This window comes from Ylistrum balloti, unplaced genomic scaffold, assembly GCF_031769215.1.
Source record: "Ylistrum balloti isolate Yb309-2 unplaced genomic scaffold, AGI_CSIRO_Ybal_v1 Utg370482, whole genome shotgun sequence".
Taxonomy (NCBI): Eukaryota; Metazoa; Mollusca; class Bivalvia; order Pectinida; family Pectinidae; genus Ylistrum; species Ylistrum balloti.
Genome location: NW_026782315.1, coordinates 139979 through 212067, shown reverse-complemented (window position 1 = coordinate 212067; position 72089 = coordinate 139979). Strand labels below are relative to the sequence as shown.

At 35.7% G+C, this 72089-nt stretch overlaps 5 protein-coding genes across 5 annotated transcripts; all 5 read left to right on the top strand.

Annotated features, from left to right (window-relative positions):
- Positions 1-2862: 2862 nt before the first annotated feature.
- On the top strand, positions 2863-20595 carry LOC132555373 (leukotriene A-4 hydrolase-like). The gene is made up of 17 exons (XM_060219720.1): positions 2863-3009; positions 4620-4781; positions 5862-6001; positions 7375-7486; positions 8406-8474; positions 9315-9472; positions 9880-9952; positions 10330-10470; positions 11864-11958; positions 12253-12367; positions 14108-14252; positions 14787-14890; positions 15520-15590; positions 16720-16870; positions 17248-17330; positions 18369-18473; positions 20368-20595. The coding sequence occupies exons 1-17, from the start codon at positions 2989-2991 to the stop codon at positions 20489-20491; spliced, it is 1869 nt and encodes a 622-aa protein (XP_060075703.1). The 5' UTR covers positions 2863-2988; the 3' UTR covers positions 20492-20595.
- Positions 20596-25771: 5176 nt separating this feature from the next.
- LOC132555388 (DNA/RNA-binding protein KIN17-like) lies at positions 25772-33806 on the top strand. The gene is made up of 10 exons (XM_060219736.1): positions 25772-25922; positions 26344-26438; positions 27004-27170; positions 27311-27544; positions 29151-29199; positions 29452-29599; positions 31624-31746; positions 32225-32324; positions 32606-32706; positions 33168-33806. Exons 1-10 carry the CDS (start codon positions 25803-25805, stop codon positions 33237-33239), a joined length of 1209 nt encoding a protein of 402 aa, XP_060075719.1. The 5' UTR covers positions 25772-25802; the 3' UTR covers positions 33240-33806.
- Positions 33807-43204: 9398 nt separating this feature from the next.
- LOC132555386 (uncharacterized) lies at positions 43205-52128 on the top strand. Its single transcript, XM_060219734.1, has 2 exons — positions 43205-43465; positions 50609-52128. The coding sequence occupies exons 1-2, from the start codon at positions 43400-43402 to the stop codon at positions 51263-51265; spliced, it is 723 nt and encodes a 240-aa protein (XP_060075717.1). The 5' UTR covers positions 43205-43399; the 3' UTR covers positions 51266-52128.
- A 6450-nt stretch (positions 52129-58578) lies between these two features.
- Positions 58579-62205, top strand: LOC132555381 (proton-coupled folate transporter-like). Its single transcript, XM_060219729.1, has 4 exons — positions 58579-59764; positions 60417-60500; positions 61019-61175; positions 62019-62205. The coding sequence occupies exons 1-4, from the start codon at positions 58579-58581 to the stop codon at positions 62203-62205; spliced, it is 1614 nt and encodes a 537-aa protein (XP_060075712.1).
- A 3320-nt stretch (positions 62206-65525) lies between these two features.
- LOC132555380 (proton-coupled folate transporter-like) lies at positions 65526-70022 on the top strand. Its single transcript, XM_060219728.1, has 4 exons — positions 65526-66702; positions 68425-68508; positions 68791-68947; positions 69836-70022. Exons 1-4 carry the CDS (start codon positions 65526-65528, stop codon positions 70020-70022), a joined length of 1605 nt encoding a protein of 534 aa, XP_060075711.1.
- The last annotated feature ends 2067 nt before the right edge of the window (positions 70023-72089 follow it).

Sequence of the window (72089 nt, the reverse complement as noted above, 5' to 3'; positions counted from 1 at the left end):
TAGTGAGGGCATTTGGACGTCTCCTAACTCTCCTATTCAATTCGTCCCACAAATGCTCAATTGGAGACAAATCTGGACTGAATGCTGGCCAATCGATTGGGATTACATTATTGTTGGCAAGAAATTGCTGACAAACTCTAGCAACATGGGGCCGGGCATTTTCTTGCTGGAATATCAGGTTCCGTGCTTGCACACATGGCACGGCAACTGGGCGAAGGATTTCGTCTCTATACCTTACGCCGGTTAAATTACCGTCAATCACAATCAGGGGTGATTTAAATCCATAGGAGATACCGCCCCAAACACATACTGGACCACCGCCAAACCTATCCCACTCAGCGACGCACGCGTCGGTGTAACGTTCCCCTCAACGTCGATATACATGACGTCGCCCGTCTGAATGGTAGAGAGTGAACCGGGATTCGTCAGTGAAGAATACCCGTCTCCATTGACTCATAGGAAAATTTCTGGGTGAGTGTGCTTGTAACCAAGCCAATCGGCATTGGCGATGCGCAGGAGTTAAGGGCAGACCAACATAGGGACGTCGGGCTCTTAGGCCATTGACGCGTAATCGGTTTCAAACCGTATCAGGATGAATATGGTGGTTATGACTGCCTATAGTGTTATTTGCAGTTTCGGTAGCTGTGACATGGCGATTACGTAAGTGAGAAAGTCTTATAAACCGATCCTGATGTGGCGTCGTGACTCGCGGACATCCACTTCGCGGTCGGTCGATGACCCTCCCTGTCACTCGCACACGTTGGACAAGACGTTGAATTGTCTGAATATGCACACCAAAATGTGCAGCAACCTGAAGTTGGCACTGACCCTGCAAAAGCATTCCTATAGCCTGTCCCCGCTGGACTTCCATCAATCGTGGCATGGATGTAAATTGCTTAATTCGAATCAAACTTTGAAAAATCAATCCGAATACTTGAACAGTATCAAACAGACTGAAAATTTCCATTGGCGAACTCTATGACCTTCCCCTGCACGGGATTCTTGTATTTTAGCATGTGCCTCGCACGGAGCGCGGAGGTCAGGTATTGTGTGATTTTAAACACGTGTACCTAGTGACCGCAAACAACACATCAACCTGACCGAGTGTCATTATTCTAGGCCAAGCAATAAATCCTTTGTAGTATATTTAGTGTACCTGGTGTTTCTTTTTTGTGTTAGTATATATATATTCTATCTATCCTGCAATACTTTTCAATGATTTGTGAAGGCTATTCAATCTTTGTTAACCTGACATTGACATTACGCTGAATTCTACCTGATGACATATGTCAAAATAATTGCTCTGTGTGGAAATGTGGCTTGAAAACTTCGATGGATATAAAAAAAAAAAAAAACTATTTTCCAAATTTTCGAAAAAATTCTTGGTGGTTAATACAAACAAGATGTATATTTCGAAAAGTTATTTATATTTCTGAAAAAATGTTTAGGTAACTCAGAAAGTAATTTGATCAAATCAATGCACATGCTAATATGTCACTGCCAAATATAGCAAAAACACATGTGGCAGCTGTATTCTGACAATGGCAACACTAGTTGTAGGGTAAAAAGACACAGGAAAATATTTAATATATAACATTACAATTGTAATAATGAAATATGCAAGTTTTACTAATTAAACATGCATTTACCAATGACAGGTTGTAGTTAGGCCTGACAAAATTTCTGAAGGTAGGAATTAACTAATCATGAGACTGATGCCAGATATTGCTTGAAAGGCAGCTTTAATGTTTTCTCTTTAATCTTTTCAAGGAGATATGTAATAACAATATTACAAAGCAAGTTTGAAATTACTAATCTGTCAACCCTACTTGTTTAAGCTAAATATATATATACATGTTTCTATATATTCTTTTTTCAGCACTGCCAATTTACAGATAATCTAGTACATAAACATAAAAGGGGTGCCTTACACTTTAAATCACAATTAAATCAGACCATTCCTTTTATTGAAATATTTTTACAAAAATTATCATGATAAATATTTTAAGACATCTTAAAAATTGACCTTTATACCTACAATATGTATATCTGTATCTACTATTGTATGTTTTTAAGGGACAAAGTATTAGAGTGCAGCCTTATACGTTATTGTTACTTAATTGTGTGTATTGAATTGTCATTATAAAAAAATTGGGAGTTTACAACATGAGAAAAAACAGCTAGATTTCATAATGAACTATATCCAATCTGTCAAATAGCCATAATTTTGGGACACAATAAACACTAGTGATTTACGAAATATTTAAAATCAAAAGTACCATATGTCAGTGTGTTTTGCAATAGCATCTAAGACAGTGAATGACATATGAAAGCGTATTGACAGCCGCTAGCCATTACCTGAAACAGTGTATACACACAGGTAAACTTTCACTTGACCCAAATTTAACTTTAAACATTTTGCATCATAAAACACTTACTTCAAGTATGTTAAAGTACTTCTAACACTTTATACGAGACATTGGTAACAATTACACATATCTCTTTCCGCCACATTCGCATATTTACAGAAACAACTATAATTACCTCTGAATTAAGATCACAGTTACCATGGTATTTGTAAACAACCAACTTCATAGCAGTTTTAAAAAAAAACAACTTTTTTTCAAAATAACAAAAGTTATAAAAACGTTAAGATCAATACATATTACAAATTACTCACCTACTTAGAAATCACGTCATTCTGAATAATGAAAGAATTCCGTCAAAAATTACACAGCACAGTTGCTCGTGTCGTTCAATATTTTACCTGTGGTAGCTCACAGGATCACGTGACTTTTTGCGTAACGGAAGTGAATTTTTCATGTGTGTACACTTCCTGTTTTGCAAGTTATGCTACGCGCGTGACAAGTGTGTAAAGCCGGGTATTGGTCAGATCAAAGCAACATTGGATTGCTTGAAGCGTTTTACAACATAATTCAGTTGACAGGAAAAAACAGCATCACCATCACGACCTGCATTTGATATAAGATGGCATCTGAGACAGAGAAGGTAAATGGGCTGATATTACTACTTTCGATTTCTAACAATACTGCGTAACATTACGTTAACTTTATAATCAACTGTCATAATTAACAGGTAACGTGATGTATCAATTTTCATGGTGTGTTTGAATTCTGTATTTTATCTTTTTGTTTCATAAATAATTACGTTCTACTTTCATTTCCTACTTTGATTACACGCCAGCAGAGCATGGGTCTATACATAGTTAACGCAGTGATGCATGACAGGAATAGCATTGATACGGGTACCCCCACAAAACACACGCAGGCCGAAAAGTCACTTTTGGCAAATGTAAACATGCAGATGCGGTCTGGTCACAGTTTTTTTGTAAAGGTAAAAAAAATGGACAACAATTCATGTAAATCAGTTAAATGAATGTTTTTGGCATACTTGCTCAATTCAGAGACGTATGTTATATATGTCTCTGCTCAATTTCAGGCTTTTTTTTTTTTTCGAATTTCATCATTACATATTTCCAGTATCCATGTACTCCCGCTAGTATCAAACTCTATAGCAAATCCATCCAATATGACATCATTAACTCTTTATTTTTACAGATGTTGGCTACAACAGGTGTACTTTCAGCATTATTTTTCTGTGCAAAAAATCCATAATCCGGAATGAATGAGAATTGTGTGGTGGCAGCAAGTGAGATATAAGATGGTTTAATAATGAAATAAGGCAATTTCATGTCTTAACATTGGATTATGTGGGGAAAAAAAGATGTAAGGAAAAATTGCAAGGAAAAAATTAAACCAACTCACCAGAAACGGTGTCCTATGACGAAAATTATTCGTTTTACCAAGTTAAAAGATTCATTGACCACTTTTTCATTGTACACACCATGATTGAGACCAGGTATGGCTCAGTTGTTAATATTTGCCCTATATATGTTTAGTCAGATTTGACAATATTTCCTGTACTTATTTCACCAATCTTCACCGACAGAGGGAAATTGTGCCTCCACCCCTCTGCTTCGACTTATAATACATTTGAGTGTAGACTAATTTTTACTTGAATATAACCTATTTATGTTCAACTTTTCTGTAGGTGACTGCACCTGTAGTTACAAAGTGAAGACTTAACAGAGAATAGAAAGCAGACAAGTCTGTTAAATTGAAACTCTTGTGAAAAGATGAAAAGAGTTAAAAATTTCCTGACTTGGTCTAGGCATAAAACTTGACACAGGATCCATTGAACCTATGCAACAAAAAGCAATGTTGTGTATGGGAGTGATGGATTTTTAAGTTACAGATTTGATCCACTGGTCAAGGGGATATAACTCTAGTCTTAGATTTTTTTAACTCTTATGTAAAGACTTGACTTCCATTACAACCTTCTTGACATTTTTTGCTGAACAAAGTTGAATACATGTTACCAGAATTGCTTTCGTTTGTAAATGCTCCTGCACAAAACAATAATAGCACTTACTTGTCTTCAAAACATTGAAAGAAATTAGGATCATTTTGAAAGTGTAAAATGGAACTTATATCCATGTTTGGGAATAATCCAAATAATAAGTTATATTATGATCTCACCATCAACACAATGTATTTATATGTACCTATGACACATTGAATGTTCTTATTGTTGATCAGCCAAAAGGTTTAAGTCCAACTGATCCGTGTTCCTACTCCAGACCTGATGAATGTATTGTGACACATATAGACCTTGATCTGGATGTAGACTTCCAAAACACCTCCCTAAAAGGTCAAGTTCATCTATCTCTGCAGAAGAAGAAAGAGGACATAAAAAATGTGGTAAGTACTATAATTTGTACAAGACATCTTCAAAATCCAAGGGTTACATTCCCGAGACTGGGTAAATGATCTCAGTACATGTAAAGGTCAATGGGTCATAATCAGAACTTCAAGAAAGTTTCTGTAGTACAGAGCTTTTGTCAGAACTTAGTAGCTGTACCTTGTCCCCACAAATTTTTCTTGATCTTCTACTTGTCCTACAAATTTCCTTGTACTTATCCCTACAACAAAGTTACCTAATCTTGCACTTTGAAGTTGGGTGTTGCCACTTTGTAATCTTCAGATGAGTTTATCTCTCTGTGATTGTCATTTTTTTCGCCAGAAACCCACTCTATACAAATCAAATTACTTTGCTTGTGTCTTCAATTTTGCTTACCTAGACTTCAGATTGATTTATGTATTTTTATTGTTTTTTTTCTCTTTAAGCATCAATAATGTTTATCAAAATGATTTAAATGAAAAAAAAACATAGATTGCTTAGGTTTTGTGCTGATATGTTTTTGTAGAAGTCATCTGATTTTTTCCATTACTTGAATAATATGTACCTGGTATATGTCCAGCTTCAATTCTTATATTCAGCACCATAGCAACATTATCTAGATGTTCATTTTGATATTTCATTATACTATTTTCTGATTTATCATCAGCATTAAAGTATTTTTGCCAGTGATATTCAGGAATTCATCAAGTTGATAAGAACTTCATTCTGAAATCAATACAGCTGTGGTGTTGATATAATTTTCCTGTGATGGTTAACGTTCATACAATGTAGTTTTTATCAACCAGAATAGTGCTTTCTAGTCACTGCAATGAAATTTTCTGATTTTCTGTTCGACAAAAATAAAGCAAAGGTTGAATAAGTTTGTTTTCCATCAAATAATTTGTGTGTACATTTTTAAAATACTTGTGTTTCACACTCATGAAAAATATAAATGTACAATCATATACATTAAACATGATATTAAACAAGAAACAATCTCCCTCCCAATAATTTTGTAATGTGATAATATTTGACAGATGCATATGTATTTGGGCATGCTTTATTTGATGTTATTGATTTCATCATTGAAATTTTTTCAGGTGCTGGACACTCGAGAGGTGACTGTACAGCGAGTGACTGACCAAGCAAATGGACAAGAATTGAATTTCACCTTAGGAGAACATGATCCAAATTTTGGATCTAAACTGGACATCAAATTGCCTAGCAGCTGTGGAGACAAGTAAAAATGGGGATTTGAAAATAAACTTTTAAGATGAATAGGGATAAATTCAAAACTTATGAGTCGTCCAAATTGTAAATTTGTTGTTTCTGTAAAGGAGTGGGTTTCTCTATCACTCAGCTAATACAGCATGCTTCTTTGACTTAGTTGAATTATCATGCCAGATGATGTTGTGTAGTATGGTGTAATGAAGCCCATGGTAAATTGAACTGCAGCTCATTTTACCATTATGGTGAACTGAATCCTGAACCCCTGTAAGTTTTGCATAATCAGATACCTCCACACCTGATAAAAGCTATATGTCTGGGATAACAGTTAAGTTTTTGCTGGCATATTTTGTATCATTAATATCATAGTATATAGAATTATGAATGTTAGTAAATTAAGAAGATTTGATGAAAAAAAATATAAGTTACAATTAGTGAAATGCTTCAATTTACCATGACCCCTGACATATGACCTTTGACAGAGTAAAGCGAAGTCCCCTCTCCCCCACCCTTATTTCCTGACCCCTGACATATGACCTTTGCCAGAGTAAAGTGAAGTCCCATCTCCCCCACCCTTATTTCCTGACCCCTGACATATGACCTTTGCCAGAGTAAAACGAAGTCCCCTCTCCCCCACCCTTATTTCCTGACCCCTGACATATTACCTTTGCCAGAGTAAAACGAAGTCCCCTCTCCCCCACCCTTATTTCCTGACCCCTGACATATGACCTTTGTCAGAGTAAACTGAAGTCCCCTCTCCCCCACCCTTATTTCCTGACCCCTGACATATGACCTTTGCCAGAGTAAACTGAAGTCCCCTCTCCCCCACCCTTATTTCCTAACTCCTAACATAACTTATGACCTTTGCCACAGTAAAGTGAAGTCCTCTCTTCCCCGCCCTTATTCCCCGACCTCTGACATATGACCTTTCCCAGAGTAAAGTGAAGTCCCCTCTCCCCCACCCTTGTTTCCCGACCTCTGACATATGACCTTTCCCAGAGTAAAGTGAAGTCCCTTCTCCCCCACCCTAATTTCCTGACCTCTGACATGATGACAGCCATAGTAAAGTGAGCCCACATTCACCCACCCTAATTTCCTGATCCCTGACATATGACGACAACCGTAGTAAAGTGAGCCCACATTCACCCACCCTTATTTCCTGATCCCTGACATATGACCATGGCCATAGTTAAGTGAGCCCACATTCACCCACCCTAATTTCCTGATCCCTGACATATGACGACGGCCATGATAAAGTGAAGTATTTAATTTTGTTTCCATGGTATAGCTATGTGAAGTTGACTAAGTATAAAATACATTGATTATGATGTTCATGTAGATTGAATCGGTGAGGTTTGAAATCTATGATATTTCTTCCATATGTAGATGTGTTGTGACAGTGGATTATGAAACATCACCCCAGTGCTCAGCCTTGCAATGGTTACGAAAGGAGCAGACAGCAGGAAAACGCCAGCCATATCTTTTCAGTCAGTGCCAGGTGGGTTCTGTAAAAATTGTTTCACTTATTCACTTACTTGACCTCTGTCAGTATGAACTCATCACATACAAGATTTTATCACTTCATTATTACCAATAACCAGGTACTTTTATAGTATTTGAGATTTAAAAAAAAAGACTTGTGTGTACAGCTTTAGAATGTGGTCATGAAAATTGTGAATTATCTTATTTTCAAAAAGCTCGAGAAACAAGATTTCAAACAGAGGAAACTTAAAGTTTAAATTTATGGGTGGTAGGCAAAACATTTTGAAAATTTTGAATAGAGAAATAAATGTGTCTGGAGCATCACATATATACATATTTAGTCCAAGTTTTAAAGGGAGATAACACATGTACAATATACATGTATGACATGTAAAGTAGGAAAAGTGTGATAAAAACACACCCTAGTGTGATATTATTGAAATTGTGCATTACAGTCATAAAAGTCTAAATTGTAGTTTATGTACTTCACTGTAGTAAAGGGTGCACATGATTTGTAATTTCATAAGGTAGCATATATCCTTAACCCATATAACATAAAGTCAGATGAAATACATTTGTTAATTTTAGATATAAATTCTGGTTGTAAAGTGTAAGTTTAACATCCTAGATTTTTATATAAACCAGAAGTGAAAACATGTACACAAAAACTCTTACATGTGATGTATTTTGACAAAGAAACTTGTATGTATTTTGAATGCCTGCTGCAAACAGCAATGATTGCTTGAATAGGTTTTCTTGTAAATTGTAAACATGCATATATTTTAGAGGTAATGTTATTTGAGTATTTTGCTGTGCTATGATTATTCTTATTCCAGTTTCTGTTGGTCATATGTATAATAATCATATTGAAAGCATAAAGTCATGATTATTTTGGTTTAAAAAAAAAACAAGATAAGTGATCTGATGTTTTGTAGGCTATCCACTGTCGGAGTATGATTCCATGTCAGGATACGCCTGCCGTTAAATCTGGATACTCTGCAAAAGTAAGTATTTGTTGACTTCAAATGTGAGTTTATGCTAAGTCCATCCTTTACAAATAAAGGTAACTTTAAAGTATACTCAAACGTCCAGTCTCTACATGGTAGTAAGTATACTCAAGAATCTGTAGTACTGTAATGAAAAAGCGAGTATACTTGAACACTTGTATCCCACAACATTTATTTTTCTAAAGGTTGGAATTTTTTGAATTGAAAGTATTAAAAAATCAATGTAAAAAGAAAAAGCAAGATGTGAAAATTGGAAATACAATTACACAATTAGATGAATTCAATAAAAGATTGAAAATTGTCAACCAATCACTTTTTATAGGTCTCCTGAGATGAAGTCTCAAGTGACCTATTGCAATTGCCTATTGTCTGTTTTCTTCGTGCGTTGTTAGTCACACACAAGTGAATGACCTTGACCCACTTTCAAGGTCACCAGTATCAAATATCTTAAAATCTTCAAACGACTTCTTCTCAATAAGTGAAAAGCCCATAGGTCTAATATTGATATTTGGAAACTTATGGGCATGGCCTGAAGGGTTGGATTTGTTCAAGTTTCTGCAATGTCCTTTAAATCCACACTTGCTATAAACAATATTCTGCAGGCTTTATATGTATTCTAGATATTGGATAAGGAAGTTTTGATAAATTTGTGCTTGTCATTTGTTAAAAAATTTAGAACTAAGGTGACCGTTAAGACCGATATGCCTCTTGTTAGAGAGGATCGACTATGAAAGTTATACCAATTCTGTTCACTAGCAGAGTTTTTGTTATGGATTTAGGTTGAGATTGATATCAGAATTAAGATCTTATTTATCATGTGTCTGTTGTTCTAAATAGATATCTGCTCCAAAAGAGGTAATTGTGTTGATGAGTGCACTACGTCTGGGAACTGAGGCACACAACAGTGATAGTTCCAAACTGGTTCACAAGTTTGTACAGAAGGTCCCTATTGCCAGTTATCTCATTGCTATCGTCAGTGGAGACATTGAAAGCAGGTATCTATTGGTCATACTATATCAAAGTAGTATAAAAATGGGTGTTCGTGTGGCACAGTGGTAATGCACTTGCCTTTCACCAAGCTGTCTGGGGTTCGATTCTCGGAATGGATGTGAAAAGGTATGGGGTCACCTGTCTTACCATGTTGGTTTTTCCTAGGTTACTCCCGTTTCCTCCCACAGTAAGATCCCTCGCACACTTTCATCCTGGCCAACAAGAGCAATTAATATAAGTTGGAAAAACTTGTTTTGCAGTTGTTGTAAAATAAAGTTTATTTATCAAATTGGTAAAATACAATGTTTTACCTATTGAAAACTTAAATAAAAAATGGAAGAAATAGTTTGTGATGTTTTGTTCGATATTACAGTTGATCTTTAATGTTTGTACATAATTCAACTATTTGCAGAGATATTGGTCCAAGGTCCAAAGTTTGGTCAGAAAAAGAAATGGTTGAACAAGCAGCCTTTGAATTTGATCAGGTATTTGAATATTTGTTAATGCTTATCAAGATGGTTAATAACACAACATCTCCATGAATAGATTTGTCACTCCAAAAATGAACAGAGTAAAATGTATTTTATAATGGTCAAATACTTTTTGCTTCCTTCCAACTCAGCTTTAGAGAATTTAATCTCGTTATCTCAATTGATAAAACATACTATATATTAGTAATCAGACATCAGAGATTTGATTCTTAGTAAAGTTATTGAAAAGAATCATAACCTCAATATCATTTACAGCTTCAAATTTCAATTTACAAAGATAGCAACATTTTCAACCCTTTTTAGTTTAATCAGGAAGATTATTAAAGTTTTATCCTGGTGTGTTGAACTGATATTCTTCATTACAATTACAGACAGAGAACATGTTGCAGACAGCAGAGGCCTTGGTGGGACCCTATGTTTGGGGGCAATATGATTTACTGGTTTTACCCCCTTCTTTTCCCTATGGTGGAATGGAGAACCCCTGCCTGACCTTTGTAACCCCTACTCTGCTGGTGACTATAATTTTTAACAAGAAATATCTTACATCTGACAGCAAGTAAAAATACAATACTAGTAGAACCTGTCTAATCTGACACAACACATTAGTCAAATTCACTTATCTAATTTCACAGCCAGTGGGATTTAATCAGACACCTTGTTGGATACAACTTTATGCCCTAGTCAGACTTTTGTCAGCTTATGTGGTCTGAAGGACATAGGGAATAGTTTATGATGTACTGTTAGATATCAGAATTAACCCATAATGTATGTATTTAATTCAGCTATTTCACTTCTTCTGTAGAAATATAAGGATTCTGTCCTCTTTTGGTCTAAAACATGCTAGGTTGAATGAAAATAAATTTTGTATAAATGTTAGGTCTCTGACTTCTCGGCATGAAAGAGTGGATGGGGCGGGGCAGAGCAGATGGGATGGGATGTGGCGGGGCGGGGCCGGGCCGGAGCCTAATTTTGTATCAACCAGGAGTCTGATTATCAGAGATGTGGGAAATGTAAGATGTTAAAATCCATCTGTTCAGGGATATTGATCAAGTTTGGTCTGAAGCAATTTTATGAAGACTGGATCCAACAGGGAAATTATTTCAGAAATCATTTGTCATATTTGAAAATCTTTGGTGAAATAACTAAATAGCTGAATTAGCCAGGTGAATGATGCAGGACCCTTTGGCCTCTTGTTCATTTGAAAGTGGCAGGAAAGCCCGATTATACAGATAGTTTTGTTCTTATACTTTGATCGCATAGTTTTGGGTTTAGACTGCTCATTATTTGTTAAAACAATGCTCAGGTACTATTGTATACATTCATAAGTAAATAGTAATCACAGGTGTGATACATTCACCATAGATGTTTATTGATAAATCAAATCTTCAACATAAAGTTAAGCATACATTTGTAACTCAAACACAGGTCACAGGTGTAATATGTAAGGTAGCATATATCCTTACCTAAAGTACATGTCACAGGTGTAATATTTAGGTAGCATACCGGTATATCCTTACCTAAAGTACATGTCACAGGTGTAATATGTAGGTAGCATATATCCTTACCTAAAGCACATGTTACATGTGTAATATGTAGGTAGCATATATCCTTACCTAAAGTACATGTCACAGGTGTAATATGTAGGTAGCATATATCCTTACCTAAAGTACATGTCACAGGTGTAATATGTAGGTAGCATATATCCTTACCTAAAGCACATGTCACCGGTGTAATATGTAGGTAGCATATATCCTTACCTAAAGCACATGTTACATGTGTAATATTCATTGTGGCAAATATCTTTAAATATTAAGCACAAACCACAGGTGCAATATGCAAGATGGCAGATATCCTTAATGAGATTTGTATGACTGTTCTGTACAATCTTCTTCTGTCTTTTTACAGGCAGGTGACCAGTCTCTAGCCAATGTAGTTGCTCATGAGATTGCTCACAGCTGGACTGGCAATCTTGTGACCAATTCCAATTTTGAACATTTCTGGTCTGTATTACCTATGTACGAAGAAAATTTAAATAAATAAAAAAAGTTGTATGATATAATTTATCATCTCCAACTGTTATGTGTTCAAAGAAAAACTTCAGTTAAAGATAAATTGTTATGTTTCCAAGTGCCCATCTATTCATGATACCTTCTTGTACACCATATCTCAGTAAACAAAGGAATAACAATTTGTAGAGCTGTACATGTATCTGATGTCCTCTGATCATTGGAACCATGAGACCAGTATAGGATCTTAAATCAGTTTTAACATACTGCTGATGTAATCTTTTAAAGGTTGAATGAAGGTCACACTGTGTTTTTGGAGAGGAAGATCGCTGGACGTCTACATGGAGGAGAACTGATGAGGCACTTCACAGGAATAGGGGGTTGGAAAAGTCTCCAGTATGGGGTACAATATTTGTTTTGTCTTGAAGAAGAACAGCTTTATAGATGACTTTGGCACCATCATCTCAGACATGGACCATCTTTTGTTACCTAAACAAAGGTTTTCATGGAAAACTTAAATTATTTTGGACAAGTCAATCTTTTTACAATGCTTTCTTACTGAGACTGCCCGAGTGTGTATAGACCTGCTTTTTAAGTTTTCAGTCTCAAAATATCAAATGTCAAGCACATAATTGCTTTATATGGAAACTGCTGTCTTCATGATATCTGTAGGCCAAGATCAAATTCAAATTTGTAATACCTCACTTGCTAGAATTCAAATTTCTCGAAACCCCCTATTGGTTGAACTGGTCAATTGATCCTTACTTGTCCTTATATATTCCTAGTTATTTAACCTCGGATTCCTCGAACCGTTATTCCTCAAATACTACACATTCCATGAGCTCATTTTTATCCCCACCTCTTCATTTCCATCATCACTTGTAAAAATCTGCCTGTGTTACGCATGAATGAGTCTAATTGGAGGGTAACAGTTCTTCTCTCTCCCAATGTGTTTATACATGTGGCTGGCAGGACAGCAGATGATAAGGAGATTAACGTTAGTATGATTACATACCTGTATGATTGTTTTACTGGGACATGTCTGATGAATTTTGTCTTTATTCGCCATAAAAATTAGCATTGTTTAAATGGAATGTTTGTCAACAAATTTACGGAATGCTGCCTGGTGAGACAGTAAGAATGAATAAAGACAACTCTCCATGTTAGGTTATATAGTTTATCAATTGTTTAAGTGTTTAAGAATGTTAATAACACATTTATCCATATAAGTAGTATACACATAGGCTCAAGTATGTTTATGTCAAAACATTTTGCATCTGTACTGTTATTTCGCAAATTCATCTTACCAGAGATAAACCATGGTAGTTACAGTATCAGTATATTTGGCCTCATAAGAGTTTTGCAGTTTTTCCTTGTGATTTGATGACTGTTTGTATTAGTTATTCAACACTTGTTATTAAATTCTGTAAATCTTTCCACCTCATATTTTCTACATACACTACATTCTTAATGACATGCTTTCTGCTGAATATAGGCTGTGCTATATTTTACCACTTTTATACAGTCGTTACACAACAATCAACATGTATGACCAACCTCTGATTACTCAAATAGCCCTATATTCCTCAAACTATTGACATGGTCCCAAGGAGTTCAACTTATTGAGGATTTACTGTACTAACTTAAGAATGCTTTAATGGTCTTAAGGTCAAAGGTCATAATTAATGTCGGTTGAGATTTGGTATCTCGGGAATAGTTGTCTATTATTTGTTTGGTCTCATGGACAAAACTTAAAGTTCTTTTCTTGTATAATACATATTCATTTTATGAATGACAACAGCTTTTGAAAAAGTGATTTTTTTATCTTCATTTTGAAAAAGAACAGTGAATCCTGATTATATTGGATGGGTTTGAGACATGGATTTACGTTAATGCAAATTATCATTTGACAAATATACCTTAAACAGTAACGATTATCTTGTCCCTGAACTTTATTTCTTGACACATGAACTTGACAGGTGTATTCTCATTCTTCACCTGTCTTCAATCTTTTTACAAATGAAAGGATATTAAGGATCAGTTGTGACATCATCAGTTTTAAATACATGCAGTTATTGTGGCATTATATTGACCTTTGAACCAAACAGTTATAATAATTTTCTCAAATGGGGTACTTTGACAGGTTGTGGATGTACTTAAAAATGGTCCCTACACCAAGCTGATCCCAGATCTGTGTGGAGTGGACCCTGATGATGCCTTTTCTGTGGTACCCTATGAGAAAGGTTTTGCTCTCTTGTTTTACTTGGAAACACTGGTAGGAGGCCCAGGTAGGTTTTGGTTTTGTTTTTTGGATGTTGACATGTAATTCTCATATATTGAATTGATAATATGTGAACCTATCAGAAAACAGTTTGTGTTTTATCTCACAGTGTAGAAACCTTCAATATTATTTATGACCATACTAATTATAGCACAACATTTTATCTAATTGTTCAAATTATGAACTGATATATCGATAAGCATTTCAACTGTCCAATCAAATTACAATTCACTTTATTGATAAAGATAATAGATTAATATTGAATGTTATATACACTGTATACGATATTGAAATTTCTTCTGTATTTTTATCTTGCTTATTTGTACATTGTAGCATGAGTGTCTTATTTGTGTGTTGTACCATGTGGAGGGAAAGTCGTAGGTTTTAGGTCACCAATTCCAAGTTGATATAACATTCATTACTAGCATTTTGCATGGAATATAGTTGTTGAACTTTTTTTTCCATGTCTGATCACGACCATTTTGAGATCTATCAATACTTGTATGAGTTTTTGCACTTCTTTGGGGATTTTTAAATTTAGATGCGTTTGAGCCATTCCTACGGGCATACATTGAAAGGTTCCAGGGAGATTCCATAGTTACTAGTCAGTGGAAAGACTTCTTGTTGGATTTCTTCCATCAAAAGGTAAATTAACATCACTACTATACAATTAAGTTGTTCATTTTAACATATTTTGGATGATGTGCTTATCAGTTTCCCTTTTGTCTGTAATTCTGTCTGAAAAAATATTCTGTTCTAAATGGTATACTGGACAAATCTTTTGGGAATTACTACGCCTATTTTTCAGGAAGAACATGTGATTGATAAAGTATTGTATACAGGTTTCCCTTGAGTATCATGGCTTTTATGTTCAAAGTATGTTAGCATTATTTCTTTGAAAGTATTGTGCAGATCTGCCTAAATTTTTTTTATAATGAAGGCTCCTAGCATTCAAAATTTTGCTATAGCTTTAAGTAAATTATTTGGATTTGAGGTTAATTGTACCAAGGTCACCAGATCAAAGTTCACGGTAATATGACTAAGTTCCAACATCTCCCAGTCAAGATGATTTTTAAAGTAACGTGCAAAGTTATGTGGAAATATGTATGTTAAGGATATCATCAGGTTACCAGTAATGGAATCTGACATCTTCAGTTTCACAAAATAGGAAGTAGTAAGTGTTTATTTGATTAACTATGTATTAGGAAACTCTAACAAAACAGTTATAGTTAGAGTTTTTATTGTTGTAAACAGGTGATATTTTGGTTATACAGGTTGGTGTGTTTGATGAGGTAGATTGGAACAAATGGTTTTTTGGTCAAGGAATGCCACCATTTAAACCTGAGTAAGTCACAGAATTTGCCACTGTTGGAACTCCAGTATGTTGGAAAGGAGAAGTCTTAATCCAGTGATCCAGTGTCTTGTTGTTTAGATCTTAAAATATTGCCTTGAAATAATTTGATAGTGTTTGTCCTATGATAGGCAGTAGTCAAATATCACTTTCCTATGCCTGTATTGGGGTAGATTCTTCTTACAATTTACAACAGCTTCTATCATACAAGAAACCAAAACAAGTTCTGCTCCAGTAGTACTACAAGCACTATTGCCTAAAGATAAACTAATACCAGGTAATTGTGTGTTGCTTTCTCCATATCAGACAATTGTAAAAACTACTTGTCTCTACATTACATATTACATCATCTGACAATAAATGCCATGCATACAAAAGCTGCATCATTGTCCTGTAATAAGCCCACCAACATTTCTTTCAATTAAGTAACTATAGCAACAAATGCTACATCATTGTCCTGTAATAAGCCCACCCACATTTTCTTCAATTTAGTAACTATAGCAACAAATGCTACATCATTGTCCTGTAATAAGCCCACAAAGAGTTCCTTTAATTAAGTAACTATAGCAACAAATGCTACATCATTGTCCTGTAATAAGCCCACAAAGAGTTCCTTTAATTAAGTAACTATAGCAACAAATGATACATCATTGTCCTGTAATAAGCCCACTTCCCTACATTAAGTTACAGGATATGTGTTAGGCTAAGGGGTCAACACATCAATTCTGACTTAAAATAGTTACTGGGAGATAGGTTTTCTTCAGTCCAAAACTCTATCAATCATTAGCAGTTCAAAACCTGCACTTATTTTGGATGGGTTTATTACATGGCATGTGCTGTGGTTTTATCAGTAAGCATTCTCAACTGAATCATGCTTTTACATGAAACCAAGCTACATGTTTTGAACAAGTTGGAAATTCATGTATGCTGCAGACATCATATATTATACTTAGTAGTAAGTAAACATTGTTTACATAATTTACCTTGTGCAAAATGTTTCCTCATTGAAATAAGAAACTTACCACATTTGAAGCAGATAGATAGAAAAATAAACATTTGACGATATCTTTAGAAATAGAATTCATCTGACCATGTGTCTGATACTACTTTCTGTTTGCTGTAGCTATGACAACAGTCTTGCCTTACCATGTGCTGATCTGTGTCAGCGATGGGTGAATGCTTTGGAAGAAGATTTCTCCTCATTCAAGGCAGAAGATTTTGAATCTATGTCAACTGCACAAAAAAGAGAATTTCTCTCTCTTTTGTTATTAGAGGTAAGAATCGTTCATTACCAGAAATTGAAAGATATTATTACCTACCATTAACATATTATTTCTTTTCGTAACTTTAAACAAAAAAAAATGTCTAAAGAAGACCAAATAATCTAAAATGGATGTTATGTCATTTAAGCTCATGGCTGCTTAAAAAAGTATCTCCATATTTACTGTATATGTATATATAGATTGAGTTACCTAAAACCTCTATTTCATTGTCCTGTAATAAGCCCTCTCCCATATTTAGTTAAAAGGCAATGTTTTGACATTAATTACAAATACTTTAAAACAAATCTGTTACATGTAGTTTTATCTCTTAGTTCATATAATAATTTTTTGTATTACATTGCAGTGATTTTCTTTCTCTTTATTCTTAGGACCCGTTTTCTCCTGAGAAAATCCAGGCAATGGAAACTGCCTATAACCTCAACTCCATCAAAAATTCAGAAATTCGATTCAGGTATGACTTTATATGAACAACAGTTTTCTTGTTTTCCATAAAAAGATTAACCTTTAGTTACATTTTTCTTCTTACAATTTTTTACCGAAATTATAAAAGTATATTAAAAGAACAATTGAACACAAAAAGCTTGATATATATATATATTAGAATAACTTAAAGCAACACGTCAAATTAAGCATTAATCCTGAAGATTCAGGAATGAAGTGCTAATGCTTAATTCGACGTATTGTTTTAAGTTATTCTAATATATTTCACCGGACACTGAGAATTTAACTTTTATATTTGAAGATATATAGGATATATAATAGTGTCTTCAATAATAACAATTATGTTTCACTAGTGTTGCTAATATTTTGGTATCTTTCACGAGTGTGAAGCACAAGTGAACAATACCAAAAATATTAGCCACACGAGTGAAATATATTTGTTATTACTGAAGACACTATTAAATATTCTGTTTATTACATTTTCATCGCAAAAATAAACCAAAACAATGGCAAACTTACGATAACTATAAAATGGGTAAGTTGACCATGCTTTTTCCAGACACTACTCACTCATTATACAATGATGTTTTGCGCAGCAAAAAATAGTCCATTTTATGAAAAATCAGTAAAAATATACAGACTCATAAATAAATCATAATGAATGTTTATTTGTGTTTGGACATGGATTTTGTTATTTATTGATGTCACTTATACACAATAAAATGGTTTAAACGTTAAATGGAAAAAAAAAAAAAAAATGTAGTCCTATCTGGAATTGGAGTAGATTTGTATCGGGCTCTGTGATAGGTCAATCCTCAAAGTGATATTTTTCACTAGTAATTTTTTCACAAGTGAAAAATATCACTTTTATCAGTTTGAGATATTCCTATACATTTGTATTTCACTGCTAAAAATATAATAAATATGTATATCACATATGTATTAAAAAGATATCAAGAGTAAATTTCATATCTTTTGCATTGATTACCTGGGTTTAGTAAATAATTGAAGATGATATTTTTAACATGTTTTTTGTTTCCTGCTGCAGCTGGCTGAGGATGTGCATTCGTGCAAAATGTGAAGATTGCATTCCACGTGCTTTAGCTTTTGTCAATGAGCAAGGAAGAATGAAGTTTGTGCGACCAATATATCGGTATGTCACAGATATTTCATTATGAATGAGGAAAATAAGATATTTTCAGTTTGGTTTACCCATTGATATTCATGGAGTTCTGCTATGACTTTTTAATGATAATAACCTTGAGGTCAGACTCATGACCATCACTTAAAGGTTTCACTGTGGCCCTTTTAACTTTGATTCAATTTTAACTATTTCTTCTTGATCCCAATCTTATGGGTTTTTTTAGCAATCTGTTGACCATCATCTTAGGGTAGATTGAGGTAGATATTTCATAAATTTGGAGATAATTGGCCATGTTGAAAGTCTGTTAAATCCTGTTTGGAAATATCTTGTTGTTTTACTTAGTATAGATTTCAATGTATTCTATCTTGGAGTTCTTATATATTGCATGTTTTCAAATAACATACTAAAAGTCAAATATATGGTGTGATAAGATAATAATTATAAACAATATGCCCAAATGTGAAGTGCAATAGTTAACTTAGAATATTGGACAAGTCGTCTTCAAAAAAATTTTTTGAGATTTTTAGGTCATCTGATCGAAAGGGCCGTGCGCCATCTGCTGTTTGTCGTGCGTAAACTTTTGACATTTCAAACTTCTTCTCAAGTTCCACAAATGGGATTGAGCTCAAACTTGCGTGAAATGATCCCGAGATAGCCCTGACCAAATGTTGTTATTTTTCAGGAATTGCCTTAAATCCAAGATGGCCACCATCTTGAAAACCATATTTGAAACTTCTTGTCCAGTTACACTGGTGTCATTGAGCTAAGAATTGATGGGAATGTTAAGGAAAGGTAGCCAACAAAGTGTTATTTTTTGGCCGTGTCAAAACTTTGATACAGCAGCCAGGGAGGCCATTTTGTAACATGATTGCACAATCATGGTTTTTTCTTAGCAACATCTATTTCAAACTTCTTCTCAAGTTTCATTTGTGGAATGGAGCTTAAACTTGCATGAAATGATCTTGAGATGGTTCTGACCAAGAGTTGTTATTTTTTGGATATGTCTGAAATCCAAGATGGCCGCTATGACCGCCATCTAGAAAAACATATTTTAAATTTCTTGTCCAGTTACACTGGCAATCATGGTTTTTTTCTGTGCAACACCTATTTCAAACTTCTTCTCAAGTTTCCCTGGTTGAATTGAGCTCTAACTTTACTGTCAAAAATGGTAAAACTTGTTATAGTTACCAATTCCTCACCAAAACTACCATCTGAATCATGAAAAACAACTTCAATTCTATTACATTCAAAGTAGAAAAGAAACAGCCCTTCTCCTTGCTGAAAGTTTTTGTAGTTGGATGACTGTTAAGACCCATGGGCCTCTTGTCAACAAATGGACTTAGGCTGCCATGAATTAGGGTCCCCTAATATACACAAAGTTGAAATAACGGCAGTTGGTAGACCAATCTCCAATATTGTGTGTGCTCTCCCGAACAGTTGTAGCATCTCTAATTCTGTGTGGCATGGAGTTCCTAAGAACTCTCCGGAAAGGAATATTATTCCATTCCTAGGTAAGAGCATTGTCAAATTAGTGGAGGTTATTTTGGATATTTGCTTAATTCCAAATTCGTTTGTCTAATTAATTCCACAGGTGTTTGATTTAGGAGAAATTGGGGCTATACGGAGGCCAATCAATTGGAACAATGATCTGGGCTGTAAGAAAGTCCCTACAAACTCTTGCAATGTGTGTCCTAGCATTATGATGCTGAAAGGTCAAATGGTGTATTGTAAGGAAAGTCACAACAAGAGGTCACAGGATCTCATTTCAATAGCATATAGCCATTAAATTCTCGTTAATGATCACTAGAGGTGCCTTTAAACCATCTATACAAATGTGAGAAGTCAAGATAAGCATTACCTATTGTTGCCCATTAATATTGAAATATGATTCTGCTATTCACAGGGACCTGTACGATTGGGAGCAGTCAAGACAGGTTGCTATTGACAACCTACAGGCTCATAGAGATGAGATGCACAACACAACAGCTAAACTTGTGGCCACAAAAGACCTCCATCTTCCAAACTGACCTTCGAACTCTGGCATCAGCTGAATACTGACTACTTCAGTGACCAAATCAAACCTTCCAATTTTTTATAGATTGTGATAATTGAAAAAAGACTGTCTCTTTCAGTTAGAGTGTTTTGTTGTTATTGTTGTGGTTTTTGTTTTTTATTTTCTTGGAGTTTAGAGAGAAAATAAATCATATCATGAATACTTCGTTGAAACTATGGGATATCATTGTTTCATGGATTCTAATTGGTTGACCATTTTAGAAGCTAGCATTAATGTGTTATGTCCTATGATCTGGTTGGTTGTATCAAAACTTTAGTCAGCTTTGTCCAGAATCTCTGTAGTGATGGTGTTTTGTTCACTAGGAGATGTGCCATTATTCATATCTCAAGATTTATTTAATCTTTTAATCTTATTTAATTATTGGGTAAGTAATTGTGTGAAGCATTTAGTAATTCAGTTGTTCATCTTTTAGATATCATAAACGTGTATGCTTGAGTGTACAATGTTCATGGAATTACCTGTTTTCTTATACCTACTAGCCAAGGAATTCAGTTTTTCAAATGCCTACTAACCAGAGAATTCAGTTTTACAAATGCCTACTAACCAAAGAATTCAGTTTTTCAGATACCCACTAACCAGAGAATTCAGTTTGCAAATGCCAATTTATCCGGCCATGATTTCAATTTAACAGCTGTATTGATGGTGAATAAAACTACCTATGAAAAAAGTATTAAATGTGACATATATATTTGATACAATTTTGGATACGTTTGCTTAAAATATTTCACCAGGGTTCAGGTTGTGAAGCTAGATAAATGTAACACGTACAAAAGTTATTATCAGGCAAGTTTCTGAAATGGGTTGAACTTAAAGAATGTGTGTAGCAATATATATAGTTTGGTGTCGTGTGTTATCTATTGAATAGATCTTCATTCCTTGACATTTACTTTGGAATATAATTTTAAATTACAGGTCTTTTAGATCACATATAAGTTGAAACTTATATAATGTTTCGCATTACTTACCATGCAGTAAAATTAATTGATTACACTTTTAACAAGTCAACCAAGGTATGATCAAGAGATTTTTTACAGCATATATTCAAAATGTTGTGAAAATATGTACAAGTATCAACCAGAATATTGGCTTATTAATTTATTAAGTTTTTAGTCATCAAAAATGAAATATTCCATAGTTAATTGGACATCACAGTAAAAAATATGTGATTAAAAACTGAAGGAGCATGTTGTTTTCACCCCCAAATATATCTAGACCAATGCTATGTTATTACTGATAGTCTATTGTGAATGTCCAGTTTGACCCCTCAAATTGTTCAGGAAACTATCCAATTCATAAATTCAAAAACAAGGTAGTGACATTTGTTTACATTGAGAAAGACGGTAAACACATGTTTACTGTGAAATGTAATTATCTAACAACTTTTGCACACAGTTTCTAATATTTCAAATGTTAATCAGTATACAAATTTTAAAAATGTGTCATTTTATGATCGTTATTTCTCCCTTTGTGACCTCCTTTACAATACACGCTTACTTGTCAAGTTCAACCTCGAATTATCTTTGCATCACCTGACTGCTCTTCACTTAAAGCTGTGAGTGCAGTGACTGTTTTTGTTTGCCACTGCTTCGCATGAGACACCAGATTATTTACAACGGCAACTTCTTCAACATCCAGTGAATTTGGTAGTGATGAAAAGTCCCTTTATAGCATGATTGGTCAATATGGATAACTTCTCAGCTAATTCTTGCCACATTTTCCCATAAGGACCTGGCAGTGTACCACATTTATTAATGCAGAATTTAGGAAGGAACAATGACTTCACAGTGATGACCCTATAACAGCCTAGATGGTCAATTTGCACACTGGTAACACACCTTTCACCAAGCTGCTGGGGGATAAGATTCTCCAAACAAACATGAAAATAACCTGCCCAACCTTTTGGGTTTACCCTGGGTTCTCCACTTTCCTTCCATAGTAAATATCTCTTAGCATTTACAATCAGGCCAACATTAGCAATTAGTATAAGTTGAAAAAAAAACTTGTTTAGCAATTATTTTAAAATAAATGAAGATATTATTTTATTTCATATATTTCCTCCAGTCTTAAAAAAACACCATGAAGTTCACATTTAATATTTTTGATAGTAGTGTTTTTTTTATTATTGATAATTTTATAATTAGCCCATCAAGAATAAGAATAATGAATGTTGTTAAATGTACATGCAAGTTGTTTGTCTGATTTTATGTAAATCATAAAATGACATGTAATGATTCAATTTATAAGCTGTGATTTAGTAAGTTGTTTTACATTGCTAGACTTGTCCATGTTTTCTTATACAAATACATTTTATAAGGAATCATAACTTGAGAGTTGTTGTTTAATGTCCATTAGGAAAGGGTAAGGAAATGTATTCTGTCTGTGTGAGAGGGCACCTGAACTGACAATTTAATATATCAAAGGAAGCTATTTAGGCTAAAGGGAAAGTCCTACCAGTTGAATATATTAGATAGCATGTCAGTTCTCAATTTCCAAATCTTTACTTGATTTATGAGTCAATATAAGAAGTTGTCAAACTTTGCAGAAGGAAAACTAAAAGAAATCAAGTTGCTGTTATTGCATGTTTTTTTAAGCAATGACCTCATTTGGCATCTCTCACCAGATCTCGGCCTGATTCATTTTGTGCATACTATCAAAATGCCATCCCCTATAATGATACATAAGTGTAGATCATTACGAATGAAAATTAAACAAAATGTGCTCAAGAAAAGATAACTTGCTTTGTCTTGTAGGAAATATTTCTTAACAGACTTTCAACCAGAAACAGTTGACACAATAAACAAAAAATTTCAATCAACAACAGGTGACACCAATAAAGACTTCCAAACAACAACAGAGAAGACTTCTGACCAACAACAGGTGACACCAATAAAGACTTCCAAACAACAACAGAGAAGACTTCTGACCAACAACAGTTGACATCAACAACAAAGACTTCCAAAAAGCAACAGAGAACAGATTTCCGGCCAACAACAGTTGACACCAGTACAGTAACAAAGACTTTCAAACGACAACAGTTGACACCATAAACAAAGGCTTTCAAACAAAGACATTTTCAAAGAACAACAGACAACAGTTGACACCATAAACAAAGAATTTCAATCAACAACAGGTGATGCCAATAAAGACTTCCAAAGAACAACAGAGAAGACTTCTGACCAACAACAGTTGACACCAATAACAAAGACTTCCAAATAACAGCAGAGAACAGACTTCCGGTCAACAACAGCTGACACTTGTAACAAAGACTTTCAAACAACATGTGACGCCATTAGCAAAGATTTTCAACTAACAACAGGTGACATTATTAACGAATAATTGCAAAGAACAACAAGTGACACCATTAACAATGACTTTCAATCAACAACAGAGGATACAGTCATCAGAAAGACATCCAACTTGATCAAGAAAATAGCAAGACGCTGTGAATAGATAATATCAAACCAATTATACATGGGTCAAAACAAACCAGAGAGTAGTCACTAATCTACCAACATTTTGTTATTTATACAAGTTCTTTAATCTTATGTCAGTTGATAATCCACAGACGCATTGCTGATCGGTTAAGTACAAAACAATTCTGTAACGTGTTGATTCCTTGTAAACTGCGCATCGGTAATCGGGGATGTTCTGAATGTCACTTTGTCAGTTATGAGACTGGCAGACATTATTTTGACGATTAATATAACAGTATATGTTTTAGGAAGTGATGATAACACTTACCTATGGGCGCCCATTGATGCCAAATGAAAAAGAAATATACGCTATAATTGCAAATATACGCCATACTTATTGTGAATATAAGCTATAATTGTGAATACAAGCAATACTTATTGTGAATATAACCTGTAATTGTGGATATAGGCAATACTTATTGTAAATATAAACAATACTTATTGTGAATATAAACGATACTTATTGTGAATATGCGTAATAGTTTAACTAAAGTACACGTCTCTTATGATTCCCGGTAGTTTCATGGCTTACTGCTATACACACAGGTTCTCTAGTGACAGATTACATCACGACAATATGGATTTTAACCGAAATTGAAGTCTTAAGCAAGAAAAGTGCATATGAAATAAAACACTTTTACTAATAGATAATCAGCATTCCATGGTAAACTCTGTTGAGAGCCAAAAGTAGCAAGTGTTTATAAGTCTATCTTTATTGCTGTACTTCGTTGCTAACAATACATAGCTGGCTAAAATCAAGTGTCGTTCATACCATCTACGTCATGCTGAAACGTAACTTCATCTGGATCAACAGTAAGTTTACTTGTTCCCAGAGTAGTTGAGTTGTAACCACACGAAACTCGAAAATTAGTGACCCCCGTCAGCCCCTCAACGATATGTGAATATGAATTATTTCCCGTTCACTGACACACGGAAAGAAAGTTCTTGATCACTCTTTGTTAAAGTACAACAAACATTTGAGAATTGCTCCGAGTGGCAAACAAAATATTAAGGTAAACCATTGCAAACTGGAATCAATTTGAGTAGTTTGCGTCACACCTGCTCCGAGACCTGTATCGGAGAATGAAGTACAGCAACATAAATACCGTGACTTGTCATGTGTGTTTCACTTTTATTGTTTTGCTTCTGTTTTACTATATACCCTTGGTATTTCAACTTTGAATTTCCATTCACGGACATTTTTTTAATGAAATTTTGAATACTTAAGGAGAATTGTTTCCCGCTTCATCTCATAATATTACCACTGTTTTCCGTTCAGCATGACCAGGGATATAAATCATTTACAACATACGATTTTCGGGAGGTTTTCTTGAAGTCATTTTGGTAACCATATATAGGAAACACGAAAATAGCAGCGTAGATAATTTTGTTAAACTCCTGAAATAAAAAATAGAAAAAAAATGAATATCATGAGAAGAAACTATAGATATCATTGTAAGAAATTATCAAATACAATGTATTGTCAAAATCCATCCCTAGATGAGGTCCACAAAATTCATTTAAAAAGTTAGAAATGTAATGAATATATAAATACATATCATGGGATAATTTTTAAGAAAAGGCACGTCGCTATGTTTTTCTTTTAATATCCTTTCTAGAATCTAACCTTTCAAAAAATTCTTCGTACGAATACCCATCTCACGGCTGTCCTCTTCCAAACGCTAAACAAGGTCCGGAAGAATACGTTTCGTCGTTTCCGTATATTATATATAACAAGAAACCGGAAGTTGACATCTGTAGAACGAATCGTGTTTTGACGAAAGATTGAGAATGGGAAAAGAAAAAGCTGGTTTTCTCACTCCTAAGGCGATAGCAAATCGGATCAAATCAAAAGGCTTACAGAAATTGAGATGGTTTTGTCAGATGTGTCAGAAACAATGTCGAGACGAGGTAAGACATCAAAAACGGTATCGTCACGACATTGATTCTTGACACTTTGTATGTTGGTTCATTGTATGTATGATTGTGTCCCCGTGTAGGAAAGATTAAATATATGTGAAGTAGTGGTCCAGTACTAGAACACAATTTTGTTTGCATAGATGTTTAGCTTTATGAGGAAACAACAGCTTCATTGGGTGATATTTTAATTATATTGATACCATTGCATATACTTTATTTTAAGGATAGAAATTCAAGAACATGTACATTCCCCATGATATAATGAAGCTAATAGTATCATTTCAGGTGGGAAGATAATCCTATAAGCTTCCTGACCAGATTTTGAAAATAATATGGACATAGAAACATATTCTACATGCATATTGAAAAGAGATGATTTGATCTGTGATTGTTATTAATTTTTATTTTTTAGAATGGCTTCAAGTGTCACATGACATCAGAATCTCACCAAAGACAGCTGTTGCTCTTTGCAGAAAATCCAGATAAATACATTGATGAATTTTCAGAGTAATTATCAACCTTTTTTTCTCAGAAGTTTATCAGAAAGGATCTTTCTTGAAATCCCAATGAGTAACTCAAATAGAAATTTCTTAAACTTCATTTAGCACAATCAAATTTGAGCATATTAACACTTTCTAGCAAATCAGTGCAAATTAAAATTTGTACCATTATTACTATGTATATCAGCAGCAAATAGAACTTGCAATTGATGCAATGATTTCGGGGCAAAAAGTGCTAAAATTAGATTACTACTAAGAAGACATCCATCTGGGTTATTTCCCTTGACATAGCACTAATACAGCTGCTCTGCTTGTATGCCACCATATTAAATATCTGTTGTAATTAGACAGGGTTTTCCATAATTTTGTTAGTAGCAGGCTGTGTAGTGAAAGTAGGAGGCTGGCCTGCCGTGTACGTGTAGTCGTGTACGGAACATTATTACGGAACTGGATTGGTGTAGGCGGCCAAATGATCAAAGTAGAGGGTCAAATTGGCCGGCGACCGGCTCTTATGGAAAACCCTGATTAGATCATGTCTGTGATGTAATACTTTTTTAATACTTTCCATTTAGACAATTCGCAAATGAGTATCTGGAGCTGTTAAGTCGCAGATTCAACACCAAACGTGTCCATGCAAATATTGTGTACCAGGAGTATATTGCATTCAGGGAACATGTTCACATGAATGCCACACAATGGGAAACCCTAACAGAATTTGTCAAGTGGCTTGGAAAAGAAGGTTTGTTTATAACCCAACCTTAGAAACATTTAAACAATACAGATTTCAAAATAGCACATTGCATGATGTATTTGATTAAATTGTCAACAAATTGCTTCTATATTGTTTATGTACAATATGAATTATGTCCCTTTATACAGGAAAGTGTATAGTAGACGAAACAGAAAAGGGCTGGTTTGTTGCGTATATTGACCGGAACCCGGAGACAATTCGCAAGCAGGAGCAGGTGAAAACTAAGGAAAAAATGGATTTAACGGATGAAGAGAGGACTTCAAAATTTATACAGCAACAGATTGAGCGTGCTGCAGAGAAGGACACAACATCTAAAACTCCAGAGTTTACAGAACTGAAGAGAGAGAGTGAGGAAGAGAAAGGTGAAGATGTTACTGTGAATGATCTGTAATTGAACTTATCACCATGATGCTATTTCTAATATGGGTTATAAGTGTAGCCCATTATTTGTACAATGCATTATAGATTATATATGTCAGGGATAAGCTTCCTCATTCTACAAGATTTTCTCTTTAAGCTTTCAGTAGTTTTGAATGTCCTCTGAATGACACTTTAATTTCGTGATCCCCTCTGTCCACAACCAATGTATTGGTAATGCTTGCCTAAATTTTTTTCACCTCATTACCAAAACTATATATAACATGATTTTGAAAATGTTCAAGTACAAGTCTATGAAAATTGCTAGATGAAACATGTATATCCTTATGCTAAGGCAAATTTGGGGGATGACAGAACTTTTGTGCCTTTATAACATGTTCATTGCAAGCTTCTGTCAAATTATGAACTTTACGTGTTGTAAATTTATGTAAGATGAAACATTACTATTTCAAACAATGCTTTGACAATCTTTTATTGGGTACATCAGTAAGAAACATCTTCATCTGAATGCAAAATCAGAACAACAAATTTCATAGAGTGTATCACTGAAGGATACATGTTGTTCATGTAAGTTTTCTTTTTGGAAACACAAATTTTACAGGAAAAAAATTACAATGTATTCCAATGATATTTATAGTTGAATCAAAGAAACTTATGTTCAGCCGTCCGAATGTTTTGTGATGATAGTTGCCAACAGAGGTCTAATGTCATTTCACTTCATTTTTATTAAGTCCTGGATAAAATTAAAACATATCATGAGTTATTCCAATCCTCTGTCATATATTTTGCAGTGCATGAAATGTATTTCATTGCCAGCAAAAGTTTTCAGTTTAGACCTTGCAATGAAAATGTGAATGTTACTGTAAATTATGGATGGCTACTATTTTTAATTCACCTGATGTGAAGGACCAGTTAGTTTTTGCCATGGCATTTCATCCATCTGCCATCTGATGTCCTTCAACTTTTTATTAAAAATTGCTACTAGCCATAAAAAACTAAACTGATTTTCATCAAATTTGGTCAGAAGCAACCTTAGGGGAAGAGGATCCAAGTTTGTATCAAATATCCATTCTTGGACTCTGGGTCTGAGGGGCAGGCCCAAATGAGAACATTTTTAAAAGATTGGGTCTCTGTCCACTGTGGTGGGAAGGTGGGGCCCAAAAGTGGAAATAAAGTAAATTTTTAAAATCCTACTCCTCCTGTAGAAATAAATGGATATTACCCAAATTTGGTCTGAAGCATTCTTGGGTGAATGGGAATCAATCTTGTATAAATGTTAAGCCTCAGCCCCAGGGGGTCCAATAGGGGAAATAAGGTAAATGCTACTCCTTTCGAAGGAAAAATTGAATTTTGTTCAAATTTCGTTTCAAGTATTTTTGGGTGAAGGGGCCCAGTTGGGGAAAGATAGGTTCTTTAAAGTTCATTGTCTGTACAAGGTTATTGTCCATGTTTGGTCTGAAGTAATTTTTATGAATAATGAATCTGACTTTTGTTCGACCACAAGGCAAGAACCAAATAGGGAAGTTATTTCAGAAATTGTTTGTTAAATGGCTGAATAGCATATATTCATACCGTTGTTTTCTATTTTAGTAACTATGAGTCTCTCAGGTCTTGTGAAGAAGAAAGAAGAAAAAGTCAAGTAAGTGTTGTAGTAACTGCCAAATATTGCAAAATCATTACCTTCATAATTTTTTTGTTTTTTTTTTTGTTGAGTTTTTGCTTATTCTTAATTCACAAAACCAGAAAAAACTTACATATGATTATAGGTCATGTGAATTTTCGAGAGCAAGATTTATTCATGAAATCAAAAGGCAACGAAAATGTATACAGTTTTACAATATCCTGTTTCAAAATCAATTACATTGTTATCATAATTTTTTTCATGTTTAAGGATCAGTACAGATAATCTTTTTACAAAACCCATGGAAAGCTCTGTCCCAAGTAAAGGGGAAAGCAGCGCATCTTTTCAAAAGGCTGAAGCTTCAAAACCAAAATTTGCAGGTCAGAAACGAAAATCAGCACTGGATGAAATTATGGAGGTATATATCTTGCTTGTTTTACACTTATTTTCAATTAAATGTAATAAATTGTAATCATACATATGTCGCTCACTTTTCAGAAGTGTAATAAATCAAATGCAGAGTGAATATATTTATTTTTTGGAAGAAAATATATAAAATGTATCAATCACAGTTAAACAGAAGTTACTTTTTGAAGTACTTGGTAGGAGTTGAATCAGCTTACAAATTACTGCTCCAGTTTGTCATCAGTTAGGTTGAATAAATTGACCACAATCTAAGTAACAAGTTAATAACCAGGTGGTGTACAACTGGGACACATTCCTACCAGCTCCATAGAAGAAGACTCTGGTCTTCCCATTTCCACCAGATGGTGTACAACTGGGACATATTACTACCAGCTCCATAGAAGAAGACTCCGGTCTTCCCATTTCCACCAGATGGTGTACAACTGGGACACATTCCTACCAGCTCCATAGAAGAAGACTCTGGTCTTCCCATTTCCACCAGATGGTGTACAACTGGAACACATTCCTACCAGCTCCATAGAAGAAGACTCCGGTCTTCCCATTTCCACTAGATGGTGTACAACTGGAACACATTCCTACCAGCTCCATAGAAGAAGACTCCGGTCTTCCCATTTCCACCAGATGGTGTACAACTGGGACACATTCCTACCAGCTCCATAGAAGAAGACTCTGGTCTTCCCATTTCCACCAGATGGTTTACAACTTGAACATATTACTACCAGCTCCATAGAAGAAGACTCCAGTCTTCCCATTTCCACCAGATGGTGTACAACTGGAACACATTCCTACCAGCTCCATAGAAGAAGACTCCGGTCTTCCCATTTCCACCAGATTGTGTACAACTCGGACACATTCCTACCAGCTCCATAGAAGAAGACTCTGGTCTTCCCATTTCCACCAGATGGTGTACAACTGGAACATATTACTACCAGCTCCATAGAAGAAGACTCTGTTCTTCCCATTTCCACCAGATTGTGTACAACTCGGACACATTCCTACCAGCTCCATAGAAGAAGACTCTGGTCTTCCCATTTCCACCAGATGGTGTACAACTGGGACACATTCCTACCAGCTCCATAGAAGAAGACTCTGGTCTTCCCATTTCCACCAGATGGTGTACAACTGGAACACATTCCTACCAGCTCCATAGAAGAAGACTCTGGTCTTCCCATTTCCACCAGATTGTGTACAAGTGGAACACATGCCAATAAAATCCATTGATAAAAACCTCAGGTCTTCCAAGTTCATCCAGATAGTACACATTCCTATATGCTGCATGGAAACAAAAATTACGGTTTCCAATTTCCACCAAATAGCGTACTACTGAGACATACTCTGAACAACAGTGACGTTTAGAGGATTGTGCTAAAGTCACAGAATGAAATATAGCCCCTTAATGTATAGGTAATTTCCTGGTAAGGAATGATACTGTATCATGCAGGAATACTCCAGACTTTAGAAGTGATGACAGAACTGCATCATATACAGGAATACTCCAGAACTCTACAGTGGTGTTTTATTTTGGAAAGTTTGAAATCTTAATGGAAAGTCTGAAAAATATTTTCAAATTCGGCTAAATAAATCTAAAAAGGCATGCTTAACATTAGTCTTCAGACAGGACATTAATGGTATTGAGGATTAGTTGTTTTGCTGATTTAATCACCATGTGAATGCCAAGGGTTATAGGTCTCCCTTTTGTAGTCGCAGTCGGTTTCTGATTCAATGAGCATAACGAAGGAGGCTTGTGACATTCCATTCAGAATAAATGGATTGAAGTGTACATGTGTTTCTTAAGGTTGCAATCACTTCAACTCTACTGGATGGTCTAGATATGTTATCTTTGACTTCTGAGAAATTAGAAAAAAGCCACGACGATACATCTCAGATCTTCCTGGAATTTGACGCTTTAACGACTGAGCTATTTCTGTCTCATTATCACTTTTTGTGGTTTTATGAACAGAGTTGTAATAAATGTATATTTACCCATAGTATACCTGAATTTTACTTTTTGACTAGTTTGAAGAACAGAAGAAGGAGAAGATGAACAGAAAAGACTACTGGTTACATGAAGGCATTACAGTGAAAGTGGTCACAAGGAAACTCGGAGACAAGTACTACAAGAAAAAGGCATTTGTAAAGGTTAGTATGTTTATCACTTAATGGAAATACACCCAAATCTAAGAAATGATTTGTAAATCTTCATTTTTATCGCTTTCTTGTGCAGTTTCATAGCTCTTTCCTACTACATAATGCTTCCAATTTTCCTTTTTCATTTTTTCCTTTAAATCAAAATAAATAAACCAATCAGATGTTCTTAGAATCATATCTGAAATAAAATTAGGACATATTTTGTAGTATGCTGTTTAACTTCATTAGTATGTTTTGACCTTAATAGGAAGTTATGTTTATTATTCATGATGTAAAGATGTATAGAAGGTTATCAAACTTCTTAGCTGTACATTATTACCTGAATTTGCGACTCACAATGTTCTAGTGTCGTCTTTTTTATTTCTATATATTCTTGACAATATTAATAGATGTCCTTTTTTTCCTTACAATATAAATTTGTAACTCACAATCAACTTATCCAGCTAAAACATTGCATGTCTAATCCTAGGAAGTGATAGATCTTTACAAGGCAGTGATAAAGATGATAGACAGTGGTGACAAAATGAAGGTGGATCAGACACATGTAGAGACTGTTATACCTGCTATAGGTAAAATAAATACAATTACTTCTACAGCTTTTTATTAAAGAAAATTTATTTATATTCCTGTGTCGTGCAATATTTCTTCTATTAATGGTTTTTGTTTTGTGTGAAGATCTTATCATAAGTAGAATCACTAGAAATGACAAAATCATTTTCACATTTTCTGGTTTAATATCATTACTTTTTATTTTTCTTTCTTCTCATCAGAATTGAATTGCTGATTTTTCTTAGAAGTGTTGAATATTTAATTTGTATGGTTTTCAAATGTTAATACTTTTTGCCTACAGGTAAAACAGTCATAATTGTAAATGGAGCATATCGAGGTCATGAAGCCATCCTCGAAAGTATTAACGAAAGGAAATTTTCCTGTACAGTGTCCATCAAATCTGTAAGTATAGAAAATAGTTGTTTTGTATTTTGTACATATCAGAATGAATTGATTTGTCACTTACCCTATGTTCTGGATTTACATGAAAACAGCCTGCAAGATCATTAGGTTCAATGAACTAAAAGGAATAAAGCTGTTTTGGGTAATGGGCAAAAATTCTCCATTGGAAAGAAAACTTCAGACTTCATTCACTTATACACAAGATTTCACTATACATAGTTCATACTATACATATTTTTCTTCAGTTTGTTACATTGTATTAGTTTAAAGTTTAGTGCTTGTTAAATAACATTACAAGTTTATGTGGGATCTTTTGGAAACGAAATTGCACAAAAGACGTAAGGTCCTGGCTTGTGAAGGTTACATTGAACCCTCAGTCAGGACTGGTACTATTGATCTGTTTTAAGTTCCTAAAGAAATTCATTTTTGACTTGAATGAAGATAATTTCTGTTATTTTCAGGGTCCATTAAAGGGAAGGATGATTGAAAGCATAAAATATGAAGATATAAGTAAAATTTATCAACCGTCCTGAGGAAAATATATGATGGAAGTGTAGACGAGGATCTAACAAGCTTGTGGATCGAAGTGATTACTCATATCTCATGTGAGAAAGGTATCAGCGCCAAGCTTCTTAACTAGCATCTGTAGATAATGGAAAAGAAATGGAGTGTGAAACAGAGGAAAGGCAGAAGGATTCCCACTTTGTTTGTTGAGTGTATAAATACATCTGTAAGGAGAGAGACTTTAGGGTCCAGTTCCCTGTGAAACAATCATCACAAAAAAGGGCCAGAATTTACAGTGTGTTTACAATTGCTTGGAGACTTGGTACTGGATTCAACAAAAGCATCTTGGATTTTACATAAATACAATTTGTAACATTCAGCCTATTGTGTTAGCAGTAGAAGAATGTGACGCTTTTATTATGGAGTCTCTAGATTGTCAATCACAATTACTTTTGTATTTTTGTAAATCTAAAGGACTTAAGTGAGAACAAGTCAAGGTAAAATTAAAATTCGTTATTTTTGTTTATAAACAACTTTGTGGTTTTACTTGACTCTTTAGTCATATCACGAGCTTCAGGTTCCTTCCAGGGTCACAAGTTCACACGAAAGTCAATCAGATTAGACACCCAGGTATATATCACTATTAATGTACAGTAACTTTTCAGGATAAACAATTCTTTGTTTTTATTTAAATTAGAAGGCATGTCAGAGCCAATCAATAGGTATGTCCATAAGAGATCATCTGTATTTTCTCTGGAACCTACAACTCTAAATAACAAACTCAAATAGTGTAATAAGTATACATACAGGAACCAATGAATGCATGTGCATTAGACAACATCATATATTTGTCCTGTGACTTTGTAAACATTATGACAGACGTCAAATCATATCTATTCCCCAATGGATTTTTATATATATGTAGAAGATAACTATACAGCATCATGATCAGTTGACATTTATTTATTGGAAAGTCAATGTAAATGAGACATTTCATTTATAAGACTTTACATCAGCAATCATGTGTGGGCTAATCAGACACAACTGTCAATCAGCCTGATTCAGTCGGCATCCAAATACCAGTGTTGGCGACATCAGGGAACAATGCAATTCATTGGATCTGAGCATTCCAGAAAATTGGACAGTGTCGAAATTACGAAAAGAGCTGGATAATCTTGGATTGTCTGTGGCTCCAAGGAGCAAACATTCCGTAGTATTAAGGATTACAAAGAAGCGGTGCAGTTACAGAACAACAGTGACCCAGAGCTGACCTCAATGTCCTCATCTAATGACAGTGGGCGTGGCTTAATTGCATGTGCATCGTCATCTGAGGTTTCTCCATCCGAGTTCAAGGCCATGCAGATGACTATTTCTGGCCTTCTGTTAGCCTCGGGAAATCTGACAATAGTGGCAGCACAACAGGGCCACAAAAATATTGAACGTACAAGTGTACATCAGTTTTGTCAGACAAAATTTGGTAATTCAGCCGAATCTTTGCCTTTCATCAAAATATTGTGATAGTCACACAGATGTCAAATACAGGAGGGAAAAGATGTAAATTTAGCTGCCCTGCTCATTCCATATTACAAATTATGATGGACCCCATCCTCAAAGACCTAAGACTACTACAATCGCTGACATTTAATTCATGCCTTTGGCATGTACTGACATTATTTGTCAATCTCATCTACACCACAGAAGAATTAGATATGTACATGTATGAAAGGGATATCATTTACATGTTTAGTCGATACAACACCGCACAAACGGTAGCTCATCTTAAATATAAGAATGTTAGTGGGTCGATTGGTCAGGAATAGCACTGTTCTGTGGAAGTTTTGCTAATTAAAAAGTCAATGCATGTTCTGTGTGTGACAGCATCCTGCATCATCAAACAGGTTTCTGTGCAGACAGTGCTAGTATCATAACAACTGATCATTTGAAAGAGCAGCAACAGCAGTGCTATTGATGTGCTTGGCCGGGCATAAGTGCAACACAATGGCAAAGAAATTTGTGACAATTTCGAAGCTTGAGACTGTACAAGAAACAAATTAAAAAAACTTCATCTCTCTTTGATCTGTAAAGGAGAACATACCTAACAAAATGTAAGACTTTTTACAAAAAACTCCCAGGAGATGGGACATAGCAAATAAATCAGACTTTAAGTAGTAAATTTGAATATTAGCTAGCGCAAGGTTTCAGATCAGGATTTGATACCAGACTTCCACACTTACCAACCATACCTTATGAATGAAAGACCCTACAGTCAGCACTGATAAAACCAGAGAATAAACAACAACCTTAGTACATGCAGATCTACAAAAAGGTTTTGTCATCATTCCATTTAAAGATGTGCCATTTCAGAATTCAAGGATAAGTCCTATTGGTATAGCAGAAGGGAAATACTAGCCTCAATTACCTGGTATGCTAAGAAGAGTTTTCCTTGTCATATGTAACAATCAATGATGTTACAACTATGACAATATATGGCATTTGCTGGATAACTTTATGGCTATAGATGCACCAGAAAGCTTGCCTCATCATACTATGGCACTTCTTACACAGGTCTTAAAACAACTGTGTACATCATACTATGGCACTTCTTACACAGGTCTTAAAACAACTGTGTACCATCGTGGGACCAACTACATGTCTGGAGTGTTTGGGTATTATCCAAGATATAGATAGTAAGTTAGGTTTTAACAAAAACCTGTTGTGTGATAAGTAAATGGAAGTTGTTTGAAGCTACACCTTGAAAGTGCACTGAAAAGGCATGCATGATTTCAAGGTGAAATTGATATTTTGATGAAGTCAGTAACACACGTGGCAGATGTCTTAGTGTTGTTTTTGAAACAGTTGCATGTGAAACATATAAGTGTGTGTTTGGTTACTAACATGTATGGCTTATGCCTTTAAGTTGCTTACGGAAGTCATGAGACCAAAAACATACCGGCAAATTATCCCAGTCATTGAGGCACAGGATATTAGGGTTGTTGACACATGCGAAATTCCATTTTGAGTACGTAATTGACACAAGGGACATGCCTCCGTGAGTCAATGACACAAGGGACATGCCTCTGTGAGTCAATGACACAGGGGACATGCCTCTTTAGTCATTCACACACAGGACATGCGTCTTAAGTCATTGACACATGGGCAACCTCTTGAATGAGTCATTGTCACATGGGACATGCCTCTGAGTCATTGACACATGGGACATGCCTCTGAGTCATTGACACATGGGCAACCCCTTGAATGAGTCATTGTCACATGGGACATGCCTCATAAGTCATTGACACTTGGGACATGCCTCTGAGTCATTCACACATGGGACATGCGTCTTAAGTCATTGACACATGGGCAATCCTTTGAATGAGTAATTGTCACATGGGACATGCCTCATAAGTCATTGACACATGGGACATGCCTCTGAGTCATTCACACATGGGGCATGCGTCTTAGGTCCTTGACACATGGACAACCCCTTGAATGAGTCATTGTCACATGGGACATGCCTCTGGGTCATTGACACATGGGCAACCCCTTATATGAGTCATTGTCACATGGGACATGCCTCCGAGTCATTGACACATGGGCAACCCCTTGAATGAGTCATTGTCACATGGGACATGCCTCATAAGTCATTGACACATGGGACATGCCTCATAAGTCATTGACACATGGGACATGCCTCTGAGTCATTCACACATGGGACATGCGTCTTAAGTCCTTGACACATGGACAACCCCTAGAATGAGTCATTGTCACATGGGACATGCCTCTGGGTCACTGACACATGTGCAACCCCTTATATGAGTCATTGTCACATGGGACATGCCTCCGAGTCATTGACACATGGGACATGCCTCTGGGTCTTTGACACATAAGTAACCCCTTATATGAGTCATTGTCACATGGGACATGCCTCATAAGTCATTGACACATGGGACATGCCTCTTTGATTCATTGACACATGTTTTTTTGAGACATTAACACACTGTCCCTTTTTGGTATCTTTTTTCTCAGTTTCCTACCGATTTTTTGTCAAACATGGTTGACTTAATCACCATTACACGAAGTCGTGTTTTCCTTAATACCAATTTAATTCGACTGTATTTGGAAGAGTTACGGTTCCTTGTTGTTTCCATGACGTTAAACTTGTCCAGAGATCACTCTCAGTTTTCAGTCGATTTTTTTTAATATGGTAGGCTAAATAAGTATGGCATTAAGTTGTGTTTTCCCTACACAACAGTTTGTTTCAGCAACTTTTAAAGTAGTTACTGATATTTTAATTTTGTACGGAGATCCTCCTATTCCCATCAATTTCTTTGAAACTTGTTAGGTTTTACAACCATTAATGCGTTTTCCTTAATGACAGTATCGTTTTACTACGAGTTATTGCACTTCGCCTTATCGAAGTTTTTATCTTGTCCTGAGATTTCTTACACTTACTTCTTTAAAACTTCGTTTGCTTTAATTATCAATTAAACTTATTCAAACTATTTTGACCCATTCTTACTATTTTCATACATGTATTCTTTAAGATACAATAAATCCTGAATATTACTTGGTCATTTGAATGTTGTGTCGTCCTCGCTGCGATACTCTTGTAGAGTCATTGAGACATAGGTAATGCCTCTTTGAGTGGTTGAAATGATAAGTGTGTCTTTTAGAATCATTGATACCCCACATGTAGTAAAGCGACACGCCCGCATGTAGCAAAGAGACACACCACATGTAGTAAAGCGACACGCTCGCATGTAGCAAAGAGACACACCACATGTAGTAAAGAGACACGCCCACATGTAGCCATGTTGTGTCATTGACAAAGTTGACAAAACCCCGTCATTCACATGGAAAAAATATCAGTTTGACCGATATCCCTCATTTTCAATATGTATATCAACCACGTCGGGCATTTTCAAATGTTAAGATTCCAGTTAAATGGTATATTTACTCTTGAGAACTTTATTTTTATATATTCAATATGACAGAACCTAAAGCTGGATTGTATGGAATGTTTCTATAAACGATAAGTTTATGGTGAACTTACCAACACTCTTGCAGGATGACAGTAGCCATGATCATGGTCGGAACCGAAGATGGAACCTCCAGTTTGACCTTCAAACAAGATTCTCTTCCTTTTTCCGATACCGAATCCACCGTGAACACAACACAGGTCCTGAGCACAGTCACTCTGGTGGGAACATTGACCATTTAGAGCAACGCTGCCTGTCGGCTTTGTGGTCGACTGACTCCTTACCTGCGAAAAGAGACGGAAAAGGATGGGAATTCTGCTTGCACAATATAATTTTATTTCAGATGGTTTAAAATTATTATAAAGGCAGCACATGTTTTAACGATAATTATGTAGGATGTGAAGATGATTTTACAACCATTTACTCTCATATATCAAGTTGAAAAAAAAAATAACAATTTAATTCACAAAAAAGTTATGTCAATGACCAGTTACCGTGTATCCTGGGATATTAACATTGAATTTTTAATACTTTCCCCTCAAATGTGCTGATCCGATCTTCATTACAAGTCCTGAGACCTAATGACGCGTTCACATATATAACTTCAGTGAACATTAGCTCAAAGTGTGTTCCCTATAGGAACATTCAAATACGTGTGCTATGTATAACCAATATGTGACAACACAAACGACTACCTGGTGGAAAAGTTGCTACATTTAGTAACTTTATAACGACGATTGCCTTTTTCAATAAGCTTATATACATTATTTAAATATATTTACTTTCAAATCCAACGACTTTGAGATGAAGTGAACCTTTTATGAATTTCAAAAACCAAATGATTTTTTTCATCAGTCACACCAGATATATACATATTACGATCAGCTGTTTTTTCACCACCACCTAAAACTGAAAGTATGAGTGCTTACAAGAAGTCAGAATACGACTTCATACCTATTGCCGTGATTGGTTGATTACATATTGGTGAATATTGATTATAAAATATCTAATTAACGAGGTCTCAAGCTGTAACGGAGTCATCTGTTCACCTATTGAATACTAAGAAATATTCTGTGTTGTGTCTGTTTACCAATCCGACTGATCTAATTTCTTAAATTGTAATTGGCAATTGGGACATGTACATTTGCAAATCCTGTATTCAAAAAGATGGATACGGAAACATGGGAAATGGACTTTCAGTCATTACCGCTAAATATGTCGAACGAAACAACCTCGGAAGTGTCTATTTATAAAGATTTCGTTTCTTATATATTGTTTTTAACACGAATATTCGTATTAGGTGTTAATATAAAACTAAAAATTTTCAATGGACATATGGTAATATATTATTTTACTCTCTAAAAGTTATTGTGATTTTACCCTTCCAAAGCCACTGACAATGGAATCTTATATACTCTCTGAAATCCCTTGCTAATTTCGAATACTTACGACGACAGCGACGCAGAGACAGAGAAAAGCTACTGCTACCTTCATTTTGATTTTACGGAATGTGCTGGTGGCACCTTTGAGAACACGTCAGCTGTGCCTAGAATAGCTCTAGCTGGTATCTCAATGCTAGGGACCTTTGTACCGCGCCCTTAAGCGCAGTCAGTTTTACCGAATGTGCGCACCTACTTTTTCTTTAACGTCTACTAATTTTACTATAAGCTATCCCGATTTCCATGCATGCTGATGTCTATAAGTAGTATATATTTAACTACATAGCTTTATTTTTAAAATGGACACCCCATACATCCCTCTGGAACGTTATTTGTATGGTAACCAGCCGTTTGAAAGGTAGTTTTTCGATATGAAATGTCCTAATTTTTGTTATGGTGTTGTACATATATTTGCTAAAACAAAAGGAACGATAATTATTCCAATTAAGTGAAGTAATTTCAAGGTATCTTATGAACTTGTTTTTTTTTACTGAACATTCTGCTGATGGTGGTAGAAGTCGGTCAATAGGTCCCTTCGTATACTTACACTTATATTATCATATCATGATCATGGCTAGATAGTGATAGAGTACCCTGTTTCCCAGTACTGGCTACATCCAGAGGAGGGTACCTTGTTTGTCAGTACCGGCTACACCCAGAAAGGGTACCTTGTTTCCCAGTACTGGCTACACTCAGAAGGCGTATCTTGTTTCCCAGTACTGGCTTCACCCAGAAGGGGTACCTTGTTTCCCAGTACTGGCTACACCCAGAAGGAGTACCTTGTTTCCCAGTACTGGCTACACCCAGAGAAGGATACCTTGTTTCTCAGTACAGGATATACCCAGAGAAGGACACCTTGTTTCCCAGTACTGGCTACATCCAGAGGGAGTACCTTGTTTCCCAGTACTGGCTACATCCAGAAGGGGTGCCTTGTTTCCCAGTACTGGCTACATCCAGAGGGAGTACCTTGTTTCTCAGTACTGGCTACATCCAGAAGGGGTGCCTTGTTTCCCAGTACTGGCTACACCCAGAAGGAGAACCTTGTTTCCCAGTACAGGATATACCCAGAGAAGGACACCTTGTTTCCCAGTACTGGCTTCACCCAGAAGGGGTACCTTATTTCTCAGTAATGGCTACATCCAGAAGGGGTACCTTGTTTCCCAGTACTGGCTACACCCAGAAGGAGAACCTTGTTTCCGAGTACAGGATATACCCAGAGAAGGACACCTTGTTTCCCAGTACTGGCTACACCCAGAAGGAGTACCTTGTTTCCCAGTACTGGCTACACCCAGAAGGAGTACCTTGTTTCCCAGTACAGGATATACCCAGAGAAGGACACCTTGTTTCCCAGTACTGGCTACATCCAGAGGGAGTACCTTGTTTCTCAGTACTGGCTACATCCACCGGGTGTACCTTGTTTCTCAGTATTGTCTACACCCAGCAAAGGATACCTTTTTGCCAGTAATGGCTAAACACAGAGATGGATACCTATTTTCCCAGTACTGGCTACATCCTGAGGGAGTACCTTGTTTCCCAGTACTGGCTATATCAAGAAGGGATACCTTGTTTCTCAGTACTGGTTACATCCAGAAGGGGTGCCTTGTTTCCCAGTACTGGCTACACCCAGAAGGAGTACCTTGTTTCCCCGTACAGGATATACCCAGAGAAGGACATCTTGTTTCCCAGTACTGGCTACATCCAGAAGTGGTGCCTTGTTTCCCAGTACTGGCTACACCCAGAAGGAGTACCTTGTTTCCCCGTACAGGATATACCCAGAGAAGGACATCTTGTTTCCCAGTACTGGCTACATCCAGAAGGGGTGCCTTGTTTCCCAGTACTGGCTACACCCAGAAGGAGTACCTTGTTTCTCAGTACAGGATATACCCAGAGAAGGATACCTTGTTTCCCAGTACTGACTACATCCAGAAGGGGTACCTTGTTTCCCAGTACTGGCTACACCCAGAAGGAGTACCTTGTTTCCCAGTACAGGATATACCCAGAGAAGGACACCTTGATTCCCAGTACTGGCTACATCCAGAAGGGGTGCCTTGTTTCCCAGTACTGGCTACATCCAGAAGGGGTACCTTGTTTCTCAGTACTGGCTACATCCAGAAGGGGTGCCTTGTTTCCCAGTACCGGTCACACCCAGAGAAGGATACCTTGTTTCCCAGTACTGGCTACGCCTCTGACGTAGGTTTCACTATCGTGTTTCATGACAATATCACAACTAGCCAAACAGTAACGATCTTCGTGTTTCATTAAAAACCACAACTAGTCAAACCAGATCCGATTGTTTTGTTTCGTGACAACAGTACAACTAGTATAACAGTTCTGGTCGTTGTGTATTATGACAAGAGTTCAATTTGTCAAACATTTCGGATCGTTGCATTGTGAAAACGTTCCAAATAGTCAAGCAATACTGATCGTTATGTTTCATGACAACGTTCCAATCAATCAGTCCCGATCGTTGTATACACGACATCCGTCTCTCAGATCAGGTTTCCCTGATGCCGATACCTCCACTTGTATAATTGCTGGTAGTGAAATTGATTATTAATGAAGACCAGAATGCGATACTGATTCACCTGACGCCATATTGTCCAGGATTTGTGTGTCTATGAACCACGATATAATGGTATAACCACAGTATACATCTTAGGGAATTGGATTAACTCTCTCTCGTGTACTTATAAGTGCTCTACCTCACACTCCGAATGAAAGCAATCACATTCCAATTAGTGTGCACCAGAAAGCCCCACAAGACAACAGTCAACAGTTTGATAGGGTTGTACGTGTTTTTACATACACATGGTTAGTGTTTTTCATGAATATTTATTTCATTTTGTGTTTTTTTCGTATTTCGCAAACAGGTAAATACAGTAATATTTCGGATTACTCAATCAATAGACTTATCATTAATGGCATCATAGCAACATAACATGATGCCAAGAATTTCTGTGAACTAGGAGGTTCACATGAGTTTCAAAATATGTGTATAGTTCACACACTGGAATATCAACAGTACGATTATTATACATTATAGTTTCCATTCTGTAATTGAAAACAGTTCTTTTACATCTAGAGAACTTGTCCGTAAACTTTCCAAATCAACAAGGAAATCGCGACAGAACATTGAAGGATTGCACGTCGCTCCATTTCGCGTTCCTGAACTGATTTACGAAAAGAACCATCATGCTGTATGCATCATCCATTTACCAACGACTGAAAATAATAGTAGTTTATCTCCCAAAAAGAATTGAATGGAATCAAATTATAATTGAGTATTTAAATTGATCATCGATATTTGTCGATAGTAAATAATAAACGAGTCTTGCCTTTTGAAACGTGATGACAAGAACAGATGGCAATATCAGTTAACGGTCGTATAATTGTTGTCGTTTGACATTCTACGCAAAGGCGATTAGTTAAAGTTAGCTACGAGCGAAAATGAACATGTATAATGTCAGCCACTGTTATTAGCCCTGTCAATCATTAGGGATAAAATTGCACCGTTTCATATTCCTACGCAGCAACTGGTAATGAATCGAATATATGTACAGTGTAATGTGTAATGCATTACTGATATTTTGCTACTCAAGCCCAACAGTGTAGCTTCCACGGGCGGCCCTACCTACGATCGATATTGATTCTAGTGAAACGGCTTGGCGACCGAAACAGGAGAGAGCTGCCATTTTGGTTCAAATGCATATCTGTATAATTCAGTGGATGAATTCTTCCTAGAGGTTTGAAAAACGTCGGCCATATCTTAAAATGAAGGGCGGAACTATTTCCTTGTTAATGCTGGTGATGGTCTGTACCCTTGTCCTAGGGAAAAAGGTGAGTGAAGACAACCAATATTTAGACATTTCCAAGCATTTTTTTTTTTTTTTTTTGTAAAACCTTACACGGCTTCCTTATTTAAAAAATGATCCAAAGCATGCACTATTGTTGGAACATATAAGTAGGTCAGATATAGTTACTTTTGGCTTCCCGCCATTTGTAATATCTTAATTTAACGGATGCCATTGCAGAATGTTTGTCGCGTATTGATTTCAGAAACACCGAGATAAATGGTGTCCATCACTGTTGATTAGTGTTCAGATATAACACTCTCTGTATGGGAAGGTTGCTAGAAAGTTTCTGTTGGATTTTAGTACCCGAAGTTTGCCGTTACTCATCATGTTATACGTAAAAAATGACGGATAATGACACCATCCATTATGTATATGAAAGTAAATGACATTCTAATATTTAGCAAAAATATTGAATTATGTGGTAAGTGCGTCTCACCATCTATACCCAATAGCCACATAACATCATTGGAATTTGATAGAAGGACAAACTAATTGTGTGACGCAGTTTATGACATTTTTGGTCCATGCTTACAATACTAATTACAAAGTGAACGTTATTTTTCTAAATGCCTTTAGCCACCTATTACGTCTAAGAAATATTATAAAATGTCCTTGTCAATCTTCCTGATCGCTATAAAATACGTTACTACACAATTGATAAAGAGTTGGGGTAGTGCAACACTAAATATACACATCTGTATGTATTATAAAAGGTGGTCATTTTCTAATGAAGTTACGCTTTCATACCTCTGAATGTAGGTCTTTTCAACTCTAAGGTCTCTGTAGTTTTTTATGAGATTTTTCTGACTATGAATTTGGTTGTTAAATTCTCGACAATATTGGTTATGGAAAATATACCTGGTCTACATTAAGCTTGGATTAATCTTGCATGTCATTTTAATGAGAGGGTTACTCACAGGGACAACGAAATGACATTGTCATGAGAGGGTTACTCACAGGGACAACGAAATGACATTGTCATGAGAGGGTTACTTCCAGGGACAACGAAATGACATTGTAATGAGAGGGTTACTCACAGGGACAACGAAATGACATTGTAATGAGAGGTTGACTCACAGGGACAACGAAATGACATTGTCATGAGAGGTTGACTCACAGGGACAACGAAATGACATTGTCATGAGAGGTTGACTCACAGGGACAACGAAATGATATTGTCATGAGAGGGTTACTTACAGGGACAACGAAATGACATTGTAATGAGAGGGTTACTCACAGGGACAACGAAATGACATTGTAATGAGAGGTTGACTCACAGGGACAACGAAATGACATTGTCATGAGAGGTTGACTCACAGGGACAACGAAATGACATTGTCATGAGAGGTTGACTCACAGGGACAACGAAATGACATTGTCATGAGAGGTTGACTCACAGGGACAACGAAATGACATTGTCATGAGAGGTTGACTCACAGGGACAACGAAATGACATTGTCATGAGAGGTTGACTCACAGGGACAATGAAATGACATTGTCATGAGAGGTTGACTCACAGGGACAACGAAATGACATTGTCATGAGAGGGTTACTTCCAGGGACAACGAAATGACCTTGTAATGAGAGGATAATTTCCAGGGACAATGAAATGACCTTGTCATGAGAGAGTTATTCACAGGGACATCGAAATGTCATTTCCATGAGCGGGTGACTCCCAGGGACATCGAAATGTCATTTCCATGAGCGGGTGACTCCCAGGGACATCGAAATGTCATTTTCATGAGAGGTTGACTCCCAAGAACAACGAAATGTCATTTTCATGAGAGGTTGACTCCCAGGGACATCGAAATGTCATTTTCATGAGAGAGTTGCTCTCAGGGACAAAAGATAAGATTGTCATGAGAGGTTGACTCCCAGGGATATCGAAATGTCAGTTTCCTGAGAGGTTGACTCCCACGGGCAACGAAATGTCATTTTCATAAGAGGTTGACTCCAAGGGACATCGAAATGTCATTTTCATGAGAGGTTGACTCCCAGGGACAACGAAATGTCATTTTCATGAGAGGGTTACTCACAGGGACAACGAAATGGCATTGTCACGAGAGGGTTACTGCCAGGGACAACGAAATGACATTGTCATGAGAGGGTTACTCACAGGGACATTGAAATGACATTTTCATGAGAGGGTGACTCCCAGGAACAACGAAATGACATTTTCATGAGAGGGTGACTCACAGGGACATCGAAATGTCATTGTGTTGAGAGAGTGACGCCAAGGCACAGCGGAAAACCTGATGTTATAAATTATAAATGCATACTTGATACACGTTAATTCATCATGAATTTGCTCTTAAATAGCCAATCATCCCAGGGAACTTTTGCCATGTTGTTGTAACCACAGGGAACATTGACCATGTTGTTGTAACCACAGGGAACATTGACCATGTTGTTGTAACCACACGGAACATTGACCATGTTGTTGTAACCACAGGGAACATTGGCCATGGTGTTGTAACTACAGGGAACATTGACCACATTGTTATAACCACACGGAACATTGACCACGTTGCTGGTACCACACGAAACATTGACCACGTTGTTGGTACCACACGGAACATTGACCACGTTGTTGTAACCACACGGAACATTGACCACGTTGTTGTAACCACACGGAACATTGACCATGTTGTTGGTACCACACGGAACATTGACCATGTTGTTGTAACCACACGGAACATTGACCATGTTGTTGTAACCACACGGAACATTGACCATGTTGTTGCTACCACAGAGGACATTGGCCATGTTGTTGCTACCGTAGGGAACATCTGGCTATTTGTTGTCATTATATTGAACACTGGAAATGATTTTGTAGCAAAAGGGAAGTTGAATTTGTTTTTGTTACTACAGGTAACATCAGGCTTGTTGTAACTGTAGGGGACATTGGGTGTAATATAGAGGTAACCACAGGAACATTAGGGGTTTTTTTTGTGTGTGTGTGTTTTTTTTTTTTTTTTTTTTTCTATTTTTTGTTTTTGTAACTACAAGGAACATTAAGTATGTTGTTGTCATGACGGGGAACAATCTGATTGTTGTACCGGCACGGAATATCAGACATGTTGTAATGACAGGACATTTGTTTTAACCTATGGGGACATTAACTGTGCTAACAACCTTGCTATTCATGTGATTTACGATGGGATACTGACCAGAGAGAGTGTTCGTTTAAAAGCTTTTAAATGCTTAGAAACTTCAAAGATAATCGAAATAAAATGAGGCGAGGCATTCCGTAAATAGAACGATAACGCAATGGCATGTGACCGTGTTAGCGTTTTATAGGTCTTTTTACTACAGTCATCACGTACTCGTTAGATTCAATGTGAATGTGTCATGTGCACGATAAACGTGTATGTATACTTGTCATACCATTGGGAACAGCAGTGTTGTAGTAATATATGTAGTATAAATAAAATGGATAAAGTTTTATGAGCTTATTATCGATTTTTTAATTCGTGGTTAATTTAATTATTGTTGAATCGATATTCTACAACCTCTACTTTTATATCGACATTAATAAAAAAATAATAACGCTATTCTGTTATATTAGTGTTCAGGTATAGCTAAACCGGTCTCGGTTGTATTATTGTATCATCTCTCATCTCTACAATCACAGCACACAACCACTCTCAATGGTACATCTCTCTTGTGTACGTTCACAGCACACTGCCACTCTCAATGGTACATCTCCCATCTGTACGGTCACAGCAAACAGTCACCCTCAATGGTACATCTCTCATCTGTACGGTCACAGCAAACAGTCACCCTCAATGGTACATCTCTCTTGTGTACGATCACAGCACGCAGTCACCCTCAATGGTTCATCTCTCATCTGTACGATTACAGCACATAGACATCCTCAATGGTGCATCTCTCATCTGTACGTTCACAGCACACTGCCACCCTCAATGGTACATCTCCCATCTGTACGGTCACAGCAAACAGTCACCCTCAATGGTACATCTCTCATCTGTACGATCACAGCACGCAGTCACCCTCAATGGGACATCTCTCATCTGTACGATCATAGCACGCAGTCACCCTCAATGGTTCATCTCTCATCTGTACGATCACAGCACATAGCCACCCTCAATGGTGCATCTCTCATCTGTACGATCACAGCACAATGTCACCCTCAATGGTACATCTCTCATCTGTACGATCACAGCACGTAGTCACCATCAGTAGAACATCTCTCATCTGTACGATCACAGCACACAGTCACCCTCAATGGTACATCTCTCATCTGTACGATCACAGCACACAGTCACCCTCAATGGGACATCTCTCATCTGTGCGATCACAGCACACAGTCACCCTCAATGGGACATCTCTCATCTATACGATCACAGCACGTAGTCACCCTCAGTGGTTCATCTCTCATCTGTACGATCACAGCAGATAGCCACCCTCAATGGTGCATCTCTCATCTGTACGATCACAGCACAAAGTCACCCTCAGTGGGACATCTCTCATCTGTACAATCACAGCAGAAAGTCACCCTCAATGGTGCATCTCTCATCTGTACGATCAGAGCACGATCACCTTCAGACATTTCATAACTCTGTTTCACATAAAGATCATGCGAAACAAGGTCTAGAATACAGCTGTAGTCACTTCCGACTATTAAATCCCAAAAAGATAGCCAATATTTCTTTTAATTACCACTACATAGTCAGTGTTTCCTAGGAATTACCACTACATAGAGAATGATTCCTCGTAGTTACCACTACATAGCCAGTGTTCCCTCGTAATAACCACTACATAGCCAGTGTTCCCTCGTAATAACCACTACATAGCCAGTGTTCCCTCGTAATAACCACTACATAGCCAGTGTTTCCTCGTAATAATCAGTACATAGCCAGTGTTTCCTTGTAGTTACCACTACATAGCCAGTGTTTCCTCGTAATAACCACTACATAGCCAGTGTTTCCTCGTAGTTACCACTACATAGCCAGTGTTTCCTCGTAATAATCAGTACATAGCCAGTGTTTCCTTGTAGTTACCACTACATAGCCAGTGTTTCCTCGTAATAACCACTACATAGCCAGTGTTCCCTCGTAATAACCACTACATAGCCAGTGTTCCCTCGTAATAACCACTACATAGCCAGTGTTTCCTCGTAATAATCAGTACATAGCCAGTGTTTCCTTGTAGTTACCACTACATAGCCAGTGTTTCCTTGTAGTTACCACTACTTAGCCAGTGTTTCCTCGTAATAACCACTACATAGCCAGTGTTTCCTCGTAATAACCACTACATAGCCAGTGTTTCCTCGTACTAACCACTACATAGCCAGTGTTTCCTCGTAGTTACCACTACATAGCCAGTGTTTCCTCGTAGTTACCACTACATAGCCAGTGTTCCCTCGTAATAACCACTACATAGCCAGTGTTTTCTAGTAATAACCACTACATAACCAGTGTTCCCTCGTAATAACCACTACATAGCCAGTGTTTCCTCGTAGTTACCACTACATAGCCAGTGTTTCCTCGTAATAACCACTACAGAGCCAGTGTTTCCTCGTAGTTACCACTACATAGCCAGTGTTTCATAATTATCAATAAATAGCCAATGTTCCTTGTAAATACTGCTTCATAGACAAAGGTCCTCGTAATTTCAGCTACATGGCTAGTGTCTAGAAAGCCAAATTTATATCTTTATTCATAAATTAAGGTATTAACATTTTATATATATCGAATTGTTTCAAAGATACTAATTAACAGCACTAAAGCTATCTATAAAAGATATCTCTAGAATAAATAGATAACTAAATTAGATATCTCAATGTTTTAGATATCTCATAAATCAGTTAAAGTATCTCAGAGTTTACAATATACAGTTGTATCACTTTCGGACAATAAATGTTGACCTGTTTTCGAAAAGAATGTGTCCAAGAAAAGTTTGTCATTATATGCTTCATATATCAATCTAATAGATTAACCTGGTACAATAATGTGTGGATGTGAGGGTATACAGACCAAGTACCTGTTGTTAACTCATAATACACATACGTGTGTACGCAACATCTATACCTAGCAACGCAATAAAACGATGTCTAGAAAATCAATTTACAGCAGTTGTTGGGTAGCGCTATGTGACATAGGTATCGGGAAATAATGCATGCTGACTGGAGCAATGTATCACCTTATGATAGAAATAATACTCTATGGTTTCTGTCTGATGCCTAATGCAAATAATGTTTTTCTTTGCTGCGAGAGAGAATCCTCTCGTGACGTTTGGCTCCAATATAAATTATCAACAATATGATTTCCAAGTCCGTTATTGAGCACGGAAGTCTATACCTTTCACATTAGATTAATATCAGGTTTCAGTGTACTGGTATTTGTCCTGTTCTTGTGAGAAGTATTTAGGTTATCAATAAATCAATTTTATCAGACTTGAAAGAAAAACAAATGACAAATCGATCATATTCTAACATCACAATGTTGAATCGCACGGTTTGTGGTGAAGAAGGTTGACATTTATTTGACTGCAGAAAATATCTTTTTAGATATCTTGACAATGAGAAATACTATTTCGTGTCGCAAAACTCGAAGAGAGATATGATTATACTGACTGAGATACCATCATCAATTTATGTGTTGTACCTTTTAAATACATCCTTCATAATCCATATGTTCTGTGCTGTTAGCAGTAACACGTGTGTTTATTGAGGATGTTATTGATGCGATATAATGTTATTAGAAGATATGCTACATTTCAACTGGCAAACTTGTATAGCTGGTAATATTCGAGGGGATTTCATTTCGCTGAATTCGTATATATGTCAGACATATGATACATGTAAAAATTCAAAAACCGGCAAATATTTAAATTTTGGGAACATTTTGTTATATGTCTGTATGCATGGATACAAATGTATGGACATGCTTTCATGTTATTGGCGGAGTTGCGAGAAAGTTGATCCTCGTTAACGAAACCCAAATCGGACAACAGAAAAATATTTGTTTGCGAAATATTACAAATACACTTACTGCATATCTAGAATTTAAGCGTTGATTTCATTTTACTCGCTTTTGCATTACACTTAGAGGTTATGCACGGACCTATTTTATTAACTATCTATTGTTTGATTTTTTTACAGGTTAAACATCGACAGACCCGAGAGGCGGAGGAGACTAAGATGTTGCAGATAAACCAGGATCTTGTTCGAACCAAACGAAAAACAGATGGCCCAACACTGTCTCGGATGAAACGTATACACGACCCGGAAACCGAATTAAAAAGAATGAAACGTACACGAAGGTCTCTGACGTTGGCCAAACAACCCCATAATGCCGAAAGAGCTCTCAAAAGAATGAAAAGAGTTCCAAAAGAAGCGATTCTTCATCGTGCGAAAAGAGTTCGAGCTGAGAAAACCCTCCGACGTATCAAACGTCTTCGTCGTGACCTTCGGACTGAATTGAAGCGTCATCGCCGAAATACTGACCCAGCGGCGCATCGCTTCCGAGTCCCAATCATGAAACGTGGCCACAGAATGTCGAGACCACATACAGATAAGAGAAGCCAAGCAAGACTAGACCGAATGAAGGCCGCCATTGGCAGACACATTCAGCAGCGCAAACGCAACCGTTTCATGCATCATAAAATGAAAGGCCCTCTACACAAAAAGAATGACGTCATGAGCAAAAACAATGGCCTGTCACATAAAAGGATCGCAATGAAGAAGAATAACGTGCATCACAGCGCGAACAAATCGAACAACAACGACAAAAAACATCACGTGCAGGCACATAACTGAACCCAAGGACAAAAAAGTATGAAGTTAATGACAGCAGTTTGTTATGATAGATTTATTTTGAAGCATCAATCAAAATGAGATATTTTACCACAAATCAAAGAAGAAATTTTAACTTTAATTCTTACAAGTGAAAAAAGAAAGGACTCCAGTCAAAATTATGAATTACAGGTTAAATGATTCCATTATTTCTTACTGAAGTTATGATGTTTTTAACAACTTGGTTGGCGGACAGGGTTTTGGATTAAATACAAAAATGAAAATCAAATCTGATGAAGTGACTGCCTTGAATTTTAATGTCTAAAGGAAAATGGCATGTCTGGGAAATAACTGTTTGAAATGTTGAGTTTTATCGAAGGATTCCTGGTTTGTAACACTAATGAAAGTAAAAGAGAAGAATTGCATATCGGCTTTACTGCCATTTATTTGCCTATGTTATCAGGAATTCGCTAGGTTTCCTGAGAAACTGTTATCTTGTATCGGTCTATAACGATTTGCATTGTCTTACACAAGAACGTTTTCATTTGATATGCAGTATATTTGGTTGAGGTGATGGACATTGACGAACTCCGAAGTGAAATTATATTGGCTATTGTCATTATTATGTCGGCTTTGTAATATATTCACGAAATTCCTCTGCCATCAGAACGTTATTTCAGTCATGCGTTTCGTAATGTTATCATTATGTGGTAGTTTTAATATTGTCATATTTTGTAATGTTGAAATATTTTTATATAGTGTGTTAATTCTTTATCATATTATATAGTGTAACATTTAGGAATTTCTACATTCAATCAACAATGTCTGTAACGCCTGTAAATTAAAAAAACGAATAAATATAATCATCGAATCGATTTTTTCCAGAATTTCGATTTATTTGGTGTAAAATATTGATTTACAGTAATTTTTCCAATATATCAATGTTTATAATATTTAACATTTTATGATATTTGTTTTTATTCCCTCATTCATATTTTCTCTGTATTTGAACTCGGCAACAAAAGCATAGCTTTTCACATGCAACCTTGCTCTTACTACGTCTGTAATAGTTATTGAATGTTTTGCATTTATATCAATAAATTTCATTTTCTTTAATTCCGCTGTGTCTGATTGTCTTCCAACGATGTTGATGAATACATTGATGTATTTAAGAATTTAATTTAAGGTCACCAAGTATTTTTTTTATCGTGTTTTATAAACACGCACATCTGACGTCATCTGCTGGTTTATGATCGAAGTTATATTATCTCATACGATAGCTGATGGTGACAAGAGAAGCTATGCTATTTCACACGATTGCTGCTGATTGTGACAAGGGAATCTATATCATTTCATACGATTGCTGCTGATTGTGACAAGGGAATCTATATCATTTCATACGATTGCTGCTGATTGTGACAAGGGAATCTATATCATTTCATACGATTGCTGCTGATTGTGACAAGGGAATCTATATCATTTCATACGATTGCTGCTGATTGTGACAAGGGAATCTATATTATTTCATACGATTGCTGCTGATTGTGACAAGGGAATCTATATCATTTCATACGATTGCTGCTGATTGTGACAAGGGAATCTATATCATTTCATACGATTGATTGCTGCTGATTGTGACAAGGGAATCTATATCATTTCATACGATTGCTGCTGACGGTGACAAGGGAATCTATATCATTTCATACGATTGCTGCTGACGGTGACAAGAGAAGCTTTATTATTTCATACGATTGCTGCTGATTGTGACAAGGGAATCTATATCATTTCATACGATTGCTGCTGATTGTGACAAGGGAATCTATATCATTTCATACGATTGCTGCTGATTGTGACAAGGGAATCTATATCATTTCATACGATTGCTGCTGATGCTGCTGACGGTGACAAGGGAATCTATATCATTTCATACGATTGCTGCTGACGGTGACAAGGGAATCTATATCATTTCATACGATTGCTGCTGATTGTGACAAGGGAATCTATATCATTTTATACGATTGCTGCTGATTGTGACAAGGGAATCTATATCATTTCATACGATTGCTGCTGACGGTGACAAGGGAATCTATATCATTTCATACGATTGCTGCTGATTGTGACAAGGGAATCTATATCATTTCATACGATTGCTGCTGATTGTGACAAGGGAATCTATATCATTTCATACGATTGCTGCTGATTGTGACAAGGGAATCTATATCATTTCATACGATTGCTGCTGATTTATATCATTTCATACGATTGCATATCATTTCATACGATTGCTGCTGATTGTGACAAGGGAATCTATATCATTTCATACGATTGCTGCTGACGGTGACAAGGGAATCTATATCATTTCATACGATTGCTGCTGATTGTGACAAGGGAATCTATATCATTTCATACGATTGCTGCTGATTGTGACAAGGGAATCTATATCATTTCATACGATTGCTGCTGATTGTGACAAGGGAATCTATATCATTTCATACGATTGCTGCTGATTGTGACAAGGGAATCTATATCATTTCATACGATTGCTGCTGACGGTGACAAGGGAATCTATATCATTTCATACGATTGCTGCTGACGGTGACAAGGGAATCTATATCATTTCATACGATTGCTGCTGACGGTGACAAGGGAATCTATATTGCTGCTGATCAAGGGAATTTATCATTTCATACGATTGCTGCTGACGATTGCTGCTGATTGTGACAAGGGAATCTATATCATTTCATACGATTGCTGCTGACGGTGACAAGGGAATCTATATCATTTCATACGATTGCTGCTGATTGTGACAAGGGAATCTATATCATTTCATACGATTGCTGCTGACGGTGACAAGGGAATCTATATCATTTCATACGATTGCTGCTGATTGTGACAAGGGAATCTATATCATTTCATACGATTGCTGCTGATTGTGACAAGGGAATCTATATCATTTCATACGATTGCTGCTGACGGTGACAAGGGAATCTATATCATTTCATACGATTGCTGCTGACGGTGACAAGAGAAGCTTTACTATTTCATACGATTGCTGCTGATTGTGACAAGGGAATCTATATCATTTCATACGATTGCTGCTGATTGTGACAAGGGTATCTATATCATTTCATACGATTGCTGCTGACGGTGACAAGGGAATCTATATCATTTCATACGATTGCTGCTGACGGTGACAAGGGTATCTATATCATTTCATACGATTGCTGCTGACGGTGACAAGGGAATCTATATCATTTCATACGATTGCTGCTGACGGTGACAAGGGAATCTATATCATTTCATACGATTGCTGCTGACGGTGACAAGGGAATCTATATCATTTCATACGATTGCTGCTGATTGTGACAAGGGAATCTATATCATTTCATACGATTGCTGCTGATTGTGACTTTATTATTTCATACGATTGCTGCTGACGGTGACAAGGGAATCTATATCATTTCATACGATTGCTGCTGACGGTGACAAGGGAATCTATATCATTTCATACGATTGCTGCTGACGGTGACAAGGGAATCTATATCATTTCATACGATTGCTGCTGACGGTGACAAGGGAATCTATATCATTTCATACGATTGCTGCTGACGGTGACAAGGGAATCTCATTTCATACGATTGCTGCTGACGGTGACAAGAGAAGCTATTTCATACGATTGCTGCTGATTGTGACAAGGGAATCTATATCATTTCATACGATTGCTGCTGATTGTGACAAGGGAATCTATATCATTTCATACGATTGCTGCTGATTGTGACAAGGGAATCTATATCATTTCATACGATTGCTGCTGATTGTGACAAGGGAATCTATATCATTTCATACGATTGCTGCTGACGGTGACAAGGGAATCTATATCATTTCATACGATTGCTGCTGACGGTGACAAGGGAATCTATATCATTTCATACGATTGCTGCTGATTGTGACAAGGGAATCTATATCATTTCATACGATTGCTGCTGATTGTGACAAGGGAATCTATATCATTTCATACGATTGCTGCTGATTGTGACAAGGGAATCTATATCATTTCATACGATTGCTGCTGACGGTGACAAGGGAATCTATATCATTTCATACGATTGCTGCTGACGGTGACAAGGGATGTGATTGTGACAAGGGAATATATATCATTTCATACGATTGCTGCTGACGGTGACAAGGGAATCTATATCATTTCATACGATTGCTGCTGACGGTGACAAGGGAATCTATATCATTTCATACGATTGCTGCTGATTGTGACAAGGGAATCTATATCATTTCATACGATTGCTGCTGATGACAAGGGAATCTATATCATTTCATACGATTGCTGCTGATTGTGACAAGGGAATCTATATCATTTGCTTGCTGCTGATTGTGACAAGGGAATCTATATCATTTCATACGATTGCTGCTGACGGTGACAAGGGAATCTATATCATTTCATACGATTGCTGCTGATTGTGACAAGGGAATCTATATCATTTCATACGATTGCTGCTGATTGTGACAAGGGAATCTATATCATTTCATACGATTGCTGCTGATTGTGACAAGGGAATATATATCATTTCATACGATTGCTGCTGACGGTGACAAGGGAATCTATATCATTTCATACGATTGCTGCTGATTGTGACAAGGGAATCTATATCATTTCATACGATTGCTGCTGATTGTGACAAGGGAATCTATATCATTTCATACGATTGCTGCTGATTGTGACAAGGGTATCTATATCATTTCATACGATTGCTGCTGATTGTGACAAGGGAATCTATATCATTTCATACGATTGCTGCTGATTGTGACAAGGGAATCTATATCATTTCATACGATTGCTGCTGATGTGACAAGGGAATCTATATCATTTCATACGATTGCTGCTGATTGTGACAAGGGAATCTATATCATTTCATACGATTGCTGCTGATTGTGACAAGGGAATCTATATCATTTCATACGATTGCTGCTGACGGTGACAAGGGAATCTATATCATTTCATACGATTGCTGCTGACGGTGACAAGAGAAGCTTTATTATTTCATACGATTGCTGCTGACGGTGACAAGAGAAGCTTTATTATTTCATACGATTGCTGCTGATTGTGACAAGGGAATCTATATCATTTCATACGATTGCTGCTGATTGTGACAAGGGAAGAGATTCATACAATATTTAGTTGTTGAGTTCGCCATTCACTATAAACGCATCTTTTACAGAAAAAGATATTTCCAGTCTAGAAGTCTTTGAAGGGAAAATTTTGTATTTTTTGGACGTCCGAGAAGACCTATGGTTGTTGAAGGAAGGCCAATTTTAAAGTCGCAACTAACAAAGAGTTAAAAGTCAGAAACTAAACTAACATCTACTTAAAAACACCACTTTCAGGAATAGGTTCTGCGATAGAGAGTGTGACGCCTGCCTCGTGCTGCACAAACAAAGCAATCGCTGCTGGTCGTGGAGTCGTCATTGAACAAATCTATTGTCATTCGTAACAAATGGATATCACAAAATAAAGAAATGTCTGCATAAAGACCTAGCAATGCAGCTTTTTTATCTGCTTCAATAACACATGGATAAGAAATGGAACTTAAACGAAAATATATTTCAACAAACATTTCGAAAATAAATGCTCGGCAGTGTTTTCTTACTAGCGCGGTTTAGTCACGAAAACACTTCTCATGAGTTTAAAATCTAGAATGACAAAGACAGATTTTGATACATTATGTTATATATTTGTTATTATACTTACTCTTATCTATTAAATGAGATGATATTAAAGGCTATAAAATAATTGTTATAACGGGATAGAGTCGATTGTACCGTTTATTATCAACTTCGTACTAACCACCTTTTGTTGATCTTATGATTATAAACCAGATTTGTATTTGTATGTTCGTTTTATTTTCCGTCAGATTTCATAAAGAATAGTTGACTTTTGGAATAGCCGCACCGGCATCATAATTTCTTCTGAAATATTCAAGCGGATTTCATAATGATTTTGCCATAATGCCAGATTTATATTTTTATATATCAGAGGCCTTGAACAGGAAAACTGCCGGAAAATGAATTTGAAAACTTGCTAAGAACATTTAGGATTTGCTTTCCGGAATCTCCTAAATAGGAATTAGAATTGTAAATCTATTCCAAATTGTTACACATGGTAGCTGCATAGTGTATTTTGTTTGTGTTAGATGAAATGACCGAAATAGATTGTTTACATAGCGTGGTATCAGGTATGTTTACCAACTAATATTATCTAGATCAGGCATATGCACCAGTTAGGATAAAATGTAATAGGGCATCATTAGATACTGCTAATCTCAAACATATCACATATGAATCACCGAATTAAATACGATGAACACAAGTCAAAATATGAACAGAAGAACAATTTACACGGAGACTACTGAAAAAGTACAATGATAATCAGACGAGATGTTCGGAAGGGTAGATTACATCGCATACATAGAACACAAAACAGATACAATGTTATAGACTAAAATCGAGAACGGAAGTAAAGAATTAGGTGTCTCGATAACTCCCTTCGGCCAGTGAACGCCGAAGACCATTTATAAGGGACAAAAACCATCTTAAATTAGATATGAAAGACGATGATTCAAATAGTAAAAATATTTCATTTCAGAATATTTTATTGATAAAAAAAATCAATAGGATAATGCAGCAGTCTGGAGCCTATGTAAGTCTTCTTCCAAAATGATAATATATATAATATATAAAATAACTTATTATATAAATCTCGGTAAAATGAAAATTCATTGTAAAAAAGAATTAATGAATGAATGTATAATTACAATTTAGTTTTTGTTTTGTAAAAATCAGCAGTTAAATGCGAAAAAAAATGAAATATCATTTTCAATATGGTAGAATAGGCCAAAGAGTCGTCAACAGGCCTACAATAAACCCGCCATGAAAACTTTTGGTTCCGGACTCGAGTTAATGATCGAAGACATTTTTAATAGAGACGTAGGAATTAAATGAGAAGTGCAATTTTGAAAAGGAAGTTATGAAGAAAACAAAATTGAGTGGGCAGGTTGGGAAGTGGACAATCCTTATCCTATGGCTTGGCATGCTACAGAAAGGTCAGGGTGTTAATATATAAATGTGTATATATATATATATATATATACTCGTTCTGATCTTTATACATAACTGCTCAGATAAGTAATTACAGGTAATCTTATATATATATATATATACTCGTTCTAATCTACTTTATCTATATACATAACTGCTCAGATAAGTAATCACAGGTAACCATGTGATGTAAAGGTCTTCTTAATTTCATAGTTGCAATATCAACAGTGATGACCATCAACGAAAACAGCTCTCTCCTTTCAGAAAAAAGAAGAATCATTCAGAGTGATCCCAAGATAGACGATGGTACTCAAACAGTCATCTCGACCAATGACGTCATTATACGTCATATGAATATTATCTTATTATCATCAGCAGTGATAATTGGTGGTGTCAGTAAAGCACAATATATCTACAAATGGGTTTCCGTCAATACGGTACTTCCTGACGTTATCCAAGGAGTCAATGTGTCTTCGCCTGGAAACATTTTGCAGCAATGTGCTACCAATTCTTCGTCTGATGCAGAGAACGAATACCAAAGACTATCAGCTCGCATGGCACTTTATTTCACATTGATGGAAAAAATAATCGCCCTTCCAGTTCTAGTACTTTTCGGAATTTATTCAGATTTTATCGGTCGTAAACCTTTAATGGCCCTTGGAGCTCTCGCGGAATGTGCCAAATACGGAATGATGTCATTTTTCATTTACAAAGACTTTCATATCAACTATCTATTTGTCTGTTATGCTGTTAGTGGTTTAGGAGGAACTTACTATTCATTCCATCTTGCCAACTTTGCTTCCGTTGCAGATACAACAGCGCGAGGTAAACAAAGATCTTTCAATATTGCATTAATTGATGCTGTCATCGGTATAAGTGGTCTGGCGGCACAGATCGCAGCTGGTTACCTGATAAAAATAACAGGGTTTGTTTATATCAACGTGATGGTAGCTGGGCTACTTGCAATGCTTTTACTATCCGTAATATGCTTATTCAAAGAAACACGCGTGAAAGGCAGTCAAGCTAACTCACCAAGATCCAAAATAACTTGGAACATTTGTGATGCAATCAAACGAATTACAGGTTTTTACACTCATAAGGAACAAAGACGAAACACGCCACTTTCTATCTTCTTGACATTTGCTTTTGCTTTTATTTTCGCATATTGTGTTGCTACTGCTAGGGGAGATATAGAGGTTTTATATAATTTAAATTTTCCATTCTGTTGGTCCTCTGTGAAGATTGGTTATTACCGGGCCGTGAAAGACTTTGTCCAAATGGTCATTGGAATTACGTTGATAAAAGTTTTGCATTCATGCACTAGTGATGAAATCATCAGCATCCTGGGATGCATCTCTGGAATCGCCTCCATGGGGGTAATGGCGTTTGCTTCAAAGGAGTGGATGTTGTATCTTGGTAAGTCTATTGTAGATAAGTAAAACTATTTATTACAATTTTGTCTGTTTATATCTTGAAAATATGTCATTTTGGAAAATAATGTTATCTGATGTTTCATTACATTTCACATACAAAGCCGACCAATCAGATAATTTATTCCAGTTCTCAGGATTCAATGTCCTAATTTGATGCTAATGAAGCGGTAGTAAGTTAAACATTTTGTTTATCTTAATTCAATAGTAAAAATGAAGAGAAAACAAACCAAAAACATGATTTGATGATTTCATTGTTAATGAAGTCGAAGTGTGATAACGATTCATTAAAATCATCTATGTATGTGTATGTTTCGTGTACTTCAGCAGAAATGGCTTCTCACTTTTGTTTGGAAGTGTTTGTTATAGTGCTCTTAGTTTTAACATTTGAATGATGCAGCATCTTTTTCGTCAGAATATAGATGCTAAGAAATCTCACTCAAGAAGGTAAGGGAACAGTAAGTTCGTTGCTTTCAGTTACTTGTTAGACACTGCTGTATAGGAGTTAGGAGGCGACAAGACAGAAAAAAGCCTCTTCATAGTGTTATATTTGCTTTTATCAGTAGCTTTGTGATAATTCGGAACAATGTGAACCTTTTATTCTTTCATGCTCATCTTTATCAAAATCTATATTTCAGCTGTAGGACTTGGTATAATGTGTTTACTTCCGTTACCACTGATAAGAGGGATTTTTTCGAAAACAGTTTTGCCTGATAAGCAAGGTAACATGCTATACTTTACTTGAATGCTCGATTCATTTGACAGGTGTCGACGATAATGCATAAGAGGATTTCTCTTCTGAAACACATGGTCTTATTTTCCTTGAACTTTATAAGAAGTCTATGTTAATATTTTTCTTTATATATTTCATCTTGATTTTTGATGTTGTGTGACCAGGTCATTTGATTTCGGAAAAAAAGATAATATCATATTTTATCATTGATGAAACAGGTACCAAGTCAAGAACTAACACTCTTCGAAGATTAACATTATCTTCGCTGACATTTAAGGAATAAAAAAAGTGTATGAATGAGAAATCATGTCATGTCCATACATTTCAGGGAAAGCTATTTCATTTGTGAAATCATAGCCTTATATATACCTCGATCCCTGAATTACACATTATCAGAATTATAAGGAATGCTTGAAAACGTAAATTTCGTATTAACTGGAAAACATCTTTTTGTATATTGTGATCATTTGTGTTTATATTATGGTGTATGGTTATTATTTTTTTCAGGTGCGTTGTTTGCAAATATCTACATTTTAGAAATATTGTGTGGTTTAGGAGGGAGTACTATTTTCAACAATATTTATGCCGAAACGCAAAACACTATGAAGGGAATGGCATTCCTTGTCATGGCGGGATTTTACTTCTTATCAGGAGTTTTGTTAATGTACGTACACACTTCTTGTACACCACTATGCAATAAATCTTTTGTAAAACAATAGCATAACAGAATAGTGTTATGACGATTTCATATGCATTGTAATAAATCCTTCATACCTTGAATTTCTTGTAGTAACCCCTCACCATTTAAGGATGTACTCGTCTGAGAAGTAAACCATCCAATATTAAACTTTTTCTTACTACTGTTTGAAAGGTTTTAACTTAGAAAATAAATTAAAAACAAAAAACCAATATATTGCTGCACTACTTTTTTCCAGTACAGGTGTCCGAATATGTATAACAGGAAATATGATCGCATATTGTTCTTAGCTGTTCATGAATAAAAGACACTACGTTTTTGACTTTCTTTACGAGATAAGGGTATGATACTTGGCTATTAAGGAAACAAAATACGGAAAATGTTTTATTTGATTTAACGGACTTTCAACAGTGTAGCAACGAAACAAAATGTTCTGAAATGACCTAAATCCTTTGTTTGATTATCTTCTAATATTGAACTTGTTTTTAATACTTTATATTTGATAAGGGAAGTTTCGAAAATACTTTTCATGGTCAAAATATATGTAGTGAATTTGTTGTATTTTTCGCTATTAACCGAATCACGCTGTCAAGTATATTGCAAAAAAGTAGTTCACAGTGAAATTTCTTCAATTTTCTTCTTTTTAAGGTTTGTAAGTACAAATATAGATACCGAAGTATATAAGATTACCCACTTATTGCGTTATAATGAAGTATATCTTACTTCCGGTCAAAACATCAGAGAAGTTTATTTATACCATGTGTGTTGGTGTTAAACCCGTCTTTAATTGATGTCGGTTTTTGGTTTTAGTATCTGCTTATGTATGACGACGGCGCAGGAGACATCTACTCTATGCATACAAGGGAATATTGAACCTTCAGTAAACCCCAGAAGTAACACGCCACGCCAAGATAACATGGATTTAAAGCGCAGCAAAGCATCTGATATTACCAGCAATATACTGGCTGATACAGAGGAACTTGACTCTAGCATGTAGTGTACTGCAATCTTCGGCAATGATAAGTTTTATACATCAATAGGAATTATATGTTGATATTGTTTTATAATAAAATGAAGTATTTATAAGCTTTAGTTTTACGCTGTATTTATTAAAAGCGACACAATTGTCAATTCTCAATGATTATATCATATTTATAAGAAACTCATAAACTTTTCGATAAAACCGAATTTGAACACTAAAATTTACATAAAGTTGAAAAAACTACCTTTTATTGTAAAGTATTTTTTAAAATTTAATAATCAACGACAGGTTAATCAAGTTTGAAACCAACAAAAGTGTATTTCGATAATGCCATATTCTTGTAATTAACAATCATTTGTATTACGAAAGCACTGTAAAGAAAGAAGCCGCAAAGACTTGGAGTTCTAACAATATGTTTGCAGTCATGATCAATATTTGTTGTACCAACATTTATAGAGATTACCGTTAAAGGTCTCATTCAAATCAAGGTCTCGTATTACTGGCTTTGTGTAGTTGAAGCTTTAAAGCACATTCACGACCTGAAAAAACAAATTTTGTCATCCGAATGAATAAAAAATTTTGGAAACTTTTTAGCTGTTTGAAAAAGATGAATAGGACCAGAGTGACAGAGATTGATGAATTAACATTAGAACATATGACATTTTTAAAATTGTAATATTCCATTAAATGAGCTTGGCATGATCAAAATGAAAGTAAGTAGGCTTCTGTTTGTACGTTTAATATTAGCTATATATTTGTACAAATCACACAAATTCAAAATTAAAATTTAGGGACGACTGAGGAAAATGCAAATGGTTCGATATAAATGTTCATGAGGAGATGATACACTAACCCATAGATACAAATTAATTTTTCAAGTGCAAGTGTATATTCTCGGGTCTTAGTTTCAACAGTAGTCTATACAACCAACAGTCCGGAGATTGTATAAACGTGAGTTGCACCTTCCTCAGATTATATCATCTAAACTATAGCGTTTTACATCGATAAGAAGAACAAATTATAACTTAGCGTGGTTAATGGATTGTGTGGCTTGTCAAACATCGTTTTTGAAAACATTGATCATTTGATGAACACGGCCGTCTGTACATATAAATATGCTCACTTGATATTATTTGTTTATAAACATCTGATTTTAAAAATGATTAAAATGGTTACGTAATTTAACGATTTATCAAATCTGGTTTATAACTTGATAAGATATATTAAAATGTATGCCGTCTTTGCTCTGATTATCTAAAAACAGTGTATTTATAACATCTCGTATACATAACGACAGAATACCTTTGGTTGGATGTTTCAATTTTTCACGGTTTTTACGAACGAAAAGAGAATTAAATGGATATTGGTTAACAGTCCACAATTTCCTTTACTAGTATTATTTATCGGTTTCGAACCACAGACATATATACCTATGTTAATGTCCCTGTTTATATGCATATCTTATCCCGAAAGATTTTGGAAACAACCCTCAGGGAGAGCCCACTTATGTGTAAGCAGAAATTGAACTGCATACGGAACTGTTGAATATACACACGTTCTCCACATTGTCATTACCAATTTTATACATCTGTCTATATGTATATATATCATTGTATCATTTTTTGAGAATTTGATATAGTTCATAGTTCAGAATATACATATGCATTTGAAGTTCTTCTGCAATTAACAATTTAAAAAGGAAATAACGGAAATTGGTCAGGCTATTGGGCTAATGCAGCTCCTGAATCACTTCCTGTTACTATGAACCTAAAATAAAAAATAAAATAAAACGGTTCTCGATTTTTCTGAAATGTTCACGAAATGTTTTTGACATAAAGAGCCAAATAATATATATATATATATATATATTTCGTACACTCAAACTGTAAATAAATGTTACAGTTTTTGACTCACAATGTAATGTTTACACAGAAAGCCGATATGTTTATCTAGACATGTAATATACACACGTTAAGATAAAATATCACAGGACATCGCATGCTACTTATATTCTCAAACATATTTCTTATATTTCATTAGCGGTGATCATTCATCATTAAGAAAACTTAATATTATTTTCATTGATCAAATACTTTGACATTTTAAGACAATAAATAAAATATCGACATGTCATCAGAATCATAATTCAAACTGAAGTACTCAAATTCAACGAAACTAGTTCAGGATATGTGCAAACGAAACATTTGCACGGTGTCCAAGGAAACTGTTGAAGAAGAACATAACCATGTGTTCCGGAAGGATAAACATCTTCTGCTTTATCGACGACACCCGCCCTGTCATTCTTGGTCAATACAAATAAGTAATGTCATGTTCCCAAATAAGAAAAAAGTTAGCAACCATGTATACCAACGAACATCAAACACGTTTAATATTGTCAACGAAATCATAATGAGAACTATAAAACGTCTCCATGTTCCTTATCAACCTGCATCTGTTGGAACGCTGTAGAATGAGGTCGTACTGTCAGTTGTTGACATTCTGTAACTAAATCGTGATATGGGGAACAAATCAACATCGATATGTAAACACTTTATGCAGGGAACCATTTAAAAGCAAGCGCAGAGAAGAGAATGATAAAATAAATGCTTCAAAAGGGTTCTTTTAGTGATTCTCAAATATAACTAATTCTATATGCCACACCTCTAAAAACGTTACATGTTACAAGGAAAAATATTAGTTGTTATTTTATGTTAAAACCCTAAAATCACAGGGAATTAGAAATCTAAGATGATTTTTTGTGAGTAATTTGTCATATGTTTTTGTACCAAAGGAGACTCACAGCTTGAAACCAAATTTTCAAGGTTGACCGTGTAAATCTTTCTTTAGTTCATATTTTGTCCCAGTTGTATTGAATTGAATTTGAGTTTAGAATATTATGATGTTGACATGATGGTGTTTTCTTGTTGTTTTTATGTCGTATAGCGTATGTAAACTTGTAAACTTGAGAATAGAATTGGTGATGAAAATTTCTTGGATATTGAATAAAGAGGTTCATCACTGCACGTTTTCTCCGTGTCAAATAGGTACACTTTAATAAATTAACAGCCAACTGGCAGATTTGTTTTTACAAAAGATTCTTTTTTTTTTATTATGTTCATTTGCCTTTAACACAAGCAATGTTTAATAAAAGTAAAACATTATTGGGTAGAACAAATAACCACAACAGTTTACAAACATATTATGATATTATAATCCTTTCGTTCTAATCTACCTAGTCTATACTCATATCTAATCAGATAAGTTGTCACATGATATCACATGATATCACATGATTCATAGTTCTTAATCATCTTATGTTTGTTACTTCTTTAGCGATGGCATTCAGCGAAAACAGCCCAATCGTTCCAGGAAAAAGAGGAATCAATGAAAATGACAAAAAGACAGACGAAACTACTCATGTTGTCACCTCGACCAGTGACATCATTATACGTAATATAAACATAACCTTAATATCATTAGCGGCGATAACTGGTTATGTCAGTAAAGCACAATACATCCACAAATGGGTTTCCGTAAATACGGTACTGCCTGAAGCTATCCAAGGAGTCAATGCGTCTTCTCCTGGAAACATTTCGCAGCAATGTGCTACCAATTCTTCGTCTGATGCAGAGAACGAATACCAAAGACTATCAGCTCGCATGTCACTTTATTTCACATTGACGGAAAAAATGATAGGACTCCCAGTTTTGTCTCTTTTCGGAATTTATTCTGATTTCATCGGTCGTAAACCTTTAATGATCGTTGGTTGTCTCGTAGAATGTATCAAATACGGAATGATGTCATTTTTCATTTACGAAGACTTTCATATCAACTATCTATTTGTCTGTTATGCTGTTAGTGGTTTAGGAGGAACTTACTATTCATTCCATCTTGCCAACTTTGCTTCCGTTGCAGATACAACAGCGCGAGGTAAACAAAGATCGTTCAATATTGCATTAATTGATGCTGTCATCGGTATAAGTGGTCTGGCGGCACAGATCGCAGCTGGTTACCTGATAAAAATAACAGGGTTTGTTTATATCAACATGATCGCCGCTGGGCTATTCGCACTGGTTTTACTATCTGTGATATTCCTATATAAAGAAACACATGTAAAAACTAAACTAGCTAACTCGGCAAAATCCTGGAATATTTGTTATGCTATTAAACGGATGACTAGTCTCTACACTCATAAGGGACAACGAGGAAACATGCCATTATCTATCTTCTTAGTACTTACGATTGCATTTGTTTTGGTTTATGGTATGGGTAGTGCTAAGGGTGATGTAGAGATTTTGTATATTTTAAATTTTCCATTCTGTTGGTCTTCCGTGAAAATTGGATATTACAGTGCAGTCCAAGTTTTTGTCCAAACGGTTGTTGGGATTATGTTGATAAAAGTTCTGCATTTATTCACCAACGACGAAATGATATGTATCATAGGATGTATTTCTGCAATTGCCTCAATGATAGCGATGTCATTCGCAACAAGGGACTGGATGCTGTACATTGGTAAGTCTGTCGTAAAAGTAAGCAAATGATATCACGATCTCGTCCTATATTGGGGTTTACTGATTCTGTCCGTTAGGAATACAATAAAAATGTTTTCTGCAACATGGCAAGTATCCCCTGATCAACATGCATGAGATTCTTTGAATAATTCAGTTAACAGAGAATCAATGATTTGTTATTCTCTTATTACCCATTCTCTAATAGTTCAATGATATTTTCTAAACTATTCTTCAAAACAACACTTTTGAAAGCCTAGAATCGATTCAATCGGTGCACCTCACTGTATCAACGTTAATCAAGAAATGACAAACCAGATCATCATTTGTATAGTGTTTCATAAGCTTTCGTACCCTCTACTTGGAGAGAAGGAAAACGACCTGAAGGAATCAGCAGGGATCTACTTTATTTACCTCTCCGCTATACACCCCCTCCCAAATCATAACTTATCGAGACTTTATTGTTGCTTAGGTGTTGAACTTTCGAGCAAACCAACGGTTCATTGTTCATTGTCTTTGTCCCTCCCCCGATACTTAGCGTTCTTGCTCCTGCTTTACGTTCTGAATTAAAAGATGGATAGAAAGAGTGTCTGTCAGTATAATATGACTGGTATTTAGTCATTCTACCTTACTTATGTCATCACATTTCAATAACACAAAACCAAATCATCTGTAAATTACCCTGTTTTTTCATGACAGTATTTGTTGTGATTACGAGAAATAGAACAATAGAATTAGAACAGAGATAAGGAAATGACTAGCCAATGAATATCAGAACTCTGTCACTATCACTAGGACAATTTTATACCAATCCTCTCTCTTAAAATTTGAATTTACTTTCTTATACTTGTCTAAAATGATATTCAAAGCAACCGTGGCATATTATCTGTTATACGTTTCATAATCAGTTTTGTGCGTATTATCTAAGATTTCTTAATTAATGTTTTTCATGCACATTTTTATGAACCTTGCATGTATGTCTACATTTGTTATATATTGTTACTGCTTGTAACTTGGATTTTTCAAAGTTTCCTTGGTTAAGAGTGTTTTTATTTGTGATACAATCGGCTATTTATTTTCTTGTCTTTTCTTCATTTTTTTTGTCGATGAAGGACTCATTGAATTTCGTTTGTAAGAGTGTTTTTTAATTATATCACCTCTGGTTTTATACAGTTTACGAGTGTAAATATGAATATTTGTAATCGTTTTATACAGTTTACCTGTATAAATATGAATGCTTTTGTGATCTCTGGTTTTATACAGTGTACGAGGGTAAATATGAATGATTGTGATCATTTTATACAGTTAACCAGTGTAAATATGAATGATTGTGTTAATTTTACACAGTTAACCAGTGTAAATATGAATGATTGTGTTAATTTTACACAGTTAACCAGTGTAAATATGAATGATTGTGTTAATTTTACACAGTTAACCAGTGTAAATATGAATGATTGTGTTAATTTTACACAGTTTACCAGTGTAAATATGAATGATTGTGTTAATTTTACACAGTTAACCAGTGTAAATATGAATGATTGTGTTAATTTTACACAGTTAACCAGTGTAAATATGAATGATTGTGTTAATTTTACACAGTTAACCAGTGTAAATATGAATGATCACTCGTTTTATGCAAGTTGCAGGTGTGATTTTAATGACATTCGATATTATGATCTACTATTATGATAGTAAGACATCCAACCTATCAACGTCTACATTTCAGCTATAGGACTTGGTACAATGTGTGTCGTTCCAGCACCACTGATCAGAGGGATTTTTTCGAAAACAGTTTTGCCTGATAAGCAAGGTTAGATGAAATGTTTTGATTGAATATATCATATCACCTGATCGTCAATTCATTTCTTTAAAAAAATGTAAAATGAATCACATAAATGGGACACAATACCTTAGGAACTTGAATAATATTGAAATAAGTACCTCGGTATAACAATAATACTCTACATTCGGTGATAAACACTAATTTTATCGATACATATATGTATACATTGAGAGTACCACTTTTGATAGACAACAACCTACACATATATTGAATTTGTAACTACTTAAATATCTCCATTTATCATTTCAGGTGCTTTGTTTGCAAACATCTACATATTTGAAATACTGTGTGGTCTAGGCGGGAGTACTATTTTCAACAATATTTATGCCGAGACACAAACTACAATGAAGGGAATGGCATTTCTTGTCATGGCCGGATTTTACCTCATATCAGGAATTTTGTTAACGTACGTAAACCTTTCCAGTACAATGAGACGATTATTAACATCTGGTGTAGAAATAGAGACCTATGGCTACAGTGCGTGGAAATGGACATGGTTAAAAATAGAAATGCGTCCGAGGGAAATATTATTCCTTGCTAACACACTATTGATTTGGAATGGAATGATATTTCATTCTGTGTCTGTTATCAGAAGTTGCCTTTCAGTATCATTTGATCAGGAATGGAGCTTTACGCCATCACGAAGGACATTGTTACGTCTCACTTTTTCGAACGAAAACTAATAATGTCGTACGACCTAGTAAAAATGTCTCACGAACGAGATAAAAAGTGTAAGAATATGGTAAACAGAGGATATTTGTCAAAAGTATTAACAATTATCTTCCACAGGTGTGTCTAATATTTTAGTATATTTCACGAGTCTGCAGTGCTCGTTAAGGATACTGAACATATTAGACAAACGAGTGAAGTATATTTATTATTACTGAACCCACTATTGGATATAAATATTTATTACATTTTCAAAAGAAAATTGCCAAATAACTGGCATATTTAGAACAGATATAAAACGAGGAAGCTGACTAGGCTTTTCACGGATATTACTCACCATTGTAACTACGCGACAAAATATAGTCCCTTTAAAAAAGTGGTAAAACTTAATTTCACATTCACATAGAACATGTTAGTTATTCATGTCACTAAGCGAAAATATATGCTGTAAAACGTTCAGGGAGAGTTTGTTCTATGAAAAGTAACTACACGTTCGGTTAGATATTATTTCTACTCTCCCATTTCCTTTAGTATATTTCTGGGTTTTTTCTTTTGAAATAACTTACTATGTTAATGTTATGACATTTAATCTATCTTTAGATAATATTCGTGTTTTGTCTTTCAGTATCTGCATGTGTCTGACGTCGGTGTGGGGGACATATAATCTATTTATACAAGGCGGCAGTGAACCTTCAGTGAACTCCAGAAGAAGTGACACCTTAAGCTTAGATAACGTGAACTTGCAACAAAGGGAATCACATGATACAACCATCAAAGTAAAGCAAGAAACAGAATCAGTTGACTACTTGTAACAGGACTGTCGTAAATAGACACAACTTGGAAATATATGCTGATATGTTGTATGTTGAAAATATCAAATCATATATAAACTAATTGTCGTGGAACAGTGATCGATTAAGTCTCTTCTGTACAATGTAACTTACATGTACATACAATATAATTGTTAATATGTATCGTTAGACACTTGCTATTTTTGTTTTCATGATATAAACTGCTTACCTGTGACTTCACTCTTTCATATGTATATATGTATGTCTTAAATACTAAATGTATGGTTGTAAATCCCAAACATACCGTATAAGCGTACTTTCACGTGTCCTGTCTATCTTATCATGCACGCATTCCCTTATGTTTCTATACCGCTTGAAATGGTTCATGGAATATTAATATAATAGTTATAGTTACGTTACGGCAAATTTATGTACCATCTATCATTATATATGTCTTAAAGTTTGATAAATATGTATGATTTAAATAGTAAATATCTTAAAAAGTTATTTTCCACCTAATGCACATGCATTTTGTTGTTCAGTTCTCATAAAAGTTAGCAAGCCGATGTTCTTGATCATTTAAGCGCTTGTATTCTATATACGGAGATGTACGCCACATAAAGCTCTCGATTGAGACTGTATACACATGCGTGATGAGATAGCTAGGCCGCTATTTACAATTTATCATTCCCGAAGTCATGCTATGGCAGCGGATCGTGTTGTCCTTAGTAACCTGTAGCGATTGTTATGTCCTTCAATGTATGTATTATTGTTTTCTGCGTGTTATCATTTTGTTTGTATGTATAATATTTCAATTTCTACCCAAATCAGACTCAATGAAAGTACTAAATGTGGTAAATTTCGTTTACCAATGAATTTGACCAGTATTGTTTTCACAATTCAATTTTTTTTAAACTTCACTTACTTTCAAAAAGAAAATTATTTTTCACATTCCTTTCTCTATTTCATTGCTTTGTAGTTAAATTTGTATATTACATTCAATACTTTGTGGTAAAGTGGTGTGTTACCTCTGACCCTTTGTTTTGAGTAATTTGTAGTTTAAATTTACAACAATTCATTATTATTTTTTATCCTAGAAATTGATGTCTACTTATTGTCCGAGAGATGCAAGAAAATGATCCCGGTACAATTTCCCTAAGGGAATGGTTGAGCTCAGCAGAGGAACCTACGGAAGACCAATAGTATTAAGGAACGAAAGTCATTAAGTGGTACTGGATAAATAGGGAGCTCTTTTATCTGGATGGACACGAGGTTATGTGGAGGAAACCAATTGATGACGACACATCGCCTCTACTGGTGGCACCACCTGGCACACATGAAGAGGTTCTCCAACTGTGTCATGACATACCATCAAGTGGCCCCCAGGGAATTAAAAGGGCCAAGGGCATTGTAAAGCAGAGATTCTTTTGTTATAAGTTGTCGAGCTTCGTGCAGAACTTCGTCCAGTCGTGCGGAATCGGTATCCGCAATAAAAAAAGCGACCCGGAAATCACGCTGCCTCTAGACTCTCTACCATGCAGGTGAACCGATGGAACGTATCCACCTGGATTTCCTGGGCCCACTTCCACAGACAAAGAAAGGGAGTGAATTCGTTTTGATAATGGTCGATCAATTTTCTGAATAGGTGGAATGTATAGCACTGCCATCTCAAATCGCAGAAACAACAGCTCGGGCTGCTGTAAATGAGTTCTTTTCAATGTTTGGTTACCCCTTTGAAATTCAGACGGATCAGGGACGGAATTTTGAAAGTCGTATATTTAAGGCTATCTGTGAGATAATGCACATTCACAAGACCCGTACGACAGCTTATAGGCTATCGGCCAATGGCCAAGTTGAACGCTATAATCATACGCTTATGGATGATGTCCGTTGTTGTTTTGAAATCTCAGCATCAGTGTGATCTACATTTACCACAGTTGGCCGGAGCACTACGCTGATCAGTGAACAGAAACACTGGGTTTACGCCTAATAAATTAATGTTGGGTAGAGAGACCAATCAGCCTGTAGACTAAATGTTTCGACCGACAAAAGAAACGACGGAGGACGACCACGTTAAGAAGCTAGAGA

Coding starts and splice junctions, on each gene's coding strand:
- LOC132555388 (XM_060219736.1), top strand. CDS start 25,803: ATGGGAAAAGAAAAAGCTGGTTTTCTCACTCCTAAGGCGATAGCAAAT. Junction 31,747..32,224: donor AGAAAAAGGCATTTGTAAAG/GTTAGTATGTTT, acceptor GTCTAATCCTAG/GAAGTGATAGATCTTTACAA. Junction 32,325..32,605: donor GACTGTTATACCTGCTATAG/GTAAAATAAATA, acceptor TTTTGCCTACAG/GTAAAACAGTCATAATTGTA.
- LOC132555373 (XM_060219720.1), top strand. CDS start 2,989: ATGGCATCTGAGACAGAGAAG. Junction 6,002..7,374: donor CCTAGCAGCTGTGGAGACAA/GTAAAAATGGGG, acceptor TTCCATATGTAG/ATGTGTTGTGACAGTGGATT. Junction 14,253..14,786: donor AACACTGGTAGGAGGCCCAG/GTAGGTTTTGGT, acceptor TTTTAAATTTAG/ATGCGTTTGAGCCATTCCTA.
- LOC132555380 (XM_060219728.1), top strand. CDS start 65,526: ATGGCATTCAGCGAAAACAGCCCAATCGTTCCAGGAAAAAGAGGAATC. Junction 68,509..68,790: donor AGTTTTGCCTGATAAGCAAG/GTTAGATGAAAT, acceptor TTATCATTTCAG/GTGCTTTGTTTGCAAACATC. Junction 68,948..69,835: donor ATATCAGGAATTTTGTTAAC/GTACGTAAACCT, acceptor TTTGTCTTTCAG/TATCTGCATGTGTCTGACGT.
- LOC132555386 (XM_060219734.1), top strand. CDS start 43,400: ATGAAGGGCGGAACTATTTCCTTGTTAATGCTGGTGATGGTCTGTACC. Junction 43,466..50,608: donor CCCTTGTCCTAGGGAAAAAG/GTGAGTGAAGAC, acceptor ATTTTTTTACAG/GTTAAACATCGACAGACCCG.
- LOC132555381 (XM_060219729.1), top strand. CDS start 58,579: ATGACCATCAACGAAAACAGCTCTCTCCTTTCAGAAAAAAGAAGAATC. Junction 60,501..61,018: donor AGTTTTGCCTGATAAGCAAG/GTAACATGCTAT, acceptor TATTTTTTTCAG/GTGCGTTGTTTGCAAATATC. Junction 61,176..62,018: donor TTATCAGGAGTTTTGTTAAT/GTACGTACACAC, acceptor TTTTGGTTTTAG/TATCTGCTTATGTATGACGA.